General features: G+C 35.4%; 1 protein-coding gene and 1 long non-coding RNA gene across 3 annotated transcripts; both read right to left on the bottom strand.

The window, feature by feature from the left end:
* Nucleotides 1-23,611: 23,611 nt before the first annotated feature.
* Myl1 (myosin light chain 1) lies at nucleotides 23,612-43,848 on the bottom strand. Of its 2 annotated transcripts, none has more exons than XM_076865434.2 (7): nucleotides 43,592-43,848; nucleotides 32,501-32,528; nucleotides 28,555-28,698; nucleotides 26,051-26,224; nucleotides 25,568-25,645; nucleotides 24,495-24,537; nucleotides 23,612-23,930 (listed from the first exon to the last, which is right to left on the bottom strand). In XM_076865434.2, the coding sequence occupies exons 1-6, from the start codon at nucleotides 43,709-43,711 to the stop codon at nucleotides 24,509-24,511; spliced, it is 573 nt and encodes a 190-aa protein (XP_076721549.1). In that variant the 5' UTR covers nucleotides 43,712-43,848; the 3' UTR covers nucleotides 23,612-23,930; nucleotides 24,495-24,508. The 2 variants fall into 2 exon arrangements, with proteins under 2 accessions (XP_076721549.1, XP_076721550.1); XM_076865435.2 differs by lacking the exons at nucleotides 32,501-32,528; nucleotides 43,592-43,848 and adding exons at nucleotides 32,781-32,805; nucleotides 33,585-33,688.
* Nucleotides 40,550-42,735, bottom strand: LOC143407619 (uncharacterized). The gene is made up of 3 exons (XR_013092376.1): nucleotides 42,628-42,735; nucleotides 41,463-41,501; nucleotides 40,550-40,688 (listed from the first exon to the last, which is right to left on the bottom strand). It is a non-coding gene; the product is annotated as an uncharacterized LOC143407619 (long non-coding RNA).
* Nucleotides 43,849-72,089: the final 28,241 nt, after the last annotated feature.

Below are 72,089 nucleotides of genomic sequence, written 5' to 3'. Positions count from 1 at the left end.
ATTGGAGTAGAAGAGGCTACATTCCTGTGAGGTAGAATCATTTGCAAAAATATTTGAATCTTCAATAATAGAGAGATGATTGACCAGCGGGTCTTCAGGTAACCAGAGAAAGGAGGGAAATCAGCCAACATTGCTTGTTTGCTTCAAAACTGGGGTGCTTTAGAGTGGAAGAGAAAGAGTGTTCTGGAAGTGATTCACTTACCTCCAGTCTCTCTCTCTCTCTCTCTCTCTCTCTCTCTCTCTCCCTGTGTGTGTGTGTGTGTGTGTGTGTGTGTGTGTAAGGAAAATAAGTACCACTTGTGGGAAAAACAGAGTTCTGAGGGGGAAGCTGTTAGAGTATGAAGAAGAAGGGAAATTTAAAAGAAGAGTATGAGAATATACTTTCTCTCTGTTTTCTGATCAATGCATTTTCCTTTAAGAGATTAGCAATTGTTCATTCTGTTACAAACTAACTTCAGAATATTGGTACCCATAATTACTACATTAACTGGAGACAAAACATTTATAAGGTAATTCACATTTTCCTTATGGAGCATAGATTTTATGGTAACAGAAAATTCACTAGAATGCTCTAATGAAGTGTAATCTAAGACATATTGAACTAATTAATCTAGAAGGCTGATGTAAGAACCAAAAAATATTTGTAGCTAGTCAGATGTTCTGAACATAGTTATCGGATTTAAAGGAAAATTTTGCTTAAGGTAAGACAGGAATAGTAGGATAGCGTACTGAAATTTTTTGTCTCACCTAAAAATAAATCAGTTTTTCTTTCCTGCCAAATGAAAATGAGTGCTGAGAATTACATGGATTAATTTTTAAATGAGACTACTGAAGTATATTGACTTCATTTTGATTTTAACAACTCAGTTTGAAACACACAACTTGGATGGTCTTCAAGAGAATTATTCTGAGTGGGAAGAAAAAAACACATGCTGAATGATTCTATTTTTATTACATTCTTAATATAAAAATTCATAGAGATAAAGAACAAATTAAGGGTTAAAGATATAAGGGAAAGAATTAATATGGCTATAAAGGGGTAACAAGAGAGTCTGAAATAGTTTTGTATTTTGATTGTGATGGCAGTTACATGAAGTGACACAAGTAATAAAATTGCATAGAACCACACCTCTCCCCACATACACACAACATGTAACTGCTGACATCTGAATAAACACTGAGGAAAGTACTAATGTCAGCTTTCTGGTTCTATTGTTGTGCAATAGTTATGCAAGAGGTCAATACTGGGGGAGGCAGAATCAGATGAATGTGACATCTCTGTACATTTATTTACATCTTCTTATGGATCTACAAACTAAAAGTTTTAAAAAGTCCCACTATAGATCCAAAGAAATACGAACAAACAAACCATTAAGATCATAGGAATCTCCATTTATGTGTGATGTGTCAAAATGCATTCTACTGTCATGGATAACTAATTAAAACAAATTTTAAAAAGATCATAGAAATCAATGAATGAAAAATTTAAAAATTGAATGGTCAATTGTGCAGGAAGAATGGAATGAAATTTAAAGGGAGCTCTTAAAGAATCTGTCTTATTTTTATGCCATGTTTGACACAAACAATTGACTTTCCAACTTTTAGCAGGCTAGGGAATGACTTTTAATACTGACCACATGTTTGTCCTAGTCCATCATCATCTAGCTGTTTTTTCTTTTTTCTTTTCTTTTTTTTTTTTTTTTTGGTATACTCTTGACATTACTTCTCTTGGAAACTGGTTTCATTAACTATACATGTCCATGCAAAAAATTTTTTAATTCTTTTTAAGAAGACAGTGATGGTGACATAGCACATTGTGTCCATTTTTGCCCTGACTCTAAAGAAAGTTCCAAAAAGATTTACCTACAAGGGCAAAAGGAATTACTTTCATGCATGAATAAATAAGACAGAAATTTTTAGACTTTAGAAATAAAGAGGAACATTCTTCCACTTGGCTGGCTGTGGCTCTCAGTTTTTCATCAATGCTAGTTCGTCAGCACATCTAGTACACATTTGTCTTCAATCAGCTTATTTCTTTTTCAGCACAGTCTACCTCTGCTCAGTCATCTTCCAACTACCAAAGCATCTCTCTTCTAGAATCATGTCTGCTTATTTCATTTTGTAACCACCTACTAAGAGACATGGGGAAAGATAGCTATAGAGGATGCTAGGAAAGAACTCACATTGTTCTTAACTAAGCTTATGGCTCTAACCTATGGAAGATTATGTCCCAGTGTTTGCCTCTATTTATGTTGTCACAATTGTAGGATCCAAAGGGGGATCTGAAGATGTGACAACCTCTGCTCAAATGGGTACGGTGGTTAGAGACAGATCCTGGCCTCCATATTCAACTTTTGGTGCTCTGCCCGTATGTATTATGAGGTTGGGAGATAAATTGTGCCTATAAGTTTTTGACATTAGCAAGATACATAACAATTAGTGAAAGGAATAAATATACTTTGAAATTTAATTAGCAGTAAAAGTAGTCCTTGAAATTGTGGTAATAGAAAGGGGAGAAATATGTATGATTTTTTTACACTATTGTGAAAACTAGAAAAAGGTACCTTCTTTGGGCAGATACAGTCCCAGAAGTGGCTCATCCAGATGATGTAGACTTTGTGGGAAGAAAAAGGCTTCCCGTTATCTAGGGAGATGATGGAACTCCTTACCAGTGGCTTGGCCAACAGTACATTGGCTAACAACTCTTCATCTGCACACACATTAGAGATATTTTGTGTGTACCCTATTTGAGCAGTGTATAAAATCATACTTTAACAAAAACGCATTTCATTTAAGCTGAAAAATATTAACTACATCAGCAGCACTGCATATGGGCCTTTTAATAGAACTTAACTTATAGGGAGAGGTGCACTGGCTCACTTCTACATAAAAAATTTCTTATGTATTTAATTTTTTTCTTTTTGTTCATATTCTCCCTCTCTTTTGTCTATTTTCTTTCCATCTTTCCTCCAACCAACAGCCAATCTCTGTCAGCTCCTCTTCCACTCTTCCTGTGGATTTTTACTTCTAGCTTCTCTCTTCCTCCCTTGTGAATATTGCATATTACACTACCTCTATTCTCTCATGCACCATTTGAAATTGTAAATTGTTTTAACAAATATTCTGTTTGTACCATAGATAGTTATTGAACTCATCATTTTGGTTTAATGCAAGAAAGCAGTAGACGCCTTACTGGGAGCTATTAGGTTTAAGCCTATATATTGTGTATACTGGGTGCTGTTGATATTGGTCTCACCAGTAAAGGCAAAGTGCTATCACTATTTGCTGATGACATGATTCTATACCTAGAAGATCCAAAAAATTCCCCACTCCCAGAGGGAACGGAGGTTCTACCATACCACACCAGTCACTGAAAATTCCCTCTTCCCCACTCTCTAGCCTGGACATCAAAGGTTGGAGAAAGCAGCTAGGCAAGCCAGAGGAAACGAGAAAGACAATATGGAGATTCCTCCAAATATTGGGAATGGAACCATCATTTGACCCAGCTATGCCACTCCTTGGTTTATACCCAAAGGACTTAAAATCATCATACTATAGTAATGCAGCTACATCAATGTTTATACCAGCTCAATTCACAGTAGCTAGACTATGGAACCAACCTAGGTATCCCTCAATAGATGAACGGATAAAGAAAATGTGGTATATATACTCAATGGAATATTACTCAGCTTTAAAGAAGAATGAAATTATGGCATTTGCCAGTAAATGGTTGGAGTTGGTGAATATCATGCTAAGCAAAATAAGCCAATCTCACAAAACCAAAGGCTAAATGTTTTCTCTAATATGTGGATGCTAATTCACAATAAGGTGGGGGTGGGGCACTAAGGAAGAATAGCATTATCTTAGATTAGGTAGAGGGAAGTGATGGGAGGAAAGGGGCAGGGATGTGGGGATAGGAAAGATAGTAGAATGCAACAGACATTATTACTGTATGAATATATGTGACTACATGACCAATATGATTCTGCAACATATACCCTCAGGAAAATGAGAAATTATATCACATCTATGTATGATATATCAAAATGCATAAATGCATTCTATTGTCATGTATAACTAATTAAAACAAAAAATTTTTAAAAAGACAAGGAAAAAAATTGTACTGTTTTGACAACTCAAGAGCCTTCAATACAGGCAGAAGATGGTGATGACCAGCAGACATGACAAAATATAGCACTTGCATATTGCAAATTGTGTGTGTCCAATGGACATTTTGGCACCCTGTGGCTGCCTGTGGAAAATGGCAAGTACCCAGCAGATTTGGTACCCTTTTGGTCCCACCAAGTTAAGGCATGAGCTGCTCACACTGGGTGCTTAGTAGTGCATTAGTAATTTTCAGTGGGAAGGATGTGCAAGGGTATCTATGAAACAGTCCTGGGGAACCCCAGAAGCACTTGCTGGTGACAGAATGAACTAAATATTCTATGCAGAAGGCTGGGAGTCTGCCTCAACAAGGTGGGAGGTGGGGGAGGGAAAACTAGTGAAATCTGACTTTTTGCTGTTGTCAACCCATCTGTTCCCACAATGGGGTGAAGCCTGGAGTCACTCAGGTTACACAAATAAAACATTAGATATACTCTACTTAATGAAGCCCATCCTTAATATTTTGTGTGAGGTCAAACTCTAAAAGGATTTTAAAAGAAAAATGTGATCTGATGTCATTCCTATAGAAACGGTATAATGTTTTATGGGAAAGAAAAATTTGATAGGCTTTTCCTACTTTTGTACAAGCTGCATTCAAATCATCCTACAATAAATTCTTAATATAAGAGGGAAGAGTCTTCCACACCCCATAAATAACATTAATAAAACCAAGCTAGCTGAACAGGTGCAAATTGACAAGGACGTGATGGGGTGGGGGTCATTGCATAGGTGATGTACAGATAATAGATTTTTGAATTTGACTGGTCAAATTCAATGAATAAGAAAATGACTTTTGGGGGAGGTGAGAAAAATTACTTGGAAAAGTTCTTTGGCTATTTGATTTAATAATTAATTTTGCAGAGACATGGCATGAAGCAGCACAAAGGCTAGGGTATGGCTGCACGGCCATCATTGTTTTTTATATGAAGGAGGCAAGGCAATAAGAAATTGTGTTCCAAAAATAACTGTGCTTTTGAGTGGTCTGAACTTGATGGGGTAGAAGGAGAGAGGGAGTTTTATTTAGCCTCACCACTCTCCTTTAGCGTCTTTCTGTTGAATATCTGCCTTCCTGGATAAAATTCCCCATCATTTACAGTGATTTTTTTGGGTTACTCTTATGGAATAAGAAATTTTTAAAAAACCTGTTAATTTCGGCCAAAAGAAAATCTTATTTTAGCAATGAAAATTTTTGCATTTGAGTCAGGGGTAAAGGACAGGTAGTCAGCTAGGTGGTAAATTATCAGGGCTGATTATCAAAGAAAAGGAAATGGGTTGCTGTTGCTAACAACTAACCTCTGGGATTATACTTCCCTGACCCCTGGATTGCTAACAACCTCCAGAGATCCGCACTTCCCAGCACAAGTGATTACTCTGAGCTGTTCCTTCCTGCCCTTGGGCACCTAGACAGGGAAGAAAGAGAAGGTAGGGAGGGGGAATTTGGGTTCTATAAAAAAAGCAAGACACACCCACGCCTGTGGGCACCCAGCTCTGGGCCCTGAAAGAAGTCAGGAGAAGTCAGCTACCTCTGTTCTGTTTCTTTCTTTAAAAAACCTGCTTTCTACACTTGCCTGGGGGTTTCTCTGATGATTAATCTTCAAAACCAGGGAATGACAACCCCATCTTGATTTCTAAGACCAGTATCACATTTATTCTAAGGATCCAAAATACAGTACAGATGTTTCCCTCTGTCCCTCTGGACACTTGAAGTGAGATAGAACCTCTGCCATTTCTGTCTTTCTCATTCCATTCTGGCTTCCCTGGCTGCTTTCTCTGACCTTTGATGGCAGGCTAGCGTTGGGGAAGAGGGAATTTTCAGTGACTGGTGTGGTGTGGTGGAACCTCCATTCCTTCTGGGCTTGGGGAATGAACACATGATGTCTATGGATTAATGCTCCTTCTAGCTCATCTTCCTGAGCTCTCAGTCCTGAACTTCCAAGTGCACCCTACAGAGGTGTTCTCTGTGTGGGCTTCACAGCCCCTTTAGGCAATCAAAATGACTCCAGATGACATCCTCTGCAAGTCCACCTGGCCTAAGGCAAAACTCTGCCTCTTGCCCTGCCCAGGAATCAGTTCAATTTCCTTACTTGTATCCCTTTACTGTTTTTTTAATTTAATTCTAATTAATTAATTTATTTTAATTAGGTATATGTGACAGCAGAATGCATTTTGATTCATTGTACACAATTGCAGCATAACTTTTCATTTCTCTGGTTGTACACAGTGTAGTGTTGCACCACATGTGCAGTCATATGCGTACCTAGGGTAATGATGTCCATCTCATTTCACCATCTTTCCTACCCCCACCCTTTGCCCCATCAAAGCTCCTCCATTTTTCCCATGAGCCCCCATACCCATATGGATCAGTATCCATTTAGCAGAAAGAACATTTGGCTTTTGTTTTTTGGGATTGGCTTATTTTGCTTAGCATGATATTCTCCAACTCCATCCATTAACCTGCAAATGCCATAATTTTATTTTGATGCTGAGTAATATTCCATTGTATATATATATATATATATATATATATATATATATATATATATATATCAAGTTTCTTTATCCATTCATCTATTGAAGGGCATCTAGGTTGCTTCCACAGTTTAGCTATTGTGAATCGATGTGGCTACGTTACTATAGTGTGTAGATTTTAAGTCCTCTAGGTGTATGTCGAGGAGTGGGATAGCTGGGTCAAACGGTGGTTCCATTCCAAGTTTCTAAGGAATCTCTATACTGTTTTCCAGATTGATTGCACCAATTTGCAGTCACACCAGCAGTGAATGAGTATATCTTTTCCCCCACATCCTTACCAACATTTATTGTTATCTGTATTCTCAGTAACTGCCATTCTGACTGGCGTGAGATGAAATCTCAGAGTAGTTTTGATTTGCATTTCTCTAATTGCTAGAGATGTTGAACATTTTTAATATATTTATTGATCAATTGAATATCTTATTCTGAGAAGTGTCTATTCAGCTCCTTAGCCATTTATTGATTGATTTGTTTGTTTGTTTGTTTGTTTTTGTGTGTGTTAAGTTTTTTGAGTTCTCTGTATATCCTGAAGATTAGTCTCTATCTGACATGTGTGTGGCAAAAATTTTCTCCCAAAATGTAGGCTCTCTATTCACCTCATTGATTATTTCTTTTGCTGAGAAGAAGCTTTTTAGTTTGAGTCCATCCCATTTATTACTTCTTGATTTTATTTCTTGCACTTTAGGAGTCTTATTAAGAAATTCAGGGCCTAATCCAAAGTTATGAAGATTTGGGACTACTTTTTCCTCTATTAGGCGCAGAGTCTTTGATCTAATTCCTAGGTCCTTGATCCACTTTGAGTTGAGTTTTGTATGTGGTGAGAGATAGGGATTTAGTTTCATTTTGTTGCATATGGATTTCTAGTTCTCCCAGCACCATTTGTTGAAGAGTCTATCTTTTCTCCAGTGTATATTTTGGCATTTTGTCTAGTATGAGAATAATTGTGTTTATGTGGGCTTATCTCTGTGTCTTCTGTCCTGTACCATTGGTCTACATTGTCTATTTTGGTGCCAATACAATGCTGTGTTTGTTACTATAGCCTAGTACTATAGTTTGGTATTGTGATGCCTCTTGCTTCATTCTTCTTGCTAAGGATTACTTTGACTATTCTGGGTCTCTTATTTTTCAAATAAATTTCATGATTGCTTTTTCTATTTCTGTAAGGAATGATGATGGGATTTTAATTGGAATTGCATCAAATCTGTATACTGCTTTTGGTAGTATGGCCATTTTGACAATATTAATTTTGCCTACCCAAGAGCATGGGAGATCTTTCTATCTTCTAAAGTCTTCTTCAATTTCTTTTCTTTTCTTTTCTTTCTTTCTTTCTTTTTTTGAGGCTATTGTGAATGGGGTAGTTTTCCCAATTTCTCTTTTGGAGGGTTCATCACTGCTGTGTAGAAAAAAATGCATTTGATTTATGGGTATTGATTTTATATCCTGCTACTTTGCTGAACTCATTAATTAATTCTAGAAGTTTTCTGGTGGAGTTTTTTTTGGATCCTCTAAGTATAAAATCATGTCATCAGCAATAATGATAATTTGAGTTCTTCTTTTCCTATTCATATCCCTTTAATTTATTTCATCTGTCTAATTGCTCTGGCTAGAGTTTCAAGGACTATGTTGAATAGAAGTGGTGAAAGAGGCATCCCTGTCTTGTTCCCATTTTAAAAGAAATGCTTCTAATTTTTCTCCATTTAGAATGATGTTGGCCTTGAATTTAGCATAGATAGCTTTTAGAATGTTGAGGTATGTTCCTACTATCCCTAGTTTTTCTAGTGTTTTGAACATAAAAGGGCACTGTATTTTGTCAAATGCTTTCTCTGCATCAATTGATGTAATCATATGATTCTGCTCAACCCAAATTGAGTAAAGAGGGCATACACAATTTAAATAGATCAATTTCAAGCAAGGAAATAGAAGATGACATCAAAAGCCAATCATCCAAGAAAAACCTGGGACCAGACAGATTCACAGCTGAGTTCTACAAGACCTACAAAGAAGAATTAATACCTATACTCCTCAAATTATTCCATGAAATAGAAAAGGAAGGAACCCTTCCAAACTCATTCTGTGAAGCTAGTATCATCCTGATACCAAAACAAGGCAGAGACACATCAAGGAAAGAAAATTTCAGACCAATATCCCTGATGAACACTGATGCAAAAATTCTCAATAAAATTCTGGCAAATCTCATACAAAAACATATTAAAAAAATAGGTCACCATGATCAATTGTGATTCATTCCAGGGATGCAAGTTTGGTTCAACATATGGAAATCAATCAGAATAGTTCATCACATCAATAGACTTAAAGATAAGAATCAAGTGATCTTATCAATTGCTGCAGAGAAAGCATTTGACAAAATACATACCCTCCCTTTACTCTTGCTTTTGCTGCCTCAGGGGCATCTCCAGGAAATGCCTTTAAAATCTTCCTAGGCATTTTTGGAGAAGTCAAGACAGAAGAATTTAGAGCTCCCTAATCTCACAGGCCTGTGCCAAGTTCTTTGAGTGTCACTCTTTACAGGCTACTCACTTGGCTTGATGTAAAGGGGCCTAGGGGTGCAGGGCTCCAACAACTATTTATCCATTCTACAACACAGACTCATTTATGTTGGGAGGAAGGGGATTGGTAATGCTGGCTGAATTCTTTTCACAATTCTTTCGCAAGTCCTGCAGTGGCATTCAGATGCCATGTTCCTGTTTATGGGACACTTGTCATGCTGTTCACAAAAGGGTAAGTCTTAGGGAAGTTTCTATAGTCTGCATTTGTATTAACAATAGAAAGTCATAATAAAGTGTGATGAGGATTATGATGTTAAGTCATCAAGAAAACAGAGTGTTTGGTGCATTCTTCTCTTTCTTTCTCCAGTACACATGATTGAATTCAGGGACACTCTACCACTAAGCTACCTCACCACTCTTTTTATTTTTCAATTTTGAAACACAGTCTCATTCAGTTGCTAAGGCTGGCTTTGAATTTGCAATCCTCCTCCCTCAGTCTCCCAAGTAGCTTGTATTCAAGTTGGACACCACTGCCTCTGACAGTGGGTTTAGTGCTTTTTATTAATAAGGTGATCCAATTAGCTTCTGTGCACCCCTCCAAATCCATTCTTTGACCTGTTCCACCTTGTTCTGTGCCCAGGGAGTCTGATGTGTACAGACTCTAATATCTGCATTCACTTGCCCTTTGGCTTCTGGTTGGATCTTATCACTTGCAGGAAATGGGAAGATGGAAAGTGGAAGAAGTTGGCATATTTCCCTTTCGGATCTAGAGTGTTACTGGCTTCTTATTGTGGCCAGTCCCTGGATGCTTCATCCTATCTTGTTGGTTTTTTTCCCCTACCCAAATCTCTATAATAAATACTTTTATTATCTTCTCTTAAATTGTTCCTTTGTGTATCTATCTCTTTATTGTCATGAATTTGGATTCATGTATACTGGTGTTACTATTGAAGCCACATCACCCAAGCCCTGATGTTTAACTTGGTGTGTCAACTTGGCTAGACTATGATAACCAGTTGTTTGGTCAAACACTATTCTAGAGGATGCTAGAATGATGTTGTTTTAGATAGGATTAACATTTATACTCAATTTCATTAAAAAAAAAAAAAAGACTAGCCTTCCGAATGTGGGTGGACACAACCTAATCAGATGAAGGCATTGAGTGGCACACTGAGGTTTCTTGAAGAAAAAGGAATTTTGCTCCAAACTGCAGTGTAGAAATTCTGCCTCAGTTTTCAGCATTTGGACTCAAGACTGCAACTATGCATATTTTCTCTGGAGAACTCTTCTATACCACCTTCACATCCTGTCTGGGCCAATGGAGGAAGGCTATGGAGAAAGACCCTAAGCTCACTTGGGCTTATATGGGGAGAGAGGAGAAAACAATAGATTTATTGTGCCAGCAAGATTACATACATTGGAGGGGAGGTCATTCCTCAAAAGGGATTCAAGACTCAGTGCTTGGCATATAAGAGGTACCTTGTAAGTGGGATGGAGTGAAAATTACAATTCCCATTTAATATTTTGACACAATTTTCACCTCTGGTGCTGACTATCCAACAGGAATGTGAAACAGTTTATTTTAGTAAATCAGTTCATCAAAATTTATTGGTCATTAACTATGTGTTACTTTGTCACTGTGCAATATACATGTCCTAAAAAGATCCACAAACAATTGGGGAAGAACAGGAACTAATAGACTAACAATATAAATTCTATAAGAGCACAGAGGGGCTCTAGGTGTGTGGAAGGCATAGCAACAGCCATCTTCAACCCATATTTAACTGGAATATTGCAGGATGAATGTATTTCTCTATAGAGAGAAGTGGGGGTGTGCACACATCTGACAGTGCTCATGATGAAATGGTATGGGCAAAGATATTCAATTACAATGTTCTGTAGAGTTTTAATAATGATAACGACAATGGGCAAATACCTGTGGATAGCCAGGTACCACACTGACTGCCTCATGGGTACCACCTTCAGTATAATTCTCTTTAATAGGAATTATCTTTACCACCATCCTGTTGTTTTAACTCAGGAAACCAGAGTCTGAATTTAAGTTAAGTAACTTGTCCAAGTGCACAGAATTAGTAAGAAGAGCTTGGATTTGAACTCAGGCAGACACGAGAACCCAACTATAATCACTACACTCTTTTTTTTTTTAATTATTTATTTATTTATTATTTATTTTTTTTATTGGTTATTCAAAACATTACAAAGATTGCAGAATCACATCGGTTACACATCCACATTTTTACATAATACCATAATAATCACTACACTCTTAAGTGGATGTGTCAAAATAATTTAAGACTTGTGAGTGTTAACATTAGTGATGGGACAAGTCAGTTGCTCTCTTAACCACTTCTTTTGGTATTTTCCCTAAACATGGGCAAGATATTTAGAAATTTCTTTATAGAGTTAATAGAGAAAGCAAGAAGAAGCTTTACATTATATGTCCTACAGCAAACAACTTCAAAATCTCCTTCAGATTGTCTCTTCTTGAAAGTTCCCTTTCCTTATCAACTCTCATATTTTTCTCGATGCCTTTCTATTATGTGAACCAAATTTATATGCCCCATTCATCTCTGTGCTAAGCAAAATAAACAAGTAAGTAAGCAAGCAAACACCAAAAATAAAACCCTGAAATTAGTTGAACCTATCTTTCTTAGAATGCATTTCAGTAAATTTAAATTTGAATTCTGTATTACATGCAGCATATTAAAGCATTTATTAAAGACATCTACAATACTTTCCCCAAGAAAAGTTTTATTAAATATAAATTTCTTTATCTTAATACACAAAGCATGCCTGGTATAGTTAAATGAATAAGGAGATTGGAAGTTGAGAAAAATTATCCTTTCATTTGTTGGCTTTTCTCCTGTCTGATAGAATGTGCATTGGATTAGAGGAGTCTTGCTGGCAGAGACCATCTTTAGTTATAAATTATTTAATGGGTGTCCTGTTCCAGAATAGCACTATTAAAAGAGAACCACCAGTGCGTTTGCTTTACATAATTAGAGCTTGCAAGGTGAGATAATCAGTGTCAGTAATTAAAGTAAATTGGAACTTTTTCCTTGGAGGAGGAGAGCTTTTATCCTACTTTTTGAAACATGTTAATCCCACTTCCACTTTACCCCACTTCAAAGGCTCAGTCCTTGCAATGACATTCAGAGGGGGTGGGGGTGGGGGTGGGGTGGGGCGCCAGCCAGAAAGCAAGCACACCAGCTGCCTGCTGTCTACTGGTAAGCTCAGCCCTCTATTGTTAGGCCACAGGGAGTCGCTACAGACCAAATTCTGTTGCTCCTATGTTTAGGCAGAATAGTTTTCATGGCTTGCTAGGTGTTTAAGAGGACAATTTTTATATTTTCTCTTTCCAAAAATATTTTAACCCAGTCAAGATAGTAGCATGCATGTTTCAAATGACAGATAACTAGGTGACTCCCTAATATGGATAAAAATTTTATAAAAGTAAAAGCTAAATAGTACACTTCCTAATTTAATTTCTATTAAGTTGTAAAGGGATCTTTTAGAGACAATCAGCCACAAATATATGTTCCTTTAATAGTTAACAAGGGAAGGAAAATTAATGGGGAAATCAGAGGTTTTTTTCCTCATTCATGTGTGTGTGTGTGTGTGTGTGTGTGTGTGTGTGTGTGTGTGTAATAGTCATGGACAATATGTGGACCATACACACAAGTGATTCCCTACTTACAAGGCTGCAGAAATGTAGAAGTCATATTTTGAGTTTTAAATTTTGATCTGCTCCTGGTCTAACAGTATCCCACACATCCTTTTCTCCAATGCTGGTAGTCTGTCAGCCATGTAATTACGAGGAGGAAACAACCTTTCCTTTGCAGTATACTATGTAGCTATGATGCTCAGTAGGTGATTATTAAATGAATTTTTGCCTTACAGTATTTTTAACTTATGATAGGTCTCTCAGGACCATCAAACTCCACAGCAAGTCAAGGAGCACATACAGACACATTTTAGCTGAAGCAAAACTTAATACACAGAGCAGGAAATTACACATGGGCAGAGTAGCTCACACTTACATATACCAAACGCAGGCACAAAGCCAGCTAATCCCTGCCATGGTTGGAAAGGTGGTATCATCCTTGTTTTTACAGAAATGCATGAACAACTTCCTCATTCTAAGAAGGATGGGGAAGTTTATTGCAGCAGGCTATAAGAGAGAAAAGAAAAATAGGCACAGGGAAAATGAAACCAATATGGATAAATCAGAGGGGTAAAGTGGCTAGAAAGTGTGAACAAATAACTATATATTATAAGCATGGACCCCAAGCCTTAAGTGATAAGGAGAATCCTCCTTGTCCTCTGGCCACAGCAGTATAGCACTAAAATATACATATCTAGTATTCTACACATTCTTTTACTAATAATTGAAAATCTAGTCAACCAACACATTAGAATAATATAGGGCATGATCTGCTGTTTTGGTGTATTTAGACATTTTTGTCTTTGTTGATGTGTATTAAATTCACCATAACCACTTTAAACTTTGAACTGATTTTTATAGAGTATATACAAAATGTTCTGAAAATATTTAATAATTTCAGAAAGATATGGATAGAAGCAATCCACTGCACAAATCCAGATTGTTTTATTGGTCAAAGATGAATTGTTAGTTGGTAGGAAATAACACCAAAAAAATCATTTAATTAAAGGCTAAAAAAGCAAAGCAAAACAAAACAACAACAACAAAAAAAGACATGTGAAATTCTAAAAATGTATAATTTGAGACTGTGGCTAAAAGATAAGGAGGATTTTCTTTATTGGTAGAGAATGTCACAGAATAGTGTTGTGCACAGTAAACTTCACAAAAATTGAACTACAAATATTCACACACAGAAATTCATACTATAGAGTCCTATACAGATGCTAGAGGAGGGTTGCAAACAGATCATGGCAAAGAGAAAAAGAAATATTTTCAAGATTTCAATGGTCATGAAATTGGGAAAAAAAATCCATTGTTCAGAGCCGCTTTCCCTGGTTACAAGAGAGATTTTCTCAAAGGGAAAACCTGTGTGATATGAATACTTAATTTCCTGCTCTTTAAAAAATCAGAAGATTGCTTTTTTGAAAAAAACAAATGTCTTCAATGTGTATGAATATTTCTTGTTCTCCACAACCTACCTAATAAAGCTGGTACAGAAATTTGTCAAATGGCAAGATTGAATTTCATGTCTGTTGGGGAACAGGTTTGTATTATGGTCTATATTTTTTGCTCATATTCATGCTTAGTGTAGAACAGCAGCACACAGAGATGTGATGGAACTGTGATCAAAGAAAGCATGAATCTGAGCTTCCGCATAAATTCTGGTTACATATAGGGTACTACAGAGGAACAGCCAAATGCCATTTTGGTGTCTAAAGTAAGGTAACCCATACAAAAGGAGTTCATCTCATTATGATTACTCCTTTAGGCACTTTCATATCTTCTACTCTATTATTACTATGATACTTTTGATAATTTTTTTTTCAATTGGTACAGGAAAAAAATAGAATTGTAGTGGCTTAGAAAACTTTAGATAATTCTCTTTTTATCAGGGTTTAGAAAATAATATGCAAAGCACTCAATCTATGTGAATTTCAAGGGAAATTAAATCTGTTTCTGATTTAGTTATAAATTACTCATTGAAATATTATTTGGTAGAAAATGCTTGATGTCCGGAAACCTTATGATCCATTTTATCATCTTTTTTTATTTGATCCAGGAAGTTGATTTTCATGGGCACTAAATAAAGTTTATATCTAGAATGATGAAACCATGAAGTCTATTTGTATGCTTATTATAATTTATACCACCCATATTTCCAAACACATTGATATGCCTTACAACAAAAGCACTTTCAAAAGGGCAGGTAAAAATAAAACTAAAAACTGAGATTAAAAAGATATAGAGGACATAAAAAATTCGTGGGGGGAAATTTTAAAATATATTAAACTTGTTCTGAGTTTCCTGACTGCCAAGGCAAAAGTCAAACCAAATGGTTTTGCTTAGAAGCAAAGTCTGACATTTTGCTTTTCCATCATCATGGATGATGCACACATCACATTATAAAAGCAAAAGCTAAGCAAAGAAACCAAGAAATTAGGAACACACTGGCTAGCAATAGTTCTCCAAATAAATGAAAACTTGAGCTTTTTTGCAAAGTCCTTCCAAAGAGGAGTAACTTTTTCTGTCTTTTGAAATCATGTGAAAAAGTGCTATTGATGAACAACACATGAAAACTGGATGACTTTGGTAATTGTGTGGAACTTTTCATAAAGTAACAATTTGATTTTTATTCAGATATTTGTTTTTAGAAATCAGAAAGTTAAATTTCTTTGCAATACTTTTTTCCCTTATTTTTTTATCTTTAAAAAATCCTATTGCCATTGAATCTTCCTTTGACCCTAGTTCTACTGCTGCTGTTTTTAAAATTAAAAGCAACTTGCATTTATTTCCTTGATAATTACAAAGTAATATGCCCCTCTTGCAGACAAATCAAGAATGTCAGCATAAAGTAAAGAAAAAATGAAAACTAACAAATCTCATAATTTTACTTGCTTGGAGAAAATCATCAATAAATAATACCTTTGTATTTTTCTTTATGGATACATATTTTGCAGCATGAAGTTTTGTTGTATTTTATTTGCTAAAACGAATGCAACAGAAATTTGGATTATTGAGACAAAAATCAAATACATTAACTTTTCTGTATTATATCTTGATAGATTTTATTTACCATGTGATGTTTTGGACTATAATATAAAGAATCTTGACAGGTAAGCTCTGAACTTATATTTTGGTAAGGATCAATCAATCAATGATTTAGATGACCTGTTTATAGAGAATGATCAGTTTTTGGAATTAAAAACAATAAAATAATTGGGTCAACCTACTTTAATTTTTTTCCCTAACTTTTTCTGGTCATCACTGGTATTTCTTTCCCTAGCCTTACCTTTCCCTTGAGTTCCTTTTTCTAACCCTCTCCCCGCCATCTTGGCTATACTTACATCATTATCTTCTTTCATCTTCATATATAATTTGCTTATTTATTTTGGTTATTTTTTTCACTATCAGAATATAAATTCATTTGGCCTGCTGTTTTTTAATGCTTTATTCACTAGTGTGTGTAGACAGAGTCTTTGTTGGTCAAAGAATGAATAATTGAGCCCTTTCTTAGTCCAAATAAATAATTTGAAGTGGTCAACCAGTTCCATACTGTTCTCATAATATTTTACATTATTGAAATCACCTATTGATGAAGAAAGTGAAAAATTTCAGAAGCATAAATTTTATGGCACACATTCAGTTATTCCCCCTTCCCACTCTGTCATACATCACAGCATTCACAGGAATCCTTTTGATTATAATCAGTTATGACATTCTTTTCTATTTATTTGGGCATAGTCACATAATCCTGGTTAAAATAGTGTTCCAAACAAACACTGCCAAATTTAAAAGAATTTGTACGCATTTGTCATCAGGGTCTGGAAGGAAGGTATATACTTCAGGGTTGTCTTACTGGTAATTGCAGAGATTTTCATTTATCAATACATTTGTGTTTAATAATTCATTAAACTTTCATTCAATAGCTATGGGGTTTTATTAAAGTGCCTAACATTCAATATACAAATGTTAATATGACATGCTTCTTACGTTCAAGATTAAAGGGGATAGAGGAAGTTAGGAATACTTTCATTAATCCATTTATAAGGCTTTCAAATATTAATTTAGCCCGTGGTGGTGCACACCTATAGTCCCAGCTGCTCAGGAGGTTGAGGCATGAGGATCACTTGATCCCAGGAGTTTGAGACTGTCCTGGGCAACATAGAGAGATCTCTGACTCTGAAAACAATTTTAAAAATTACTTAGTACCCAACCATGAACGCAGTAGTCCAGGTTCTGGGGATAGAGGCATATGGTGACACAAATAAATGGTTATGTTGTATTAGAAATATGATAACAGACACAGGATTCCACAGGCACTCATTTGTGGATGTTTGTAGGTGGATTCAGTGAGGAAAGGTTGATAAGTGAGATGATAGCAACAAGATACACAATCATTCTCTGAAGTCATTCCTATGAATAAGAATCTTCATAACATTTTCAAAGAATTATGACTATAATAACTGCTGCCTCATTTATTTAGTCCTTACAACATTTCAGGTACTTTACCTAAACTGTCTCACTTAATCCTCACAGCAGAGGTTTGTAAGTATTCTATGATATAACCAAGGTTACCGTTTAGGATACGACAGAACAGATTGAAACCCAAGTCTGTGCTCTTACCTGCCACAGTTCATTGTGACTGGGAGGAAGGGTAATTAAGAAGAAATATCAGGAGACAAACCTAAAATAGTTTATAAAAGGCCTTGTATATCTTGACCTTTGAACTTTATCCTCTAGGCCATGGGCAGTAAAGGTTTAAACATAAAGAATAATATGAATAGTTTTGGTATTTAGAAGGGTAAAATTGGTCCCTAGCACCACCACCAAAAAAAAAAAAAAAAAAAGTAAAATTGGAAATGTTGGATGCAAAAGGAAACTGGGAGTTGAGTTAATAGGTTATTTCCATAGTCTGAGGGCAAGATAATGGAGGTCTAAGTGAGAGTAAAAATGGAGGGGAAAACCTAGCAGGTAGAATCATCAGGTCTTGGTGATTAAATTGATGTGGAGAGAGGGAGAAGTGCATATTGAATATGATCTCAAAGTTTCTGATGGGGACCACTAGATGGATATAGGATGAAGTATTCAAGAGAAAGAGGAAGAGCATATTTTGGAAGATGAGAATTGCTGTGCTTTTGAATGTGTGGAAACTGAGTCGTGCATGGCTGTTCAGTAACTTGTCTGGTAGGTGGTGGTAAGTCAAATTTAGTACTCAGTAGAGATGTCTGAGAAAAGACATAGAATGGATGTTTCCAGGATTGAATTGAATTTGCAATGTAAGAGAATGAGAAAATGTAGATTGAGAGAAAAGAGGGTTGAAGACAAAATATGTAGAACATAATAAGAATAATACATACAAAAAAAGAAAAGGAGCAATTAGAGGAATAGGATCAGAAAACTGTTTCCCCAAAGGCCAAAGATGAAAGTTTCAAGAATCCAGACTGATGAATGTTTCTGAGAGGCTGAGAACTAGAAAAATATTACTGGGTTTGGTCACTAGTTTTTTTCCCCCTAAGAGAGCAGCTGCAGAGTCTATTTAAAAAGTTCCCCTACTGCTGAGTAACTGGAATATGGGAAATTGGATATAGTTATGAGAAGTTTGATATAGTCAGTATAGAATATTCTCTTGAGAGGCATAGTAGTGGAGAGAAGTAATAAACTGGAGAAGCAGTGAACAAGACTCAGTGTGTCCTCTAGGATCTTATTCAATTCAATTCAATCCTAATTACATGTGATGTTATATATTTATGTTCAGTATCTAACAAAGGATGTAGATAACAAGAATGTGTGGTGAACATCTAGGACAATACATGCCACAATGCTATGAGTGACATAATCAAATTTATATTTTAGACTAATTGAATGTTGAGAATAGATTGGGGTTGGAAGTGAAAAAAATGAGAGTCAAATTGAGCAATTGGTTGGCTACAGCAGCCATCCAGGGAAGAGCCGATGGTTGTGTGGACAAAGGCAATAATGGCAATGGAACTGCAAAGAGTTGGACGAGTTCAGAAAACATTAGGGAGACAGATGGTTGATGGATGGAATATGAGGGCTTAAGGATGAGGTAGGGGAAAACTCAAATATGACACTGTGGTTCAGTTGGGAGAAATGAGTACTGTTTTGGATATTTGACTTTGAGATGTCAGTGAGACATGACAGGAAGCTCTCTGATACACAGTCTTTAGGTGCAGGGGAGAAACCTTGCAGAAGATAAATATTTAGGAGTTGGGCTGGGGCTGTGGCTCAGTGGTAAAGCAACTTGCCTCTCACGGATGAGGCACTGGGTTCGATCCTCAGCACCACATAAAAATAAATAAAGATATTGTGTCTATCTACAACTAAAAAAAATTAAAAAAAGATTTAGGAGTCAGGAGCATATATATGGATAACAATTATAGATAACAATTTAATAATATAGATAATAATTTAATACATGGGGGAGGTTGAAGTCACTGAGGGAGAGGGTATAGAGTAAGAAGAAAAGTGGGTGGAAGACAGTGATATGATTTAAGAGATGAGCAAAGAGACCCACCAAAGAGACTGAGAAGCATCAGTAAAGATCAGGAGGAAGAGCAAAAGAGTACCATCACAGATGCCCAGAAGCCTAGGGAAGGAGTGTTTTGAGGAGAGGGAGTCAATAATACTACATGGTGTAGAGAGAGAAAATGAGAGAGAAACTAAACAGCTTGCTTGTTCTCGATTTCTTTAGGACAGGACATTTTCTATTCCTATATTTCTTACTTCTTACCTAGTTTGAATGAGTAGACTTCTTTATAGTTTTGACTTATTCTTTTCCTTAGTAATATGGCAATAAAGTTGATACAATACCATGACACTAATATAAACCCAGAGGAAGTATCAAAGTAACCAAGAAGAAAAGTATTTGAGTTTTTGCCACATGCCTAATAATTCACATTCTTAATTTATCTGAATTCACACAACAACCTTTTTGCACACCATGTTATAGATGATGAACTTGAAAAGGTCAAGCAAATTCTCCATGGCGGTGCATAGCTCAGAAGTGGCAGCAGTAAGATTCACACTAAGCCTGACTCCAAAGCACCTGCTCTTCAGGGAATGCTTCCATTCCTCTGATGAAAGTCTAATAGATGAAGGGGAAGAACAAATAGAAGTTAAGTATATGTTTGCTATTGGGACATTTTTGTTGAATTATAGTTCAGATTGAACTTCACCAATTGTCATAAAATAATTACCACAAAATATACTTCCATACATATTATAGGTGGAGACTATAATGTATTTTTTGAAAAGTAAAAAAAAAAAACCCTCCAAATATATTTTCATGTATGACATTAAATTTATACTTTTATTGTACTATAAAGTGTTTTGATCACTGCCTACTATGCTAAATGCAATGTACTTATATTTTACAAAGAATATGATGAGGTGAATTGCTTTTCTCCTTTATAGTTTTAGAAGAGGTCAATAGGAAAGGACAAACTTTTTTTCTTTCATACTAATAAAATTCTTTTCTACCACTGGAATGAAGACTGACCAAGAATTTGCTATTATTTTTTAAAAGATCAAATTAACTAGGAGTACTTGGGGAAATTTTAAGCCTTGTCCCTGAAAAGTTTGAGCTTTATCCCTTTTCAAATGATCCGCCTTCATGTCTATGTGCCTGGAGCAAGGGCATAAATAGAGGTCCAATTATCATAAATTTAACTATTTAGTCATGGGTCAAACTCACACATTGTAAATAACACATTGTCTGGGGTCTTCCTTTGGCAAATATAGCTTTATAATAACTTAGAAGGCCAGGATAGGATTTTTGGACTCTTTGGTGATCTGCCCAGAATTTGGAGCCTCTCTGCTAATCCCCACCTCTAGCTGCATCCTGCATTGCAAGGGACTTCTGGATGATACCAACCTTAACGTGGACAAAACAAAAGTTGTGGCAGCAGTAAGATTCAAACCTAAACCTGACTCCAAAGCACCTGCTCTTCAGGGAATGCTCCCATTCTTCTGTTTCATTGGCCACCTCTTGGTTTTAGGGTTGCAAACACAAACAGAGGTCTTCTCTTAGGAAGATGGACCTAGGAAGACTCCCACCCAGGTCCTAGAAAAGAACCTGGAACCATCAGGGCAGGAACCATCCAGGACCCAGGTATTCAGAGTAAACTAGGAGTGAGACACGAGCTCCAGAGCAGCAAGTTCTATTTCTGGTTAGACTTCTTGGTTCTAGGGCTGTGTTGATGGAGAAGGGATAGAGTGGGCCCCTTTAGAGTGTGAGATTCAGGGCATGAGTCACACTTTCCCTGATCTAAGAGGCATACAGCTTCTTGGTTTTGCACGGCTACGGCGGAGGCAGAGTAGTTCTGATCAATCACTTAGTTGGTAGAGAGATAACCAGTGCTTGTTCCTACCAAATAATAATGATTATTTAAAGAAAAGTCTATCCCTGTATAAAATTTCTGGAAAGACTCCCAGCAGATTCTTAGGCCCTATCATCTTTCCTATGCATTGACATTTTAGTTTGGTGCTCACTCATCAAACTGTAAAATTGAGATGATTGCCTGAATTATTTCTTCATTGTGCTTTTCCTTAGCTTCAGTTATCTTGATAATTCCAGGGAGTGAAGTTCTCTAGTCTGCAGTTCAGACTTGCTGTTTAATCTCTTCTTTCAGATTATAGACTTGGTTTGCTGAATACATTTATGAACTCACCATTTTCTCTAAACTTAGGATATAAAAGAAGATAGTCTTTTTTGTTCTATTAAGTTCCAAGTTATCTTTGTCATTATGGACAAAACAAAAAACAAACAAACAAACAAAACCCACAACTAAATAGAGTTAGACACATTAAGAGTTCTTTTCTATGCAATGTTTCTTGAGAAATACACAAAAAACCTTACTATAATCTCATCTTAATAATAATCACTTATTTCATCCATAAAAGAGAATGAATTAAGTTCCTGTGTGGTTTTTAAGTATCGAATATAACTAAGGCAAAAAAATGGATCTATAATATTACATTTTGTCAGAAAAGTCACTTGAAGATTGTTAAAAGCAAACTTGAAAATATTTGCTTATGCAGTGCAGGCTTTTTGAAAGTTATTTTTAAAGACTGAGGAATTAGGCACCTGTCATTTTTGCCAGCTGGTGTGGATGTTAAAAATTGCTGCCACTCTTCCGCCTGCGACTTTACTTTGCACCTGCTGCTACTTGAGTTCTGGGCATTTCACACATGGTAATTTAATAAGGTTAGGTCCCATGACTGTACAGCATGTTATCCCACTGGGGGTTAAAGCAGTTTTATAAGGCCTTGAGGGAGAAGAATTATATGTGAAGCTTGAGACTAACAATTTCATACCTTGTAGACATCATACTTTTCTAATTGAAAAATTATGAGGAAGTGAAGACGATTGGACATTGAGCCACATATCCTAAAACAAAAATCAGTCTTTTATGAATAGATTATTTGTACTAGTTTCCTCTATATTGTGATCTTTGTAATTTGAAAAAAATATATAATTGTCTGGTATAAGACTTAAGTATATATTGAGAACTTTCTGTCACGACAGTCATGAACCGCATGTGACTATTTAGATTCAAAATTAAATAAGTTAAAGTAAAGTACAATTAATGATTTAATTCCTCAGTTGCATGAGCCACATTTTAAGTGTTCTGTAGCCACCCATGGTTAGTGGTGACCACATAAGACAATACAGGTATAGATTTCCATTTTCACAGAAGGATCTATTGGATGGTGCTGAGGAAACATTTTCAAGCCCTAGTCTTAAGTAAATTTGGTCTTGAAAGTCATAAGGCCACACTTCATTTTTCTTAAAAGAGTGATTTTAATGTCCCAACATCATCTTGGTCATGAAAACACAGGCTAAATTTGAAGTATTACCTACGAGAATCCAAGGGACTTTTGCTAGAGGGAAGGAGCTTTTGACCTGAAACTCTCAATGTCAGAAAATGTTGTTTTCACCTTCCAAAAATACATAATACTTGCAAAAGATTACAAGTATCTTTTAAGAGAGGTAGGGGGGAATAATTTATCACTCATCTCTGTCTGATTATTCAAATACTACCTTTCAGAATCTGTTCTGAAGAAAAAGTGATATGGGATAGCGTTCTGAGATGATAAAGTAAGTTATTATATAAACTTTTCCAATTAGTCTTATTATGTTTTTATATTACTAAGACTGAATTGAGATTTGGAAACCTGGGCATGTAAAGTAGGGAGATCATAGTAGGAGAAAGAGAGAGACTATTAATAAACAGGATCTTGGATCTTGAGTTCTTAGCTTGGGCAATAATCCCATCCCCAGAGAGGATTTTTTTTTTAAACATTAACAACTGAAAGGTCACTTTGAATTTTTCTTTTAAGACAGTCTGGGAGAAAGACCAAAGGCTTGCTAGTTTTCTAGTAGCTAGATTATTACAATAAATTAAATAGATGAAGCCATAATCACAATTTATATAAATCTGAAATCATTCTGCTTTCACCTTAAATTGCGTGGATAGCTTACATTAAAACATCTCTGATCCTATCTGAAGTTTTTCAGTTCTTTATTTCACTTTTTTGGTAATGTATAATTATCTGTGTTATTCAAGTTGCAAATGCTCTGTAGACTATAATGATTCTTTAGTAAATTTATAATTCATCAACAATCTGTACATTTAATGAAAGATTTGAGGTTTCAAAAATTATTTTCACAAAGCAAGAAAATAAAAACAATGTGACTTGGATATTTCAGACTGACCAAAATTGTTTATTAATATGGTATTTTAAGGATGCCTGTTGACCCATGGTAGATAATAAAGAGTATTGCTTTGATATGAGATTGCCAATATTTTATTTTTGTTGTCTAGAGCAACAGACATTTGGTTTGTGTGGTATGAATATATTTCAGAGAAAAACTTAAGGTGTATAAAAATTCAGAAAGTCCTTCAGTCTAGAGTGATCCAGATTGCTTTTGTTTCTCTGAATGATGGTAAACAGATCTGGACAGTTAGTCATGGATGTTACTAAAAGTGGACTCCAGCCAGTCTTCCTAAACAATGCTCGTTCTGTAAAGGAAAAGGGAAAGCGAGTTAGATGTTGATTCCATATTTTCAGAACGAAAACTCAAGAGGAAATAATGTGACATGCAAAAGAGGAAAAAGCACAAAATAAACCAGTGCTTATAGGGTAAGCCACTTCCTTGTTGTAAGAACTTGGTTGCAAGTCCTTGAATTTGGACTATTAAGACATAGTGCTTTAGATCAGTAATTGTTAAAGCTAATTTAGTTATTCAAAGGATGTAGGCTCATGATTTCATTAGTGTTGGGGTTCTAATAAAATTAATTAACTAGTCTTTAGTTAGTTGAGTCTCCACTACTTAATCATAAATGTAGTTAAGGGGGTTTATGGATGGAAGCAAAAACATCATAAATTTTGCTTGGACACTCATACAAGTATGTTTTATTTCTAAATAATCCATCTCAAGTATTTCAAGTTTTCAGGCTTATGAAGACAACTCTTAATTAGAAACCAATACTAATTACATCTATAGCATATAAAGTGAAGCTATTAATTAAAAAAAAATACAGTATTGAGAAAGCTGTATATATTACAAAGGAACAGACATATACCTTGAGAGCTCCGTTTAGATAGACATGATGTGCTTGACAAAAGCTGTCAGGGTAACAGGGATAGTTCAAAGTTAGAGAACAGTCAACTTTAATGAAAGAGAAGTTTAGATTGACTTTATTTTCTACATGACACCCACTTGTCTAAATCATACGATTGAATGATTCCTCTATGTAATGTGTTTATAGTAATAACAAAATGTGGAAAAATTGTTTACAGGAAAAAAGTGAAGTTTAATCAAGATTGCCAGTGAAGATCTGTCTTCGTACTTTCCTTCTCCCCTTTCCTTCCTTCCCCTTCCTCTTCTCATTCATCTTCCCCTGCCCCCTGTGCTTTTCCTTTTATTTTTTTGCTTTCTCTAAGTCGTGGGACTCGGTAAGTTTTTAAAACTCTCAACGTAGGTTTATTGAAATTAACTTAGTCCTCTTTGGGGATAGACAAATTTTAGGTTTTATTGAGAAATTTTAAATTTGCAAATCACATTATGCAACTTTATTTTGCATCTTTAGTTTCTGTGGTACATGCTTTTATACTCTTTGGGTGAAGTTGCTGTAAATGTTAGCAAGAAATAAATTATTCTCTACTAGAGGATGACTTTTATGTAAGCAAGAACACTGGACAAGGAGAATTAAGCTTTATTACTAGCCCTGCCATTAATGATTTGAGCATCACTAAAGCTCTTTGGTCCTCAGTTTCCTCATTTTTATAATTGCTTGATATTAGTAAAGGACTTGAAAATCTCCCTAACTTTAATATACTATTACATATAATTCTGATGAAAAACCTGTCTATTTCACAGGGACGTTGTGAAGCTCTAGCAAGGAAATACACATTAAAACACATTTGAAACTATAAAACAATGCATAGGATTGCTAAAACATATTGGAATAAATCTCACATGTATCTCCTCATAGACTATCTTCTTGGAGTTATGGGGTTGATTGATAATAAGTAACATATGGATATTAATAAAGAAGGAAGAGGAAAGCAGTTTATTTTAAATAATTCAAAAGGAGTCTATCAGCAACCCAACCAGTTAAGAGGGACTAAAATCACCAGTGCACACTGATTATACCTTCATAGTTGATGCAGCCATTGGAGTCTTCTTGACCTGCCATCAGGGCTTCTACTTCTTCCTCTTTCATCTTTTCACCTATGAAACAAAACCCCTTTTAAAGAAATGAGGCAACTGGATATTTTCAAATCTACCATAAATGATATGCTCTTAGAAACTATGATTGAATTCTTGGAGGACAAAAACTATTCCAATTTCCCTCACACTCAGTAGGATGTCAATACATTGTTTTCTAATGACTTAAATACACATTATCCCTTGTCATCCAAACTACATCCTGTAAGAACTACAATGTTTTCCTTTACTTATTCATTGGCCTCGCTGTCACAGAAGCCAATTGAAATAGTGATTGACTTTTAAGTATTCATTTTTCATGTTTTCTTTGTAGACTTTCTCCATACCTATTTTTGTCATTACATGGTTCTTCTGTGTTCTTTCCTGTACATTCTCTGTGCTGTTCAGTCCACTGGAATAAATGCTTACCCAGGGTGGCTAGTACGTGGCGGAGTTCAGCCCCCATGACTGTGCCATTGCCTTCCTTGTCAAAGACACGCAGACCCTCAACAAAATCTTCATAGGTTCCCTGGTCCTTGTTGTTGGAAATAGCTTGCATCATGGGTAGAAATTGTTCAAACTCAATTTTCTTGGCATTCATCTCTGAAAGAAATTGCAGTTTGGACAGTTTGTAGCCACCATAAAACACCGTCTCTGAGTCACCAATGAAAGCTGAAAGTTCATTCCAGATGATCTAAAAGATCTTCACACAGTTTAAACTTCAGTTGGTGAATTACCAAAATGACAAAAATATGGCAAAAGGCAATATCATGTGTACTGGAGTTCCAGTGCCAAACTTTATTCCCATTTGTTCCTGTACTACTGTGTGACACTGGACAACTTTCTTAACCTATATGTGTGTCAATTTTTCATGTGTAAAACAGAAATACCTCAGAGTGTTATTGTGGGAATTAAATAGATAATGCATGTAAAGCTCATTGAAATACTTGGGACATGCCAGGCATGGAGATGCATGTCATGCCTATAATACCAGTGGCTCAGGAGGCTGAGGCAGGAGGATCACAAGTTCAAAGCCACCTTCAACAACTTAGTGAGGCCCTAAACAACTCAATGAGACCCTGTTTCAAAAGGAAAACTAAAAAGGAATGAGAATGTGGGTCAGTGATTAGAAGGGTTTAATTCCTGGCACCAAAAACAAAACAAAAAAACAACCAAAAAAATAAAACAAACCAACAATAACAAGAAAAATCTTGGGACAAATTGAGTGCTTAAGAAATGCTACCTACTATTTTATTACTATTGATAATTTAATATTTTCCATAAATACTAGTGAAGCAATAAAAAATTATACTGGGATGCCACAAACACATTCCCATATAAATAGCGTAAAAATTAACTGTACTTTACTACATATTCTGCCTATGTCCTGAGCTTTGGCAGGGCCTTTGCTTTCTTTAAATTTTAAGTAATTTTAAAAAGAAGCTTATGATCTCCTGACTTCTCTGCAATTTAGAGGTCTAGAGATGGGAGAACTTTCTTTAGTGTCTCTGACAAGGTAGATATCATTCCCAGTAAAAGTATAAAATAGACTATCCAGATGTATGCAAATGGATAAAATTATATACTTGCAAAATAAAAATTCCCCAGTTCTTCTCTTGTAGAAGTCAAATACATTGGACAATATTAGAAAGATTAAATTTGAGTGCTGAATAAATGAGCATTTGTTCAATAATTCCATTAAAGATGGATGTTGGCAAGTCAGACAGTGACATTTGAAAATAAGGGTTAGACTATTGCTTTCCCACTTATTTCATACTCATCTGCTTTCTGCATGATTAAACTAGAAATTTCTTCTAAAGAAAATGAAGTCTGAGAAACAATTCTAAAGCAGACCAATTTAGAAGCAAGTTTTCTTGAAAGAAAGGTTCTTACCCTCCTTTTTAAAATAAAGGAACATTTCTAAAACATTTTTAGTTACCAAGAAGAAATATAAGATTATTTGCCTAACCCTCTTGTTTTTTTTCACTAATGGCAAAGATCAACAGCCCAACTATCTACTTGAGAAAATTTAACGTTTTGTATCCTGTTTTTTTCTTTTGTTGTTGTTGTTGTTTTGTTTAGAGTCATATTTTCCAATAGATTGTCATACTTTGCTGTGAACCACTGAGGTTAAAAACAATTTCCTTGTTCCAGACTAATGATTGGATTTCTGTATCAAGTGAATGTCTTCTGCAATTTTGCTGTTTGTGTATTTCTCTGATTTTTGTTCCAGGATTTACCTTGGGAGACTGAATGCAGAGTTTGGCTTGAGATTTTTAAAGCTTTTAAAAAAATTATTGGAAATAGAAAATGCCCTTGTTAAGATGTCTATCTATCTATGCTTAATTAAGAAAGCCGAATTTCTTTTGAGATAGGCACAGAAGCAGTGTTAATGGTCAGAGCACAGGGCAAGGTCAATAGGTATTTTTTAAATCTCTTCAAAACATTGCAACTTTATTTCCACAGTTTTTATCAAATATTAGATTTTCTCTAGAAGTATGCCATTGTAATTTACCCAGAATCGTATACAAAGTGCATTGTATTTTAACTGTATTTAACATCTTTGTCGAAATGCACTTTTTCCTTTGAAGGTTTGAAGTTTAAAATAATGTGCAAATTTGGATGTTATTTGTTTCATTAGCTCTGAGATTATGAACATTAGATATGATAATAAGAATGATGTTCTTAGCATCAGACATTATTTGTTTTCATAAGCACAACATTTTATCACGCTTGCAGGTTTTCAAATGAAGGTTAACTTATTTTGCAAGGGACAAAGATAAGATTCTAGATGGCTAACAGGCATATTTGCTACCATCAGGAGTAAACTGAGCCCTATTATATGGAAACTATTATTTATTTCTCAGTCTCATACTTATGCATGCATGCTTTAGCTACACTTCCATAGATCTTGGAAGAACTGATGTGGTTACCTTCATTGCTGGGGTTCCCCAGAACCTTCTTGACCTCTGCATTGGTGGGATTTGTGCCCAGTGCCCGAAGGACATCACCAACCTGGCTTAAGGTGATCTTGCTATCACCTGTTTTGTCAAACAGGAGAAATGCCTCCTTGAATTCTGCAAAAAACAAGGAACATTAGGGTTTTTTATTTTTCTTTCTCAAACCTATTAATTAACCCTGAGTCCTTCAAGGATTTACTTAAACTCTTCTGTTTTACAAGTTAAGTTGTCATTGTCAAATTCTGTTTTCCTACCTCAAACAATCATTGTCAAACCTTTTTGACATTTCTTTTTGGAATTCTTTTAAAGCAGCATTTCTAAATTCTAGTCATATGTTATTGCTAATTAGATATGGAAATCAGACATCATAGTCATATTTACTCATATTTCCTTGTCTGGGACTGGGCTAAGAGATTCTGAGGCCTTGATAAATCCTAGTAATCTTTATCTAGTCCTTCATAAAATTAGCAAGATTAATACTTTTCAAGAAAACAAATTTTTGATTAGGATTGTGTTATATGTTATTAACCCATACTTCTCAGATTATATAGAAAAGGCTTCTCTCAAGGTACAAATTTCTTAGGTTGTTCTCTCGACAGTTTTCTTCAGAAATAACTTTATTTTTCAGGATAAATTTAGAAACATGAGGCAGGCCTGTAAATTCTACAATGTCTAACCATTTCAATGTTTGATGCTAGCAGGCTCCTAGCATAACTAATTCAGAAGGAGAAATATTTTTTGGATCGAATTTTATAATACTCTCTTTACACTTCACTCTGTTTTTCAGATAATACATATGACAGCATGTTGCTATGCCAGCTTTTGAATTCAAGTACACACTCTTTATTAAAATTTATGGAAATAATTGGTTCACATGCAGTTGCAAGAAATAATTCAGGGAAATTCCTTGTATACCTGGTTTTCCCCAATGGTAACACTTTGCAAAATCATAGAATATTACTGTAACCAGGATATTCACATTGATAGACCCCAGTGATTTTATTCACATTTCCCCAGTTTGCTTGTATTCATTTATGTGTGTATTAAGTATGTATTTTAAAGTGCTATTCTTATCACAGTCACTTATTTATTATTCTCCCTGTATTTTGTCATTTTCTTTTGATAGAACTGGTCTTGTCTTTAAAATTTACAATGATAAAGAATTTGAAAAATACATAATGAAAAGACAGGAAGGTACAATACTATGAACATAGGGGACAGTGAGTCATTTTACATGAAAATTCTAAACTTAAATCAAAATTTCTGGGAAACCCAGAACTACTTGTGGTGACTGATTGGAGTAAATGTCCGTAATACTCAGAAAACCATTTGTGAGTGAACTATAGGGCTGAAAGCACTCTTTTTAGCTATCAGTGGTCTTAGGTTAAAAGATGCTGTCTAGATAGATTACACAGCCAAATATCCTTTTTACTCTCTCTCTACCCCTAATCTAAGATTGTACCAGACACTGTATGCATGACTAGTTACAGTTCATGTTATCACTCTTTGCTAAAATCCTATGCATTTGACTATAATGGATTTTTAAAAAAACATGCTACAGGCCCTATGGTGTCATTAGTCAAATATTATTTTTCATGTTTCTATGGGACACGTGAAATGGAACTATTCTTGTTATTGGCCCCAGGCTTTAGGGACAGAGAGCTCACAATTACCTTGGTCAGATGCTGATGTAGAAATAGAATTTTATGAGTTGTAATGAAATCACTCTGACATTAACCCTTTTGGTGGTTTAAAGGCAGAGATCAGAAAAATTCTGTTCTTTCTACCCCAGGTTTTTAATGCAAGGCTTAGTTATTCTTTTGAACATGGATTGGAAAACTACTTCCCAGGGGCTTCTTGCCTGTTCAATGAAAGTGTGATTGGAATATGACCATCTCCATTTGTCTATGTTTGTAGTTGTTTTCACACCTTGGTGATAGAATGGAGTTGTTTTTAGACTATAACACCAGGAAAGCTTAATGCATTTACATTTGGTCTATCAGCAAAAAAATTTATGACCTCTGATCAAGAATAGCACTGTTGTAGAACTTTCTGGTAATGATAGAATTGTTCTCTATTTGCCCATTATGGTAACTACTAGCTGTGGCTCTTGAGCACTTCTATGTGACTAGTGCCATTGAGGAAATGGATTTCAAAATTTATTACTTTTTCATTAATTAATGTGTGAATAGCCACATGGGCTAGTGGCTACTTTATGGAACAGCATAGGACTTAGACCTTTAACATGCTATAATTTTCTAGTTTTTTTTTCTTCAATCCTATTTTCTTTCTTTCAATTTAATTAGAGCAGCATGAACAAAAATCTTTAATCATTAAACAAGGAAATAAACGATTCTTCATTCATTTCTGAGAGTATAGGATTTCTGTTTGAACAGCTTACATTTGTTTTACACACACACACACACACACACACACACACACACACCACATACACAACTCCAATCTACTATACCAATGTTTACCCAACTTCTGTGTCTAAAACTTATTTAACATGTGGAGTCATAGGTTTTGTGCTTAACAGGAAGTCCTTTGGACCTGAAAAAATTTGAAATCTTTCGCTTCTTGGTCTTACATTGTTTGGTAGTCCTAGTGACACTGAATGTGAGAGAACTGGGATGTGGTAGCTGATGAAGTAGCAGCATCACTAGTTAAAAGTTAATTAAAATAAAACAAATTATAGTAAACAATTTGTAGAAAACTATTTTCAATATATAAAACAGTTCTTCACAATATCATTTTAAGTGATCTTAAGGTATAATCCAATCTATCTACATGAGGTCACCAGTCATGCTGTAGATGCCAGTGAGTCTGTATAACAGCAAATACCCTTTTTATTCTTAATTGACTTATTGACGTAAAACATGACTGAAAAGAACTGAAAAATGTAAAATCCTTTAGGCACAGAATAAATTGAACACATTCTTATTAATCACCCATGTCTATATCTTCTATGTCATAATATATATAATATACACATACTTAAATTGACCAATATTCTAATCTGTACAACATTATGTAACTAAACTCTTTCGCCCCCTCATTTCTATGAATTTTTTTTGTCCAGTTCATTCAAATTTGGTGACAATTTCACTCTATAAACATTTCTTCATAAATTTCCTAATGAACAAAATTAGATCTTGGGGGATCTGTTGATTTCAAAGACCCAAAGGGAAGAAATTGAAGTGCAAAAGAAGCTATTTGGATTCTCTTGAATCTCAAGAGTTTGGGGTCTCCCCATTGGTCATTTTTATAAAAGAAATTTCTAATCAGTTTGAATTTATACCAAATTTTTAATCCCATCACTAATTCTTTGGGTCCTTTAGCAAGACTTATCACTTCTCTGGGTGTCTTTCCTGTACCTCTAAAGAAGATCTGGAGCAGGAGTTGTCTAATATTCCTTCCACAATTCTATGATAAAGTACTCCTTCCTTTTTTGTCTCTGAATTCACTTTTGTACTACAGCTCACTATTGTGTAGATTTTATAATTGGGCAGTTTTATAATTAACTTTATTTTCCATATTGAACAATTCACACTCATCAAATTTCTCTTTAGAGCTTTGATTAGCAAATTATCCTTCCCAAATCTACATCTTTTTGTAAGTATACACATCTATTACTTCTTGTATCAAGTTAGTTTTATTTAGAAATCAGTGCCTATAAGGACTCATTATTGTGGGGTTTACCTTTTATTTGCTTAAATCTTTGATTACTGATTATAAGCAAAGGCTTCAGGTTGAATGAATTTTTATTTAGAGTGACTGAGAGCAATTTATATTTAGAGTGGCAACACCAGTGTGAATAATTAGGAAGAGCTTAGCTCATCCCAAGGGAGCTGGTTTTCTTACATACCATCTTTATGAGTGTGCACATATTAACAACTAGAGCTTTTAAACTTACCATCCTGCTGTTCCTTAGAGAACTCGATCTGTCAGAAAGAAATTAATCACAAAAAATATTTTAACCAAACAAAAATGTCCTGATTTTTAAGTGTATCCAGCTCATTCCCTGAATAATCTTCAAAGTAAGCTCCAAAAGTCAGCCTACTTTTCCGAATTCAGGCATAGCTTGGACACCAACAGGTTCAACCACAAAGTAGCATGCCTTGGCGTTAACTGATAGTCCAGAAACCAGGCAGTGCTCTGCCCACATCTGCAACAGAGACACTCAAATCACTTACCCGCAATCTGGTCAGCACTGAAGGACTGCAGTGGCGAGAGAGAGAAAGAAAGGAACAACTAGTACTCTTTCAAATGCATTGACAGAAGGATTGCTCTCTGCTCTGAGACTTAGGAAGCCATGTAGGTGTCATAGCATAAGAAGGTTGCCTTAGGGTACTTTTAAATCTAGGAATACAAAAATCTATTGCAAAAGATAATCAGGGAACATTTCTCTGTATCTTAAATAAGGAAACAATTAATAAATACTCAATTAGATACTTCCTAAAATAATGCAAAACCCTATGATATATTAAAGATATGCCTGATTAATAAATATGCATTATATTTAAAAAATGATTAGCTGCATTTAAAAGACCACCTTAAATCTTTCTGCAGTTGCACCAGTACATTTTTATATTAGTGTACAATACCGAAAGCACTGGAAGCAGTTTACTTGATTCTAGCTATCAGTATAACTGGGGTGTATCTTAGGTCATACTATCTTGCTATAGTTTCAGTTTCCCCCCAACCTTAAATATTCTAAACCTTATGTGATATAGTAAAAGCTGGTGAAGCATGAAGCACTACTGCTTTGGGAAGAAAGATGTATTTTTCCAGTTTGCATATTAGTTCTAATTAATCTCTTCTAACTTCAACATACCTCCCAAAGTATCCCAAAGTATCCCGAAGTAGAGTCTCAAGATTTGTTCTGGCTCTTTTCCCTCCTCAATTCCCTTCCTCCTGTCTGCCTCTTTCCTCAATAAGCTTCTCATCACTATTGCTATCCTCCTATGAACGACAAGTAGTTCTCTTATAGGACGCACCATGATGGAGCTGCTGGGCTGCAGAACGGGTCAAGCCTGAAGAGTGAGTTGAGGGCCGCTCCAATCCCTGAGTGGGGCCTCCTTCTCTGAGGCTTCCCTTTATTTCTGGGCAAACTGACCTCACTGCTAGCATCGAGTTTCAGAGAGAAGTTGCCCCTCCCATTGGAGAGTTCTTTAGCTTTCTTAGGGCAAAGGGAAAGAGGGAACTGTACCCTGAGGGCTATTTTTAGGAAACCAGAACCTAGGAGTGGACAGCCTTGGTGAGAAGGAAGCCTGTCAGTACTTTTATGGTCTTTAGCTCCTGGACATTTGTGGGCAATGTCTTCCTTTAAGAAACTTCTTTGCTAAGTGGCAGAGAAGCTCGGAACCTCTCTGCTGGCTCGGGCTGACCCCCTTCTCTTGGTGAATTATGGACTTTGTGAACTTCTAGTCAACAAGCTTTGGTGCTAATGGAACTTCTTGGATGGGACTGGTTGGGGTTTCAAATGACAACTGCTATAGAAAGAACATCCTCTGAAGCTCTGTCCCTTATGGTAAAGTTCAGAGGACATGAAAAGGCCACATGCTCTGTGTTTCTGAGGATGCATTTAAGTGGCCATCTGTCAGTTCTCAAAATCCTCAATTAAACACCACTCTTTTGCAAGTAGTATTCCGAGAGAATTAATCTAAGCAAAGAAGAGTTTTCGTCTCCATTTTCTAGCATTCTCCGTTAGTCTTCTGACTTTAGGTTTTGGGGATTTTCCTTCCTCCTTAGTAGTCACTAAAGTGATGATTTGTCATTTTTTTTCAATTTCTGAAGTGCTTCTAGTCAGGAAGCACTTCAGATAGTCCATTTTTGTATCCTTCTTCTTATTCTATGCGTATTATTATTCTATGTTTAAAATTTAGCATAAGTTTTTACTAGATCATGCTGATTCTGTTTCTGCCTTGAAACTTTATGGACGGGTTTCCAGACTGAGAAAGAAAGAACCCAAGGCAAAACTTGTGGAGTGCAAAATTATACTTGAACATTTTAGAGCTATCTAAGGACTTGGCCAGCAAGGGTTTTTATGCCAGACCATCTGAAAATAGTGGGAAACTCCCTTCTGGAAGGGTATTGGGAAAAGTGGTACTTGAAAAGATCAGTGTTAGGATGGATGCCCACTGAAGTTCAGAGAAAATGTTGGTCATTTTCCACATATTTAAAGCAGCTCAGGGGCATAAAAAATGTTAGAGATGAATTGTAACTCAAGTATTGCTTCTGCAACTGTTTTCAAGGATGCTCATGAGTCTCTCCTGCGAGAAAGATACAAATCTGAAGCTAACCTACAAACCATTCTAGAAGAAATCAACATTTAATTAGGTATCACTTTTGGCCCAAAGTTTACAAGTTATGAAAGTTACCTCAGGATCTTGAGATTTGAATCCCAAAATCAGTATCTAAAATATCATTTTTAAGTTATTAGGTAAACATACCTTCATAAACAAATTGACATTTTGAAAGGTTATTGAGAAATGAAAATTTAATAAAAGAATTCAAAATGCTTTGAATCACAAAGGGAAAATGGAAGAGGTCAAAGGTTGAAATTTATTATCTTTAGTAATTGTGTAACTTAGAATTTCATGATTTTTGATATGTAGAGTATATTACCTTTGTGCCCTTTTTAGTTTTGTAACATGTAAATGGGTCATAAATTTGAATTGCTCTGAGATTACTAGAACTAGCAAATATTTTTAGTAGTGCTAATAACTATAAATACTACAATTAAACATAAAAGTTGCCATATTAGTCATAATAATCATTTTCCTATTTTGTCCTTTTTTTATGGAGAAAAATGTGTCCTTATATACATATAAAAATATGATTAGTATATTTAAAATCTTTTGGGTAAACTAGAAAATCAATATAAAAGTTGTACTTATGTTATGAATAAACCATTTCTAACCACTGGATATTATTAAAATAGAAGCTGCAAAGTGATAGGCAGGTATCAAATTATTTCTCCCTAGTTTTTCCCCATATCTTTGTCACAGAGAAAAAAAGCTTCAGTTTTTTTGTACCTACTAAGAATCAAAATGTACATTTGAGCACACCATTTGACAATAGGGAAGTCTATCCTATAGCTTAAGCTAGAGAATAAACTGTGTTTTCAAAGTTAGAAGACCTAGATATTGTGCTCATAAAATAATTAGGAAATGCAATTTAGTCTCTGGTACACTTTTATGACCTACAAAGCATGGCCTGCATCATTTCCTGGGTGTTGTAATAGTGATGTAATTAGCCCTTTGAACAAAGGCACAGCATGAATCCACAAAGTCAGCTGATTTGGGCCTCCATTTGCTATACCATCACTGTTTGCTTTAGAGATTGGCTTTCAATCTTTTCTGTCTGGCTTGCTTTCTTCTCTCTCTCTCTCTCTCTCTCTCTCTCTCTCTCTCTCTCTCTCTCTTTTGTAAATTAGACATTCTTCAAAGCCCTAATAAAACCTCCTCCTCTCCAAAGCCATTTTCTCTTGGTGTGAACCTGTGTGTCCTGCCCCCTCTGCCCCTGCCATATTGCCCTTGCCTTGTTCCTAGGTTTTGTCCTTCACTACTCCTCAGGATAGTTTGTTCTGTTAAATGCTCAATAGATTTTCATTAAATTAAAGTCATTAGAGCATAAGTCTAGTAAGTGCTTCCTTTAAACTCAAGTTCCTCCTCTGGAGTATTCCGTTCCTTGGGGACAGAGACATTTATTTGTTCTTTTAAAAAGCTTACATTGTAAAGAAATTAGAAATGTTTTCCTTCAGTGCTGCCTCTCTAGCACCTAGAACTGCTGGCACTTAGTTTATCTCAAATTATTGATATATGTACCTTTTATATATCCAATATTTTCCCTTAGATTTTATAAAAATTTTTATGAGCCAGACTTCTAATTCGCCAACACTCAATTTTTCTTAAAGTCTCTCTCTCTCTTCAAATTCTTAGCCTATGTATTTTTCTTACAGTTAGTACAAGGCTACATTGCACCTTTTTAATGACTCATGTACTAACATTTGTGGTTGGGTTTAAGTAAGTAGTAGTCTGAGACACTGCCACTAAACATAATTTTTATTCCAAAATTTACAGATTATTTTCTACTTTGGAAATCATATTTCTACTAGTAATCATGAGATTTGATTAACTGATTTAAGATACTGTAGTCTCATATATATATGAATGAAATTGCTTTATAAGGAAAATATTAATATTCAGTTAAACAGTCTCTGGAATTGATATATGTTAAATTTTATTACAGTAAAAGAAGAAGAGCTATAATTAAAGATAATTACATCTTTACTAGTAGTATATGATGTTGCATACTAGGAGCAAATTCCTTAGGAAGGAGCCAGGACCACAATCTTCAAAGAACATCATTGTCCCTTGGGGGATAATGGAGACTGATGACAGGTAAGATTGAGAAGCTGACTAACAAGAGCCAGTTTTCAGTCAACAGAACATTGCTGCACATTCTCTGATTTAATGCCTGGCAGAGGGACCAAAGACCTGGATACATATACCCCCTTAGAAAAAAGTTAACCCAATTTTACAGGATTTCTAGAACCCACCATAGAAGGTCTCTGGAAGTAATATTTTGCAACTCTTGGAATTTTATGCTTCAGAATAACACACTTAAATCAAGGGAAAAAATGTTTTCCTTTTTTTTTTTTTTAATTTCAACAATGGATATATGTAGGCTGGTTACTAGAAATATAGTAGAAAGAGGGGAAATTAAGAGTGATGCAACTATATTACCAGTCCAGGTTCTCTAGTACAGGAGAGTCAGGTAGATAGACTGTATAAATTGGTCTGAATTGAGACAGAATGCATAATTCTGTGCTCAGCAGACTTAAACCGGTCAACTGAATTCTGTCACCTAAGAGCAAAGGCTGACTTGTTAAAATAACACAATTCAGACCTATAAGAACAGAAACATGGGTGAATCTTCGTAAAGACTTAAAAATGCATCCAAGCCACCTTTTAGTTTTCTCTTCATCTTTCTCATGGCTAAAAATTGGTAAGGACATTAAAGACTACTTGCAAGTTGTACTTTTCCCTGTTGTGTATTTTGTTTGCATGCAATGTCTTAAAAATTCAAATTCTGTTTTCGTTCCTTCACCTTTTTATTATTAAAATGTGAACATCAGAAAAATTCTTTCTTTGTTTGTTTTAAGCAAATGTTAAGTATCTGCTTTCTCCTCCTTGTCTGGAATGAAAGCTCCTTTTGTGACAACAGCGATATATTATTATTAGCACTACCATTCTAAAGACCTCAACTCTCGTGATGGGTTGAAAAGAGAACTAGTCTGAGAATTTTTCTGGCTCTCGTAACAGACAAATTATGTTTTGGTTAAATAACTACACTTCTCTGTGTTATTTTTCTTCAATATATAATATCAATTTGCATAATACATAATATCATACTATATGATATTATGTATCATAATATCATATGCATCTATAATATCAATACATAATATCAATATGCATCTATAATATTACAAATTTTCTATTCTTTTGTCAGTATAATCTACCTCAATTCACTTTTCTTCCCATGAAAAAGAGAAGGGTGTCTAAAAATTCAATAGATAATGTTCTTTTAAAACAGATAAAGTTAAGCTAAATATAATTTCCCAGGTACTATGTTCAAGTCAGCTAGATTTTTGTAAACAGGATACAACATGCCACTGGGCACCTTGAAAGGTAAAAAGCAACTCACTCCCTACAACCAAAGGAAGTTGATTGGATGTGGTTTTGCCTTTAGGTCAAACTTTTCTTCTCTGACCAGGATTTATCATCTACACAATTTAACTAGTGCAACTGAAGCTATTGTTACTTTCATACTGCAATTTTTGACCCTCCAAATTCTGTTTTAGGGGTAAAAAACAACCTGTAAGAGTTGATGTAGAAACAAACTATAGAAGATCCTATTTTCATACAAAAAGTATTTCGGTCTAAAGAGAAACAGAAGAAAGTGTAGTATCAGCAGACTAAATATAATCCTTTCCACAATTTCCATGAGTCAGATGGTGCTTAATACTGCGTAATTATGGAATGACTACTAAAGACAACTTGCCAGGGGGTTCATTTGCAGCACTGAAATGTCAAGAGCTAAATTTGGCACTGTCACTTTGTGGTCTCCTTGTCTTGCAAAGATTACTTTATCTTAAAACGAAAACTGTTATTCACTATTTGTAGGTGAACATATCTCTTCCTTTGCAAACTGCATTTTGCTCTGCAGAGACATTATTCAGTTCTCTATAATTAAAAATGTTATTCTGGAGAGCTACAAAATGCCCTTTAATACTGTCCTACTCTGTTCCGCCTGTTTCCTTCATTTATAGTGGAGATATAGGAAAGATGAAATGTGATACTGATACCTAGTGATAGACTTAAATAATTTTTTATTTGCTCCTAAGGTTATAATTATACTGCAAGTGGGTGAATATTAAAATTCGTGCACATCAAAGTTGTATTAGAAATTCATTTTTCTATTGAACGGCCAAAGTAAACAAACTTAAATTGTATAAAGCAAGCTTAGAAACAACTTAATGTTTTCACTCATTTTTTTCCTAATTAGAAATTGTATGTGTTTTTTTTCCTAGTTCTTTTTCTCAAACTAGTTAAAGATCAATCCATGTTATATATGTGGCATTGCATATTACCACAAACAATATAGACTGGGATTTCTGGTTTAAAATATGTTATTTATTTGTAATCAAAATTGAGATTTCATACTCTTCTTAGAATATTAACCTGATGGCAAAACTTGAAGATCATGTTTGATATGTAGGTGTGTTTAATTAAGTAAAAACAAAATATCTTAAAATTCAATGTTTCATTACATTTAGCAGTATTTTTAAAATATCCATTTCTGTTTACAACATTTTATAGGAAGCTGAGAAAAAGTGACTAGGAGCACTTCTAAGTTCCTAAGATTTCAGCCTTGTTCTATAAAAGAGAACACCCAAATTGTCAGCAACAGGTGCAGGATAAAGAAAAACTGAACTTGCTGGGATGTGGGGTCTGTCATCACCCCCTCTTCTGGCTACACAGCACTGTGCAGGGCAACACAAGAACAGCTTTATTTCATTCAAGAGCAACATAAAACAAAACAAAACAACAGCAACAAAACAGGCTCTTTTATAGCATCTTGAAAGAGCAACTAACTCTTTAGAAACTAGAGATAGCTTAGGATACAGTTAACACAGTTAACTCTGGTTTTGATGTGTTAAGTTAAATCCTAGGTTCATCATTAACTAGTCATTTGATTATGGGCATTGTGTACTCTGAGTTTCTTTACTTGGAAAGTGAGGACAAAAACATCCCAGTTTAATGTTGTGAGGGTTAAATAATATGGCATAGAATAAATTCACAATGAGGATTTGTTGTTATTAATACAAATAGCTGTATACTTTTTAGTCTTTCATGGAGCGTATCTTTGTTCAACATCCCCAGGAATTCTTCTAATGGGATTAGGTTTATATTAGCCTTGTTAGAAATGAGAAAAAAAATCATTATGAATGAACACAACACATTTTCATACCTGGGTCCAAACAAGTCACCATACATACAAAACTATCTGCCTCCACTGAATACATATAGGGATATGTATTGGGAACATTAGATATCCACCTTATCCATTAATTTTAGAGTGTAAGTCTTCCAAGCCTGGGATCAATTTTCTTTGAGATTTGTTATTCAGGAAAGCTTCTGTCAATGCATTCTGTACCTTACCTCTTTTTGTAACATCGCCTGCAGTGTCTAGTCAGGGATGACCTGATTGAGTGATGAGTACAATGACAATGAAAATTTAAGCAGCACAACGAGACACATGGCTCAAAGTCCCCACCTTGCAGCAAGTCTGACATACCTGCTAATGCATGCATCATGCAAAACATCCAGATAGCTATTAATGACCTTTTGAAATGTAGGATGTAGTCATTTTGTCACTTATTTACCTCCATTATTTCACTTGGTTGCAACTATTTTCATTCCTGTGTTTGCACCCATAACCAAACTGATGGTGGGTTTTAATTCCTAGGGTGGTGGTTTTGTCAGGCAGTGTTCTTTTAGTCTGGGTGTTGTGGTTTAAGTCTCAGTTCTCTGAAGGCAAAGAATGATTAGAAACACTAAAGACAGTAACTTTAATATTAAAATATCAGCAGAAATTTGTTTTTGAAAAGGGTACTCCCAGAAAAATCCATGGGGACAGAATGTCAGGTAAACATTCCCTCAGAGAATTTCAAAGGTTGTAGGTCACATTCCAAACAAATAATCAACAAACCAGGAAATCAGAGTGGAAAGCACATTTAAGAAACTGATAAAGCTAGCTAATAATATCCAAGATTATTCAAAGTTTAGGAGTCAAATGTGGTCGTTGAATGTTGTGTATTTTAGGATGGGAAATTGGTCTTAGCTGGGAATAATATTGAGGAATTAAATTTTACTATTGCTATATATTACATAAAGATAGGTAAACTTCAGAATTACTCAAAGTCCAAAGGACACTTGGATTTCTAATCTTACATGATTTTTGGAAGAAAGTTTTATAGTGCAATTAAGTTTTTTTTCTTTATCAAATTTCAGACAGTTAATGAATGCATATAACAGCTCTTAATCTCTTTAAAGTTTATTTTCTCTGATTGAAAAAAGTTTATAATTTATGTAAGGTAATATATCAAGGAACATCATTAATTAATTAAAGGCATCATAACATGAAGTGTTTTAATATAGTTTCTAAATGGTATAACCAATGGTATGACATTTAATTTTTTAAAAATTCTCAACTTACGCCACATTCTTTAGCTCTTACAGGATACCTCCAAATGTGCACTGATTTTATACTGATGAATGTAAGTTGTTGGGCATTTAAATTACCTCTTTCCGTTTTTCTTCTTTGCATTAGGAAAAGGTCTCCTGAATGAAAGATGAAAGGTCATGTCTTCCTGCTTTTTCAAGATTCATTTAACTGCTCTTTAAAAATTTGTGTCCCTTATCAGAACCTATCATATCTCTTGTTCTGCAATGAAATAATGATGAGGGAGCATACCATGCTCTCACAGGGACTCTCCTGAGTGTCTCCTTCTTCTGCCTGGTTGTACTAGCTTGTGCTGGGATTAATTCAAATATAGATGGAAGGTAAAAACAATTTTCAGGACTCCAAACAGTCACTGCTCTGTTGACTAGAACGAATAATTGGCTTAATTTCTGTATTGCAAAAGTGATGTTTTGTCTTTTCTTGGAGATCTCTCACCTGCCAAACGCAGTCTTTATGCAATTTGTTTATTTTGACATAGTTCCTCAAGGAGGAAAATTAATGCCTGTTTTCATTAGTGGAATACTTCATTTTCTTCTTAAGAAGACACATTTTTTCCTTTCCAGAAGTTTAGAATCCCAGATGCAAAGAGATAATAGTCTTATAAATTACAATAAATATAAAGAAGAATAGTTTTGACACTCTAATATTACTGTGGAGTGGAGAGTTAAAGACTATGAACAATCAGAATTATTGTAGTGGCTATAATCACACTCATTGTATTATGAAGTCAGAGTGCATCTATAATGATATATTAACTAAGATTGCTGTAAATGAAAAATTTGGTTTCCTTTTAATGAACTGTATGCATGTAGTCCTCAAGGTAGAAAAACACTTATTAGAAGATCTGGCATGAGTTTCTCCTCCTAAATGGATATTCATTAAGAATAGTTCCTAATCAGTATTAGATCTATGATCATCTTTTTCCAAATATGACTTCATATACTTAAAAACTACAGATTAAATATTTGTAATACTTTGTTACTTTGAAATATAAAATGTTATATTTAATAAGAATGCTCTAAAATTATATCTATTTATCACATGTATCCAAGGGTGATCTAATTCAACCTTTATTTCAGGGATGTTTTGAAAATCTTATTATACTAAAACAGGCAATTAAGTGTTTATTTGTAGGCCAGCATTATAGCTGCAAGTAATAAATATTAAGTTAGTAAAATTTAGATTTATTACATACAGAACTTTTGGCTTCCATGAAAAGATTACCTCACAGGCACTTCCACTCATTAGTTTTCCATATAAGGCTGAGTTGCTTATATGAGCATTTTCAAAGTGTCAGTTGGACCAATGAGGGCCCAGTGAAAAGGGGGAAGGTGCACATCATGGAGTAGTAACAGGCACATCCATTCCATCATTTTGCCCAAAGCAGGTCATCTTTTGGCAGCTGAGAACTTTGATTACAGCAAAGTGTTGACACAAAAATCAATCACATTCTCCTTAGTTCGAGATCAGTATGCAAAAACTCAAAAGACATACACTAAAAGCTGTACAACCAATGTGTTTTGTAATAATTTTGGTTAGTTTCATTTAGAAGCAACTCACAAATTCTGAACTAAATACTGTATATAAATAAACAAGATGACAGTTATAGTCACTGAAACACTTGAGTGCATAATTTTCTGCACTGAGATCTTATTTAGTGTTGTAGCAAATTTTATTAAGCAAAGCTGAAAGGGGAATTGACTTGAATTGCAAAAAATCTTCTTTCTCAGATGAAATAAGCAGCTGTCAAGTAAATACATCCCGGACAACTGGGTCATCAGCTGTCTTTAAATTTCTGGAAACAAGCAGAGGCTAAAACTTTCTTTTGGATGTAGTTTTAATCTAAGGAATCCAGTTTTCACAGAGGTTTTGTTAAAAAATGCTGGTTTAAATATTTGTAAATGCAACACCTTTACACTTACATACTTTTCATTGTATTTTGATAATTTAGGGGGAAATGGAAGCCAGAGAGCAAAAAAATAGAGCAGGCATAGTTTCCACATATGATAAAATTTTATGCTACTGTTTATTTATTTTTTTTAAAAAGCAGGATTCTCTTCTTCCAAATTCTACCATTTCACTGAATAATACCATCCTCTCCATGAAAAATATACCTCTTTGCAAGTTCCTGGAGTTCCCTACTGTTGAAAGATGTTTCAGTGACCAAACAATTCACCCTTTTAGTTACCTTAATGGCAGAGAGATCGATTTTTTCTTCTTTGGGTTTGGCTGGGGCCGGCGCAGGTGCCGGGGCAGGGGCAGGGGCAGCAGCAGCAGCAGGTTTCTTCACGTCCTTCTTTGGTGCCATTTTGTTTAAAAGGATGGGTTAAAAAAAGAAGGAGCTCCTCCTAAAGAACCTGTCAAAATGATACTTGGAAGAGGAGTGGTGGTTCGCTTGATCCACAGCCCAGAGTCTTGAAGGTGGACCCAGAGTGTTAAACGGTATAAGGGCATGCATATATATTTCACTTAGTGCCTAACAGAACCTTGACACATGCGGCTGGATTGGACAGTTCTCTAGTCAAGGGGGATGGCATTCAGCTCAGACTATAAATGGAATCTAAAGGGTCAGGGCTTCATCAATTTTTTTAAACTCCTCTTGCTATTTTTTTTTTTCACCTCCATGTATAAAGAAGAAAGAAGTCTGACAAAGCCAGCTTCAGATCCTTTGGTGACAGCAAAGTAGATTGACATAGTTTTTCTTGGTAGAATTACAGTTCTGTTGAAGTTGTAAATCTTTTTCTTTTTTTTTCTTCCCATGCCCAGGAAACTTCACTGAAGGATTCAGTTTCAACTTGGAATTTTGGCAGGGAGTGTCACCAACTTTCACCCAGCTCCTTTTCTCATGCTCCTCCCTCCTGGCCATAAGTTGCAAGAAATTGCTGGTCAGCAAAGAGGTGACGGGGTTTAAAAATAAAAAGCCTACGTATAAGGAAAGCTCTTCAAATCTTAAAGTGTTTTTCCTTCTAGGGAGCACAAACTCTGACTCTCTAATCATAATAAACTCTATGCTAAAGAAAAATAACTCAAAACTATTTCCTATAATTTTCATGTTAGAATTTAATGAAAAATATCAAGTGAGATAAAAATTTCAGCAAGATTTGCTTTCTTATAAGACAAGTTTTCTAACAGCATGTAGCTTTCAAAGTAGACACTTATCCATTTTACTTTCTAAATGGCATAACATTTACTCATTTATCTGTCATCTAAATATTTTATCCCTATTGGGGAGACAGATAAAATGAATCTTTTATAATTTTTTTAGAGGCAAATTCTGCCAGAGAGGGGGTTATAATTAGTTCTAAGCTATTGATTGTGTAGTACCACCCTCACTTTTTTAAATTAGTGAGCTATTTAATTAATTAGTATAAACAAGTTATTAATTAGAACAATTATTTCATGAATTTAAAAGTGCAAATTTACAAATTATGTATAATTGTACAGATATGTATACACATACACATGCATATACTCATATATAACTATACATATTATATGTTCTAATTTTTAAATATAGTTGTGTTTAAAGATATAGATTCATCATCTACTTTCTGTTGGTCTGGTGTAAAAGATTTCTCCAACTCAGAGAAGTTTACTCTTTCTGTATATTATAACAAGAGAGATTAAGATGCTTATATTAGTAATAATCCACCTAAAATAACCCATAGTTCATCACTCTTTTCCTTATGTGGTGGACTAATATAATGAATTATTTAATTCACATATGTTCAGGGAAGATTTTTGTGTAACATTCTAAATTAAATTTATTTTTAACTGGTACATTTTTATGTGCCTATCAATGGAATACCATGTGCTGTTTCAATACATGTATATACATTTGACAATCAGGTGAAACTCAGCTGTCTACTCCAACTTCATCAGTTCCTCATGGTGAACGCATTCAGAATCCATTCTTCTAGCTTTATGGGTTGTAGGGCACACATCTAGTTAGCGGGAGTGCACTAGAACTTCTCACCCCCATCTGCCTGCAGCTTAGTACACATCCCTCCCTCCCTGATGCTCTTCCCAGACTCTGCCATCTCTCTACTCTCAGTTTCAACAAGAGACCAACTTTATATTCCATGTATGAGTGAGATTATGTGGTGCTTTTTGTACCTGGCTTAAGGAAAAGCTTTTTGATTAGTTCCCTCCCTCTTGTTGATCTGCACTAGACTCACCCATTACCTTAAGTTAGTGGTTTATAGTCTTTTCCTATATACAGGACACTTATAAGAATCTGAATATGTTGTTTTACCTAAGAATACTATCTCATATTTAAGTAATTAGAGTATAGTTAAAATAATGCTATGCTTATAATAGGAACATTATTTTTATACATAGCAGAAATTTGTCCACCACTTTATTTTCCTTTGAATTTTCAAAGGATAGATTGAAATTTTCTGCAGCCACTGAGCCACAGATATGTTCTTACTTTAATTCACAGCCTATAATAATACTTTGATTCCTATGCAGAAATCTCCTAAGATATAGAACAGGGTTGACAAGTAAAAGAGCTTGATGTCTTATGAGCAAAAATGTTTTAATCCACCTTACCTTCAGAAAAGAAATTGATACAATAAAAAATAGATTCATCCATTCACATAAAATATGTTCTACATTGATAATGTCACCAAAGAGCAATAATTTCCATCTTAACAACTCAAAATACTCAAAATGTGAGATTGGAGCACTTTATTTTTTTATTAAGGGGACAAATGACTTGATTGCACTATAACCCTAAATTCCTTTGTTACTGGATATATATCATAAGAGTAGGTATGTATATGCATATACATAATTTAATATATTTTATATTTATCATACGGAAAAACTTATAGTATATATTTATTTAAAAATATTATATACATATTTTCTTGTGTTTTACATAAAATATTTTGGTGTAGAATTTTCTTCTTCTTAAAAGGAGAAACTGCAAAGGAAAAGTGCTATTCTGATCATATCAGGGTACATACTATCAACATGACATTACTGTGGATGTTAACCTTGACATGTGGCTCAAGTAGCATTTGATACCCCAAAGCCAAAACCCAATCTGATTATGTGAAAAAAAACTAGTTAGATCCAAACTGAGGGGTACTCTACAAAACATCTAACAAGAAGATTTTATAATTGTCAAGGTTATCAACAAAGGACAATCTGAGAAATTCCCAGTGCATAGAGGAGCATAAGGAAACTTGGTAGGTAAATGTTATCTAGTGCTATAAAAGTGATTCTGGAATAAAAAGGAGACATTAGGTAAAAATCTGAACAGGGCTGGACTTTGGCCAAAGACATGTTTCAGTACTGGTTCATTAGTAATAATAAATATGTTTTGCTAATGTAAGATGCTAGCAGTAGAACCAACTTGGTGTGCAATACATGGGAACTGTGACTTTTTCTCATAACTTTTTTTTTGTTATCTCCAAAGTACTCTAAAATAAAACTTATTTGTATAAAAATCAAGAACTAAAAACAACAACAAAAAACAATGTAGAAAATAATTCAGCCTCAGATTTCAAAGGAGAGAGACATACAACCTCCTTCCTACGTAGTCATTATTCTTTGTGTTTGGGGTCAGTATGTTATAGAAGGAAGGTCTAAACATGTCTTCAGTTTATAGCACTGAGGTCTTTTTGAAATGGTCAGTCCTACTGAACACAGACAATATTAGTTATACACAGAAATTACACGTGGAGAAATAATTTAGGGACTTTCTGAAACTGTAATTCTGAATCACTTAATATGGCAATCAGAATCAAATTGAAATTTCTCCTGATTCTCCTCCTTCATGTGGGGCTATGTGACAGGACTTACTTGTAAGGGGAAAAATGGGCAACAGCTGAGGATTCGTGTCCTTAATGCCAGCTGACATGCCGGGTCCAAATCTTCCAAGTGCTCCTCATGCTTAACTGTACCATTTGCTGTATAAGTGTTTTTAGATGCTTACCAAAGCACAGGGGAATGGCAGAGCAGGTACAAATTCATGAGTAAAGGGGGCCCATCATATTCTGTCATCTAATTCTATCATATTTCTTTAACCATGAAGTTTACCACATGGTTAAGCTTTGCCATACATTAATCTGTTTCTTATTGGGCTAAGATAAACTACTTGTCTTCAATTTGGAAATGTTGGCCCAGGAAATGAAGCAACCACTATTTCTTCATGTCATTAGTTCATTTCGCAGCCTGACACTATTAACCACTCAGTAGGCAACCACAGGGAGTTATTTATATCACACATATAGATTGCCAGTTATAAACCAATCATATGTTATGTGAGATACTAGACCTACATTATTGTATGCTGTGTATTACTAAGGGAACAAGTCAGATTTAGTTTCAGTTCTCTTGGAGAACTGAGGCGAATGTTTGAAGGATTATTCTAATGGGGTTAAGAGAATAGGGAGTTGGGAAAATTGACTTGTAGATATCAGCAGAGGCAACTGTTAAGGAAAGGCTAATTGTGTTGAGAAGCAGAAGAAGAGAGGACTTTATAGATGAAGAGTGGGGGAGAGGATTCTAGGCAAAAAGAAGAAAGTGGTGTCTGCATGACACACCTTAACGGAAGTTGCTATATACAATAAAAGTAATATTTGTATCAGGAAATATTCAAGTACTAGAAAATTTTTAAAAGGGGGAAAAATCAAAAGGTAGATTGGAAATGGCTGTATCAGTTGTCCTTTCTAGACTGGGCGGGAGAGAGAGAGAGAGAGGGCCTGAAAAATTTTAAAACTCATTCTTGGTTGCGTGTGTGCTTGTAAAGTAAAGTAGAAATACTGTTTATCTAGCAGAAAGAAATATCAAATAGGTGATCGAATCTTTAAAAAATCTCAAGAGTATAAGGTTAAAATGTGCAATGGATTTTACCTGCCTGTATCATACTCTTAGGAAGCAGGATATAGGAAATGATATTTTCACTTTGTAGGAAAAACGAGGAATATTGACCTGGTCAGCATCAGTAATTCAGTGTGTTTCTTACTTCCTACCAATCATTTTGTCCAAGTAATCAATTTTTGTGTGTGTGTATACACAATAATTCCTCAAGAGCATTGACACTTATTTTGCATTTACTGCAGATGGGGACTGTTAAAGCTTTCTTGTAAAGTCTTGTAGAATTAGACTTGAATTTATTGTCATAAGCCCTTTATACATTCCTGAAAAAAAAAACCCAGAGGCTTGTTGGTTAGTACTTAGTATGCAATAATCATGAAATTTTTAAGTTCTTGATATAAAATATCAAGAACTTAAATTTTTGTAAGACCACATTTTTTTGGCATAATGAGGTGCTAAATTATGCTTAAAAATTTTTTTTGGCATAATGAGGTGCCAAATTATACTTAAAAAACTTTTATCCCTTCCCATTGACATATTTCTTTAAGCCAAATCAAAATCAACTTGGGTTTGTGAGTTAACCTCTGTGCATGTGTATAAACACCAAGATATTAAAAATAGTTATTTTTGAGGGGTAGAAGTATGAATTAACTTCTTTTTGTATATATATATATATATATATATATATATATATATATATATATATATTTCTTCCTTGACTATCATTTGCTTATCTAAATATATTAATAATAAAATAGACAAGTCTAAATATGTCAAAAATACTCTGCTGTCATGTATAACTAAAAAGAACAAATAAAAAATAAATTAAAAAGTCAACTTGTTAAAGCCTCACTTGAGGCACAGAATACTTTTTTCTTTGTACGTACATGGCTCAGTTTGTGTGTGTGAGATAACTACTTGAAAGCTTTCCAGGGGAAAGCACTTGAAGCTATGGCCTCATTCCAGGTCACAACAGTTCCTCCTCTTGATTTTAGCCCTTAGTTGACACCTCTACTCTGCCCAACATGTTTGCTTACCCAAGTTCTTTTGCCTACAGTTTATTTCCTTAGCTGAGTTGTCTAAGCATCACAATCCCCATTTGGTGGATGAGAGCTACATGGAAATCACATGTTCTTTTTAACTTTTTCCCCTTAACAAATTGAACAAAAAATAATTCCTGGTTCTGAAAATTTCAAGACCTAGTTAATAGCATTTATTAAGCACACAATACTCTAGTCTCAATTTGCCTCATCAGGAATCAGATTGCATTTGTGATTGGTTCAGAGAATGATGTTGCATAAAGCTGAACCTCAAAGCTAAGGCAAGTGATGAATGGTTGAAGTGTTCCACTACTAGAATATTGGCTAAGGAGATCTGGTTTACTACTTAGCTATGTGACTACTGATGATTGTCTTAGATTCAGAGAGACTTAAATATAAAATCAGAGGGAGATATGGTGAGATTCAATATATCTTTTTTACTGAAAATTTTCATAGATTTTGTTTTTAGCCCAGTATTATTATTATTAATGGTCATCTATTGAGAGTTCATGTGTATCATTTCCCCTAATCCTCACACTATGAGGTAGGTATTATCTTTCTCCTTTTCTAGATAAAAAAGACTTTGGCAAAGCAATGTGCTAGTTATACATAATGGTAAAATGTCAAAAACAGAAATAAAGTCCAGTTTTGATGCAAGCTAAACCCTAAGCTCTCAAGTACTGCTACCTACTGGCTAAAGGAAGGAAATTTAATTACATTTGAAAAACTATGGGTATTGTACCTCAGCTATGCAATTTTGGTAGATCTACATGTTGACTTGCAAAGCCAACCCAATGTGAGGTCATGTTTCAGAAGAACAGGGGCTCAAAGAAGGAAAAGAAAAACTGGGATGTTAACAATGCCAATGGCTGAGATCTTGTGTGTACTGGGAATCACAAATTGGAAGAGTGCATAGTAACCAGCACATCATGAGCCTGACACTTATAATCCAGAGAAAAGCTTATATATGATTAGTCACTAATGGAATCCCCATAGAGGGAACTTATGAAATGAAACAATGATGGCCAACAAAGCTAGGTTTGCTATGTCCTCACGGTTCCCTGATGTCCCTTTTGATTCTCTTGTCTTGCTGGTCATGTTCTAGTCAAACTGATCTTCCCTCCTCAGGTCTGTCATTGCTGTACCCTCTGCCTGAAACATTTTTCTTGTACATTCTCTCCTGGATGCCTCCTGAGATCATTTAGATTTTAATCCAAGTGTTAACTCCTCAGAAAAAACTTACCTAATCATGCTATTTTAAGCAGCCTTCAGTTGGCCATTATTTAACCCAACATGCACATTTTTTTTTCATGTCCTTTATAATTTTTAATTTTCATATACATTTAGGAAAAGAGCTCCTTGGGATTGGGACTCTTATTTGCCACTGAGTCTCCGGTACTCAAGTCATAGTAACCTCAAAAAAAGTACATATTTTTTATGGAATGGATGAATAGATGGATGAAGTGATGTTATCTGCTTTGGTATTGTCCAATTATAATGGAAGTATACAGTTTGGAGCTCCCAAATTTGAGCATTAAGATGATCTTGGATAGCTAAATGGGGAGGATGGAGATGAGAAGATTCAATTACTAGAACCCATTCTGAAAAAATAAGGGCCTTAGCATTACTCAGTCTAAGGAAGGAAAATATTTGGCTTAATTATGTAAAGTGTCACTATAATGACCATAGTCAGTAGCTGTTCTTAATAGAGACTAACGAAGATGAGTGGAAAGGTTTTCAGTTAAAAATAACTTACTAACTAGGGATTATAGAATTCTCCAAAATGTGTTATGAAATACTGTCAACTACTTTTTCTTCAGAATAGATGGGTACTCAAGTGCAAGCTTGATAAAAGACTGGAACTGGATAACAAAGATGATTTTAAAAACACACTTCTTTCATCACTAAGTTTTTAAGCAGCATTGTTTTTGCAGCACTCAATAAATCCAATCCTTGTGTAAGTAGCAGACTGGTGTTATTTTTCTCCTTTTGCTCTTCGAGTTACCTTGTTAGGGGTCATGCCACAGCTGGGGCCAGTACTCAGGAATCTTTTCTTACCAAGGAGATAGTAAGCCGTGTGGAAACGGAGTCAGCGCGATTCTTCACATGGTTAGCATGCTACTTCTCTTAGAGCTAGAGGTGTAGGGTTTCTCAAGGAAGAACATTTAAAGTGATTAAAATTGCTCAGAGCTTGCTTCATTGTGTAATTCTGATACTGTAGTATGTGATTCTGGCAAGAGGGGGAACATGAAAGGGACAGAAAATCCCAGATGGTGGCATGGAAGGGCACAGGATACGGAGGCCACCTCAAGAAAGGGGGCTGTGGTGGTGAGAGCACAGTAGGGATTGGTCAGACTCTCCAGACTCCTTGGTTATCTCCTAAGAAAGAGAGTTGAAAGTGAAAATGCCCAAGGATGGTGCCTGCCCTGTAGTCCACAAGTGTTCTATGTATTTATATGGAGCAAACTGGAAAAAGAAACTTTTGGGAGATAATATTTTTATAAGAATAAAGTGCAAAGCATCTTCCAAGACAAAAGGATTAAGAAGAAATAGCAAACATGTGAATATTTTAAGATTGAATAGTTCCACCCCTAGGCATTCACTCTACAAAAATGTGTGCATATGTACACAAGGATGTGCATAAACATCCCTGGCAATAGTGCTCACAGTAGTGCAAAATGAGAGACAACCCAAATGCCTACCAAGAGTAGAATGGATAAATATAGTAAGGTACATTCATACAATGGGATACTACACAGCAGCAAGAATGGACAAAAGACAGGTACATAAAATAATATGGATCAGTCTCACACAGTGGTGAGTTAAAAACTCACACAAAAGATAACATATTCTGTGTGATTTTTATTTATATAAAGTTCAAAGCCAAGTGAAACTGACTGATGGCATTAGAGGACAGGATGGTGGTTATCTCTGGAGAGAAGGGTGAGTAGTGGTGGTACATGAAGGGGTTGATGGTTACATGAACATGCTTGCTTTATGGTAATTCATCAAGCTTTATGCTTAAGGTTTCTGCTTGTTTCCCAAATATGTGTTATATAAGAATTTCAATAAGGAAAAGAAGCAGTACTGCTTTCCAAAGGAAAACAAGTGACATTGGATGGAATCAAAGGGACAGAGGGACCCTGTTTTCGAGACTGTTAGGAGCTTCAGATACCATCAATGTGGGTTGTCTCCACTTTGAGGATGAGCAGCAACTGCAGGCCAAGAATAGCCCGGGGCTGACAGTGCACTTGCTTCCTCTTGTCCTAGTCAAGGTTTTCTAATTCTGTCCCAGGACAGTATCCATGTCTTCAGGAGGCCTCACTATGGCACGTTAGGCATTCTCAAGGGACAAGCAGCCTCAGACCTTGTGTTTGGAGGAGGGAATAGCACCAGGTTTTAAACATAGGAAACACCTGTTCCTCTGAATTGTAAATTTCAACCTGAGGTCTCTAACTTTTGAATCTGCCTGATAGGGCTGGGTAAATAGCTCAGTTGATTATTTTTTAGTTTTAGGTGGATACAATATCTTTATTTTACATTTATGTGGTGCTGAGGATCGAACTCAGTGCCTCAAGCATGCTAGGCAAGCACTCTACCACTGAGCCACAACCCCAGCCCTGAATCTGCCTGATACATTCTGTTTTTTTTTTTTTTTCCTACATCAAATAATCATAAACTTTTCTGATGTGGAGGAAGTTCGGACCATGAAAGCCAGGAAGAAGACCAAATGGAGAGACGGTGGCTGCATTTCCAGCTTCTAATGGAATATTTGTAGTCAAAACCGAGCACATGTATTGATTCTCATTAAGTGGGATTCTTCACAGAGTAAAAGTGTTGGCTGCCCTGGAGGTGAGCCCCAGGGGACCATTCAGACCACAGCCTTTCAAACAAACAGATGAAACACTCATAAGATGTGACTTCTGACATAGCCACACTGTGCATATTGAAACTCTCCTGCTGTCTTTTAGCAGTTAGGATTCTTGTAGCTTCAGTGTACCTCAGCCTGAATGCTGGCTGGCAGGGTGTCTTTTTCCTCCTTTCCTTGTAAAGCAAGAATTAGATTGCTGTTTGTTAAAATGGACTGTGTACCTCACAAGTCCCATTTCAATAATCTTCTGGAAGCAAGAATGAATTTGGGATTGGAAAGGGCAGTAGAACATGGCTAAATAAATAGCATGAGGTCCCTCTGCACCTAGCCAGCCTGCAATGTTACAATGTGACTTCTAGGCCTTACATTTTACCTTCTTTTTCTTCAGCAAACAGAACCTGAAAGGTCTTACACAGAGAGAGAATTTTAAGTGTGAACACTCAGGAAACGTGATCTTCGAATTCTAAAGCTTGTCACATCCTCCCCTGAGCAGTGCCATAAACTTTCCAACTGAACCTGTATCTGAGTTCAAATATTGTTAAATCCCACATGTCTTAGGTTTTCCCCTAAGTTACAGTCTTTCGGGATGTATAAATATTCTTGTCATTTCTGCAGCTTTAAGACTGGACTCTGCCATCATAGTATACAGAGACCATCTGTGGGGTCTTGCACTTGTGAGTCTGGAAACCAAAGATATCCTGGCAGAGGGAGAAAGACCTTCTGGTTGGGGTGTGGAGTAGAAGGAGCCAGAATGTTTTCTGATTTTATTTCTTCCCTCAAACTGTAAATATGTCTTGAGGCATAAAGGACAGAGACTATCTAAAGCTACTCTTGTATGTGAGTGGAATTATTTTTATGGTGTGTCTTCTCACAAAATTCTCTACCAAATATAAGTTTTTTGAATGAAAGAATAAAAGGAATAAACAAGAGGATCGATTGATCTTTTTCCTTCATGAAACTGAGGGCTAGTTTTGTGCTGAGACTTATACAGTTGCCAGCCTTTAGAAATACACATCAATTTTAATGGAAAAGAATTAAACATGCCATTAATCTTTAGCTTCCATAGTTTGGGTAGGTGCCTGTCAGCCTTGAAGCCCACTCAACACAAATCATATAATTCTTTCAGTTTCACTCATGGAAGGTTTTATCCCTTTTTCCTCTGGTTAAAAAAAAATGCATTTTGTAGAATTTATTCCAATCATTAATTGTACTAAGAAACAGAATGGGTATTTTTAATCTTATATCTTCTTTCCTTAGTCATATCTACTACTAAGACTGTTTTATAAAGAGTTTCATTATGAGCACAATTACTTAATCATCAAATTCAAATTTTATCCATAGTGATTTTGGAATTTAAAAAATATCCATGATCCTGTAATACCTATCCAAGTTGTCTTTCTTTGAAAAGCCCAGAGACTCTAAGTTCTGACTTTAGCAATGAAGCATGGAGTGACATTACGTATTATAAGAATGCCATTCATTATGATTCTCATTTAAGTAATTTGGTGGCTAGGCTTTGCTAAAGAGAATTTCTAGATCACTCAGAAAATTAAAATTAGGAACTTTCATCCAGTGCGTGTGGGAGGACACATTTATGGGGAACCTACTTTTTAGATAAATTTGACAATATATAGTAGAGAAGAAATTGTATATATCCCATGGCTTATTAATTTCATTCACCCATATGAGAATGAAAATGTGCATTGCAGCCTTGTTATCCTGAATTATTGTCTGGTAAAAGCACACAGATGGACAGAAACACAAACCATTAAAAATATAAACCATTGATATAATTTATTCAATGAAATAGTCTACAGAAGCAAAAATGAATATCAACATAAATGAATCTCATGTTTTCCACTGAAAGATAAAAAAATCAAGTTGTAGAAGTATACATGGTGTGTAGCTTCATTTATGTAGATTAAAGCAATATTAGATATTGTTCAAAGTTCAAAACTGAACATATAACAAAACTAATTTTAAAAATGAGCTCTGAATTCAAGATAAATATATTTTGGGGGAGGGAGGCAGAGAGAGAATAAATGGGATCTGGGGTGGCAGGTAGAGGGGTTTAATGTATCTGTTTTTTTTTAAAGTTGATGGGTATATCTATATTTTGTTGAATGCTTAATACTTTGAAAATACAAACAAAATGCAGAAATCTTCTGAGAATTTTTAAATTGATCACTTAATCATAAGACTTGAGATAAGGTTAGAACAATGCCCACCATGTATGTATACAGTTTATGCAGTATTTTTTTTCTTTACTGGAGTTGGCATAATTTCTATGTGGACTTTCATTGCTTCCAACATTGACTTCACCCTTTATTGGTATAATTTTTGGGTGAAAAGTAAGATGCAGCTCTCCCTCACTTTCATCAATAAAAATAAGTGATTGCAATAGATAATTTGGGGCCTAACATATTTTTTGCAGTAATATTTGTCTTGGGTATAAAAACTGGGTTATTAAAAATTAAGGCCCTAAGACGTAAACCTAGTTCACAAAAAGGAAAATGAACATTTTAAGAGATTTCAAACTGTCTCCCTCGAATCTTCTGGTTTTTAAATTATAATTCAGTAATTAGTTAAAGTTTTTCTGCTCTTGTCTGTTTGTCTTTTAGTGCTATAAAAGGAAGGCACCGGGGAGGCTAGCTTTTCTCTGATAAATGATTCAGTTGCTGCATTTTTGCCTCCATATTTGTAGAGATTTGTACGCTAAATTTCTATAGATGTTTGGAGATTTTCCCCACAAGAATCTTCTGGTAAAATCATCATCATCATCACCATCATCATCATCATCACTATCATCATCACCATCATCATCACCACCATCATCAAAACAACAGCAAAAACATTAAAAGTCTTGATGCTTGTCATTGGCTCTCCTAGATAAGTGGTAGTACTCCAAATAACTGTGATCTTTGGGAAATGATACACCAAAGATGACAAACAAAATCATAGCATCCAGCTTAGATTTGCTTTAGAAATAAAGCAAAATAAAACCCCAAGCCCTAGGGAATAGGAAAAATAGTTTTCAGATGCAAGGATACAGCTGTATTAAGTTCATTAAAACACTGGGTCTCAACTTTGGTTGCACACTGGAATCAACTGTGGAGTTGTTAAAAAAAAATACCAATACTGGTTTCATTGCTGGGGATTCTGATTTATTAAGTATGGACGTAGAATGTCACTGGGATTAAAAAAAAAGCTTCTAGGTGGATCCATTATATAGTAAAGCTTATGAATCCCTGTATTAATTTTTTTTCTCTTTGAGAAAGCCTCAAAGTGTGATTGACTATTAGTTCACATGTAGCCCTAACCATTGTTGAATCAGTTCATGAAGATTAAAGGTAAATAATTAAAGTGAACGCTAACCAGAGGCACACCTAGTGCAGACAGAAATGAGAGCTGGCAGACAGAACGCATGGGATAAGGGGTAGGGTCCACTCCTTCCTCTTGTGTGAATAGAAGCAGAAGCCTGTTAACAATGTTCCCAGATGCTAAGCATCTGTGAACTTGTACTATGATGAGTACATAGCAATGTGGACACAGTGAATGTTCAACATGTGTTCATCAAGTCAACAGATGAACACATGAATAAAAGAAAGAATGAATAAAAGGAATACTCCGAGAAAAATCTTGCTTGTGGGAAGTAAAATCACCTAGCAATTCTATAACTCTTACGAAATACAGAAATTCAGAGTTCCATATCTCAATTTTATTTATTCCTCTGGCTTTTGTATAAAGGACCATTTATCTTTTTAATGTTGATTCTCAATAATCCTAAAATGGGAACAAAGATTGCTGCTCATCTCCGTTTTGGTTTGAATTCACCAATCATTTAATTCTCTCCAAGAAAGCTAGAAGAGGAAGGCTCTTTCTTCCCAGCTGGTCCAAGATCAAGAGGTTCCCAAAATAAAATTAAACACTGAACATTCAAGGACGTTTCAAGATGAGATATGCTTCCTTTTTCACTTTCTCAGCGATCCCTTAAGTATTGGGAGCAACATTTGATGAATGATAGTGCTGGGGCTATTTTTAATTTCCTTACCAGCTTAGAAGGCATGTCCCCACTCCCCCAGGCTTGTGCCTCTGCCCTGTGCCCTGAACAGTTGTACACTTGTACACTGGAGATGTGCTTTCACTCTGAGAGCACAATTAGCTTCCTTAACTCAATTCTGTTCAGAAGTGCACGTGTGAAAAGGGGCTTCATCTCAGAATGTTTATACCACTTCAGGTTGAATTAAGTTCTTCTTCACCTTCCCAAGGGAAGAGGGAAATATTGAAGTGTGTCTTCCTTAACCCTCTGCTAAATCAATACTGCACCTGACTGGTTTCCACTTGAGGCACTGGTACAATATTAGAGAAAAATTTCCTAAGTATAGAGACAGGAGAACAACTTAGGAAATATTTGTGGTTCACCTTTTTTTTTCCACTTTAATATTAGACTAAATACTATGATGCAGAGTTACTATTTCTTTTGGTTTTCAAATATAGAAGAAAAGAAAGGCATAGGAAGTGGTTTTTTAAACATTAAAAATAGAAGTTCTACCACTTGCTTATTTTTAAGAAATAAAAATTTATTTTTTATTTTTTATGCCAAGCAAAACTAAAAATTTTAACATGGAAAAATAATGGATACAATATTCAATAATCTAACTCCTTGGTTTATTAATCTATTTAAAAAATTGTTTAATTTTTTCTGCTTATTAAACTAATGCCTACTCATTGTAAGCATTTAAGTACTATAGCAGTCTATAGCTAAGATAGGGTAAACTTTCATAATTTTGCTCCCAGCAATAATAGGTTAGCATATATTTTTAAAATTTTTTCCATGTATAAGCTAATATGTACAAAAGATTTATTTTTATAAAAACAAGATTGCACTTTACATATTGCTATGCAACATCCTTTATTTTATTTTACCACGTATACTTGCAATCTTTCCATCTACACTGAAGTACATTGTCTTGGCAATTCTGGGGCACCTGATACGAAAAAAGAAAAAAGAATGTGTCAAAAGTTTTCATATCTCAGTTGATCCAAACCTTACCTTCGGGCACCTGCCTGAGAAAATGTTTTATTTTCATGATTTCTTTACTTGCATTCATAGAAATATTAGGCAAACTCCATTTGGAAAGGCAACAGGCACATTTATAATGCATGTGCCACATGCTATGTGTGCAGGTGACACAAAAATTAATAAATTGTGTCCCTCTCCGTAACAATCAATTGCAAGGGGCAGATGGATACAAAATAGCTAAGATCTCAAGCCAATAAATTCATATTTAGCAGTGGTGGTGTGAGTGAATTTGCTTGGTAGAAAAGAAGGGGAAGAAACTAATTCTGAGTGAGGCCAACAGGGAAAATGTGGCAAAAGAAGTACATTTTGTATTAAACTTCAAAGATTAGATTGGATTTTGACAAGCAGAGGAGAAGGCATGCTGGGAACAGTATGAGCAAAAGCATCTGATTATGATGTCTAAACATGACACCCCAAGGGGAATGTGAGCACAGAGTCTATGTGCAGAGGGAGGGACAGAACATACAGCCGCAAAGGTATTCCAGGCTAGACCAGGGAGGCCTGTGAATGGAAGGCCAGGACATCTGGTGTCTGACATGGGGGAATGGAGACCTGCTGCTGACTTCTGAACAAGCAGTTGGTCACATCTTTTTGTACAAAGCTCTCAGAGAGCATTTGGTGTTCTCCTACAATAGTTTGCCTATATGGTTTGTAAATATCTCCCACAACAAACAAAAACCCAAGGTCTTTTGGAATAAGAGGTCATATCTTATAAATTTGTATAGCCCCAGATCTAAGGGAGAATCAGATGGTGCATTCAATATTCAATAACTGTTAAGTTGTGTTGCTTTTGTTGTTGGTGGTGGTGCTGGGAATCAAACCCAGGGCCTTTTGCATTCTATTGAAAGTGTTCTACCACCAAGCTCTATCACCAATAATACGTTGATTTTTAACAGTTATTTATTGTGTAATTACTATTATGAGCCATACATATGCTATTTCAGTTACTCTTATAAAATGGTTTTATTATCTTCCTTTAAGAGATGGAAAATGGAGCTCATAGAAATTAAGCACTTGGAGTCACACATCGAGAGAGCTGCAGTTCAAACTCCAGACAGCCAAATCCTATTTTTCTTTTTCTTTTTTTTTTTTTTGTCTTTGTTTTATTTATTTTTTCTTGCTATTCTACACTACTTCCTAACAGAACGTTCCATGGATTGAGTGAATTTCTGAGTTCTGAGGATATCTTTATATTAGGATGCTTATGCTGAAAAAATATTTGTAGTTATCCAAATTCAAAATTAAGCAGCCTGTATTTTTATCTGCTAATCTTGCAATGTTACATACAATTAGCCTTCTCCAGTAGTCTAGCTGATATCTTCTTTTCCTTTTGTTCTGTTTTTTCTTTGATATTTCTAGATGCAACCTCTATAAGTTAGATATGCCAAAGTGCTGTGATTCAGTGTGTAAGATTATTTTGCAGATTTAGAAGAATGTCATGGAATCTCCTCCAACCAATCAGTTTCTTGCTCTTATTGTTGTAAACTCCAATATCTTTGGGAAAAGAAACTGTGATTCTGTGTTTTTTATGGATAATCACATATAATATAAATTCCTTCTTAAGAAATTGTGGTTAACATAATGTCTCCTGAAGGTCATACTGGAGGTCAATGCTGCTTACAATAGCTGCTATGGGGCACACGAAAAAGGGGTACTGGTGTGCATTTTCTTGTGCTCCTAATGACATTTCTCATTCTATTTTCTTATCTATAAAAAAAGTACAGTTTTTTTTTCTTTTTGTTTTGGTATTGTGGATTGAACTCAGGAGCACTCAACCACTGAGCCACATCCCCAGCCTTATTTTCTTTTGGTTAGTTTTGGTGAGGGTTTACCAAGTCAGTTTATTTTTTCAAATAATGAATTCTTTGTTTCATTGATACTTTATATATTTTTTAAATTCTCTATTTTATTGATTTTGGCTCTGACCTTAAACATTTTCTTCTTTTTTTCTGGTTTTGGAATTGGTTTATTCTTATTTTTCAGGAGACTTGCCATGCATCATTAGGTTATTTATTTGGGATTTTTCTAATCTTCCTATGTAGGCACTTATAGATAGGCTTTCAAAGATGGGCCTCAATTGTACACTATGAAACTTCCTGGTGTTAAAATTTCTTACCAGAACTTGAAAAACTAAAAATTTTTAATTCTTTGCCAATCTGGGTGTAAACTTATCCTTCTATTATAATTTGTACTTCAATTAGAAGAGAGTGTCAGTATTGCTGAGTATTTGCATATTTGCCATACAGGTTTACCTTTTGTGAATTGCCTTTGTGAATTTTGTGGATGTCTTTGCTCATTTTATGACTAGTTTTTAAAATTTGTTCTTATTTCTTTGTAGAAGCTTTTTATATATTATGAATATAAATAACTTTAAATGTTTGTAAATATTTTCTCAGTTGATAGTATAAATTTTCCTTCTCTTCTTTTTCTTCCTTTCTTTTTTTCTTTGTGCCGGGGGTAGACCCAAGGTCATGAAGCATGTTAAACATGTATTTATTTCACCACTCAGCAACATCCCCAGCCCAAATGCATATCTTTTTATGTATTTGTTGTATTCAAATTTTCAGTTTTAAATTTGTCAAATCTTTAAATCCTTTACAGCTCATACTTTTTGTTCTTTTTAAAGAAATACTTTCTCAAACCAAAGATTTATAAATGTTTTCCTATATTGTCTTCTGTATTTCTATATTTTTTAGTATGATATACGGTGAGAGTATTTTTCCTAAACAGATTATAAAGCATCTCAAGATTGGCTATTGTGTAGTCCATTTCCCCCTTGTATTTCTAGAAATAACTCTAGAAAGTTTTTTTATATATATATATATATATATATATATATATATATATATATATATATATATAAAATAGATTCATATATATATGAATCTATTTCTGGAATTTCTATTGTGTGTGTGTGTGTGTGTGTGTGTATGTGTGTATGTGTTTCTTTTTTTTTTTTTTGGTCTATTTTTCTATAGATATAGTAAAATCTCTAGTAATTATTCTTTGAGATTTTACTATATCTATAGAAAAATAGACCAAAAAAGAAACTATGTAGAAAGATGATTTTCATAATGATTGCATTTAGGAGAAATATCATATTCAAGAATGTTGATGGTTATGGTTAAATTAAATTTAGTATCAAATGATCCATAGAAGAAACCTAGTATCTTCAATTGCCTTTAGTTCCCTTACTTTTACATCATAAATAAATATACCTTCAGATGTAGAATCTCTTCCTCTGAATTCAAGCTTTGCAGAGTACTGAGCATGCTCGAATGACACTGCTGATGAACTACCTGGCACCAGGCTGCTAATACTCACGCGACCTGCCCATGCTAAGTGACATGACTGTAACATTCCAGAAGCCAACACTGTGGTGCTTTCTGGTAGTGTTAAGCATTTCCAATAAAATCCACTGACACTACTAACAACTTTAATTTCATCTGTCTATAATTTTATGAAAGAATGAATCTAATGTATACAAACATTTCTGTCTTTAAGAGTTCATTATTAATTTTTTCCCTTTCTTGCTAGTTACTTAGAAGTTTACAACCATTGTTGAATAACTTTCCATTAAAGATACTTTCAAATCTATTTCACTCTCAACTTGAGCAATTACAGTTTCTACTGGCTTCCCTCTAAGAAAGGTGAACACTTCAATACACATTTACTTTCTCTGTCTCATTTCCTAGAATCTGGAACTGTATTTTAAGATTATTATTTTTATTCATTTTCTTCAAATTTTTTTCTAAACATTAACCATAATAAGCATTTGCATGATTCTAAAATTTATTTTATATTTCATGTCTTCTTTATCAATTTTTTAATTATGATTTGAATGACTTATTTCCTCAAATAAAAACCTCAAAACTCTCTTTCTGGCAACGTTACATCACTACATGACTCCTGCATATTGGTTGAGGGAAGTTCATGGATTTCCAGTGCGACAAGCTGGAGGCCTGGGTTAGATTGTGATTCTTCCTACAGTATCTGGTCTATCCATTTCTTCCCATCTCCATCTCCTTTTCTGATTGAAAGGATTTTAGTGGGAATGGCAAGGACAAGAGGAAATTTGTTTTTCCCTCTGGCTGACTTCCCCCTTTGGCTGGTTTCCTCCTCACCCGTGATAAGCCATGTTGCTTTTTGTTACTTGTATTTCCTGCAGAATGCACTCAAATTGTCATGTTTCTGGTGGAATTCTTCTTTCCCTCAGAGACATAGAAAAGTTCCCATCACTTTGGGCAATAACTTCAGTGGGAAATTGGAAACAAGGGCAATCACGTGGCTATGAGATGAAAATCTTACTCGAGATTTCCTCATTTCACATATAATTGACTACAGTCCTCACTTTTTGGATATTCAAATGCTAAGGGTCATAGATACTTGGGAATTCATGGGGTCAGAGTATCTAACTATTCTGGAGATGCCTCAGGTTCTTCCAGGTTATGGGCAAAACTATCGTTGAACTAAATTGTGAGAACCAGAGCTTGATTAGACCTGGCATTAGTGGTGCTTAATAAATATTTGTTGAATAAATGATGCATGATTTCCAGGTAGAGTAGGGGCAAAGGACTAAATGTCTTAGCATTTTCTACACTGAGAAAATGCCAACTCAGGAGAAATGCCTTAATTCATTTTTGTTACTTCCCTTATTGACAGTTTTCTTGTTAGAATTTTTAGTGTTTTCTAGTGATTTTATATTTATAGTGATTCTATATCCAACAGTTGCAGTGTTTTCTTTTATTGAAATGTAAATATTGGTTTATGTTTATTTAGTAAAATATGGATAAATAAGTATAAGTGACTTGTAATAAGAATTACCCATTTAAATAGTCTTAAAACTCCCAGAATGTGCTTTTCATAGGTACAATGAATGACAAATGTTGATAAAGTTCGGAAGGTCTCTAGAAAGCATGAATATGTATTATGTAGCATGAGAGTATCTGGACATTCACATTGTCTTTCAAATTGGAGCTTTTGAGGCAATACAAAGCTCTCAGTACCATTGCATGTAATTGAAGCCTATTGTAGAACACAATGCTTAAACTGGTATTTGTGTAATTACTTCTAAAATGTATCTTGTTGTTTGTGGCAGAGGTTCAAAGGGAAAAGGGACAAAGCTTTAGCTATGGTATTAACAAGATGACCAGCTGAATATTTCTATTTGTTCTGTTCTCAGAGATTATGTGAACAATGTTCTTTTCTCCTAAGTAGCTCAGAATAAAATAAAGGGAACAGTACAAGAAAATGAGATTTGGGATGAATATAGCAATAAGACATCTGAAATTGGGAAGACTTTCCTACCAGCAATCTAGATGTAGTATTTTATTTTTTAAATGCATGTTAGTTTGGAGGCTGCTGGCTGCTGGATCTCAATGAAATATATTCTGGAAAATGGTGCCGCCCATTTAATCATCATTTTAAATGGTGATGCAATTGTGGAATGTGAAACACTTTGTACTGCCATGGCAAGTTGGAGGATGAATTTTATCAGCATAGTACTTTTTTCTCTTCTTTGCTACAGCTCTTGCTCAGTCAGGTATTAAGTGGCAAGAACTTTTAGTCATCTACAGGGATGAATGCCTATGGTATAGTATGTAGCACTAAACCAGCTACAGGTGCAGACTTGGATCTTGATGCCCTCTGCAGGGCTGCCTTTGCAAAGAACTCTGGGAAAGTTGCATATGCATACCTTGCTACTGGTTAGGGATTTGCTCCAGAACCCCTCCTGTTCTCTTACCTTACTTTGTCATATCAGTGAGAGTTTTGATGACTCTTTTTACTCTTTTACCTTAAGGTCTAGATTTTTTTGTTGTTGTTCTGGGGTTGAACCCAGGGATGCTTAACCACTGAGACACCTCCCCAGCCATTTTTTATTTTTATTTTCAAGACAAGGTATTGCTAATTTGGTTAGAGCCTTGCTAAATTGCTTAAACTGTTTTTGATCTTGCAATTCTCTGCCTCAGCCTCTGGGATTACAGGTGTGCTCCACTACATCCCGCAAGGTCTAGATTCCATGCAGGTGAAAAGTGCTGACTTCTTTTTCTGTTTTGTCAGTCCTTATGAAGTTTTGAGCTTATCTTTAATGGCCAGAGAAGGAATTAAGATAAGTATAGAAAACAGCAGTAACAACAGAGAGGGAGAGAGGGAGAGAGGAAGAGAGGGAAAGAGGGAGAGAGAGAGGGAGGGAGAGAGGAAGGGAGAGATGGAGGGAGGGAGAGAGGGAGGAAGAGATGGAGGGAGGGAGAGAGGGAGGAAGAGAGGGAGGGAAAGAGGAAGAAAGAGAAATCCTTAAGTCCCTAAACAGAATTGGCCTGATCTGTTTTCATTTTCCTGATTTATTAGCTTGCACAGATGAAGTAGAGATCCTTTTTCAGTGGCACTGAGTGATGTTAAGACATGTGGATTGCCTAGAAATATAGAACAGGTACCTCTAGGAATATGAGGAAACCAACAGCCCAAAACCATTTGAAAGGCTTTCAATATCTAGGACCCATTTTCTCCTAGTCCCTACAACGAACTTAACTTGAGGTTCCATTGCCTGCCCAGCAGGTTGATGGTCCCATTGCTAGAGATAACTTTAAGTATTAGGGATACCTTTTTCTTTTTTAATGCAAGATGCTAGTCTAAGTGCCTAAAGGTCTGGACTTTAAAAAGCTCCCAGAATAGGCCATATGCCTCTATAGCACCTTTTGTGACTTCCAGTCAATGGATATTTGTATAAGTGACAGAATTCAGTTAAAATTTGCCTTCATAGATAATCTTTGAAATTTGATCCATCAAATTTAAGCTTTGGATCAGCTATAGGCACATTGTGTGTCCTTGGGAAAAAAACACACAATCATGCAAATACTTAATTTCCTCAGTTGTAAATTCTGACACATGACAAAATTCTTACAATTCTTACAAATTCTCATTGTGAATTCTCACTCAATTCTTGGGTAAATGCAGGAGTTAATAAATGAAAATATGTCACTTAGTGCCTTCTTCAAAAAAAGGTGCTTCATAAAAACACTGCTATCTTTTTGGTATTAATATAATAATTTTTTACTGATTTCCCACTTTGTGCAGTGCCTGAAAAATGCACATGATGTTACTAGACAAAACCAGCATAACCTGCAAGAGCTTGGGTGGGCACAGACCCGTCCATCTGATGGGTCTGTCATCACATTGGAGTTACATTAAACAGGAAAGAAAGATCTATTTAACTAGTCTAAAAGTAGAGACTTTATGGAGATATTTCCAGAGTTACTGACTCTGAGCTTATTGGGGAGGGATCAACTGTGTTCATTAATCCCGTGCTAACCTGTATGATACACAGTCATATTGAGATTTTTATGTTTCTGGAAATCAAGTATTGCACATCACCTCTGAATGCAATTGATTCCGATTTCCAGGTGGAAATTATTTTGACTTTCCCTTGATCTAAAGTGCTTTCGACAAGTGAATCATTAGTAAAATAATTTGATTGGCATAAATTCTCTGCAGCCAATAGCTCTTATTCGTAGTTTATGGCTGGTTCAGCAGATAGGAAGAAGAGGAGGGCAAAGCTAACAGCAATCAGCATTGCCCTCTTTTCTTTTTCTCAATATTCACCTGTGTACATATTCTTTTTTACATTTCTGAGGGCAATTTCTGACTTGGATAAAGAAGCACTTTGTGTCAGCACAGGATCAACTATGACAGGATTCCTAGTCACTCCAGGACAATGTCATTCACAGTCCTATGGATATGGGATTTCTCCTGTCAGCAGAAATGCCAAGGGGTAGGTACACAGAAGTATAAAGAGAGACTAAATTATCTGAAGATAAAAATGTAAAATGTCAAATGCTTCAAAGAAATCAGTTTGTGCAGGTCAAAAACAGTTGACTATCACCAAAGCAATATGTATGATTTAACTTGATATCATTATACTGGAAAAAAATAGGTGATTTCAGTAGTCATTCTCTTCAAAGGTGAAATTAGGTATTATTCCTCAACTCTAAGCCTTATTCTGTTCCTATAAATAAAGCCAGTTTGTTTGTCTGAGTTTTACTCTTGCTCTTGAAAAAGACCCTTTCACTCTAAAAATATGACCTATTGTACTCTCTCTGAGAGTTAGTTTATTTTTGAAGGGAATGATTTTAAGCATGCTGAGACAAAGAGGTGGCCTTCATGATGTTACAGAACAGCTGCACAGTTGGTTTGCTGGACACTGAGCGTCCCTCAGGACGGATATGGCATGTGGTGCTTCTACTTGAGGAAGCTTCTCTCAGTGATAAGGCAGTATGGCCTTTGCCAGTGAGAAAGTGCCAAGTCTTAAAATGGGAGCAAAGGGACTTGGGGACTAAAATAAAACTAAACCAAATGGTGGAAACATGCTCAACTCCTTAATTTATCTGATTAGAGCCAACAGGCGCCACTGTGTAGAACATTTGCTCCCGTCCCAAATGCCATTAAGGCAGTAGTGGAACTATTTCTAGGCTTGGCTCCAGATTGATGGGGAATGAACTAACGGTGGATTTGGTTCCAGCCTGGAGTCCCTGTGAAACGACGACAGACTGCAGTCATTGCAAAAGTCTTTGGGCATCAAGTGTTCCCCAGAGCACATACCTGCCTGGAGGAGATTCCCCAGCCCTGAAGGAACATTCCCCTATCCTCAAACCCAGCCCAGCCTCAACTCCTTCCCTGTATTATTCTACCTTATTCTTTTAATACAGAAACATGGTCGCTTAGATTTAATTTCCGGAGTAGAAATTGCTTAATGTCTATAAGTCTAGGTTAATATCTAATCATTGCCTATTAAAACTGCACTATGTTGTGGAGGGTACAAAGAGGGACAAAGCTTTTTTGTGGCTTTAGGATCTGGGATAGTAGTTACTAGTAAGAGAATACGTGTGTGAGTGTGTGTGTGTGTGTGTGTGTGTGTGTGTGTGTGTATGAATGACATTGATCTAGGGAAGTGTATAGAAATTCTGACAGTCCTCCCCAACCTTCCCCCAAATCAATGGGTGTGTTCCCAGTCCTCAATGATCTCCCACTAGCTCTGTATCCTTAAATTACAGATCATTTGACCTTGTGACATGATTATATCCTGATAAACACATTGTAAGTACAAAATATTCCAAGTCAAAAATTCATTTAATAGGGCTAGGCTTTTAATTCAGTGGTAGAGCATTTGACTAGCATGCATGAAGCCCTAAGTTGAACCCCCAGTAGAGAAAAAACAAACAAACAAACAACAATGACAAAACAAAACACAACAACAAAAAACCCCCAAGCATTTGATACACCTAACCTACTGAACATCACAATTTAACAGCATGGTATACAATGGAGTATAGACTGCTTTGCCTGTGGTCACATGGTTGACTGGGAGCTACTGCTCCTTCATGATTCCCATATCCTGCAAATCACTTGCCCAGGAAAAGATCAAAAATCAAAATTTGAAGCATGGTTGCTACTGAATGAGTATTGCTTTGGAAATATGGTAAAGCTGAAAAAACATTAAGTTGAAATATTGCAAATCAGGATGTCTGTACTTAGCCTTTCTGGGATCGGCCATTTATTTGCAAAATAAAGTTTAAGAAATCTCTAAGAATCTTTGAAAGTGCTGACATTCTCTAAGTATAAATGCAAAAATACCTTCAAAGATTAAAGGTGCTGTATAGAGACTTGTTAGCATATAAAAAAAATCTTCCCCAAATAGACATTATCAAATTCTGCTGTCCAATGACTAATCAATATCAACTCTATTTTACAGAAGCAGGAATAATTTTTTTCTGGAAACTTAATTGAGATGTTTATGAGCACTTGTGCTATGTAGAGAATCTTATCCAGATTACTTGGACAAAATCTTCTATAATTCTGGGAGACTTTTTTACAAAAAAAAAAGATAATTTATAAATATAAAATTAGTTGCAAAATGAATATATAAACATAAATATTTTTAGAATGAGAAAGAAAATCACAAGTTATTGGAGGCTTAGAGATTTAAGTTACTTTCTTCTAAGTTCTTGGGCAATTTATCAGAACTGCTTACATAGAAATGCTTCTGATCCAAACTTGGCTTCTTACCTAGGCAGAAGATTCTATAGTTCCCGGAAACTTCCAGAATTTAATGGGCCTTGTGCAAGTGAACAGCCCTGAAGCTCAAGATTCATAAAACTTCAAAGTAAATCTGCCTCGGTCTAAATTCTTTGGGGAATCAAGACATAAACTAGGGTTCCCAAACCCGGGTAAATTGTAGTGAAGGATAGCAATTAGACGCCCAAGGAAAGAGAATCTTGGTGGTGCTCATCCTTCTGGAACAGTTAGTTCCATAGGGTAGGAAAAGGATTCCAAATGATGACCACTACTTTTCTTATTTAAAATTTTATTTTGAAATGAATTTAGACAGTAAAATGTTGCAAAAATATTATGTGTTGTGTCTACCCTTCACCCACCATTCCCTAAATTTAACACCTTTTATGTACAATTATTAATATCAGGGAGTTAGCATTCCTACAATACTACTAACTAAATTACAGATTTTATTTAAAATTTAGCATAGTTTCAGCACTAATTTATTTGTTTTAGGAATCCAAATAAGAATTTAGCTGTCATGTCTCCTTAGTCTCTTCCTATTTGTGACAGTCTCTCAGTCTCTCTTTAGCTTCATCAACTTTGCACTTTTGAGGAGTGTGGCTCGGGAATTTTGTAGCATCTTTCTTGATTTGTGTTGTCTGATGTTTTCTCATGAATAGAATGGGGTTATCCATCTTGGCAGAAATGCTACAGAAGTAACATTGTTGGGGCTGAGGATGTGGCTCAAGCGGTAGCGCGCTTGCCTGGCATACATGCAGCCCGGGTTTGATCCTCAGCACCACATACAAACAAAGATGTTGCATCTGCCAAAAACTAAATAATAAATATTTTAAAAATTTCTCTCTCTCTCTCTCTCTCTCTCTCTCTCTCTCCTCTCTCTCGTCTTTTAAAAAAAAGAAGTGACATTGTGTTATATATTGTGTAATATAGGGTTATGAGTCATAACCCTATATTACTTATTTTCTTTCTAAATTATTTCAGCTTTAGAAGCTGCTTCAAGCTGGCTCTTGTGCCATGTCAACACACCCTCCTCCTTTTTCCAAGCATTTCCTCACTGTGTAGCAACAGAGAATGTTCCAGCCCCATTTTATATTTTCCTGGCTCTACCTCTGAACCAAATCCCTAAACTTCTTCAAGAAGTTTGATAGTAGGTCTGATTAGTGTGTTTTCCTTTTCTTTGTTCTTAAAAATCTGGGCCTTAAATGGATTGCTTCCTGAATCAACTCAAATGCATTATAATTTGTGTATTATCAGTCACTGGGCTTGGGCCTATGTAAACCGCAACCCTGGATGGGAGGTCTGCCCACATCATCAAAGGGGTGTGCTTGCCTCTGAGACTTTGAACAAGCCTCTCAAAGTAGTTGCTGAAGGGCATAGGTCATCCCTGACCTTTTCTTTCCCTCATTTTCCATGTCTAGCTGCCACATTTGTCAGCGCTGTCTCATAAGCCTGTCTCCTCTGTTTATCCTCACTGCTACTTTATTGGTTCTGGTCTTTCTTAGGGCTACCCTAGCACATGGCATAGCTTCCTAATGGTTTTCTTCCTTTGTCTCGCCTTTCTCCAAATCATCTTTCACATGGATGCATAATTAATCTTTCCATTTGGAAATCCCACTTTATGTTCAGTTTGCTGAAGCTGGAAGAGGTCGGACTTCCCTACATTTGGATGACTTATTCATCAAACCACCACTAGTGATCTGGTTCCTTCAAAGCAATAGCAGTAATTCTCAAACAGGAATCAGCTGGAGATTTGCTGAAACACTTTTCTAAGCTTAACCCCAGACTTCAGAGGATGTAGGTCTGGGATAATTATCTAAGGATGTGCCCTTCCAGCAAGTTCCCAGATTATGCTGATGGAGCTGGTTCAGATAAACACTGTCCAACAAGGTGGTAGCCACACTGCTTAACAAGCAACCAAAACTCTTTCACAGGAAGGTCTTGCACCTCCCATGTTTCTCTACCCTTTGATCAAACATGATATTTCTTTTCATGTCCTTGCACAACCTCAGGAAATATTAATCCAACAGGTTGGCCATTTTCTCCTTGACTTCTACATTTCCCCACACTTTGAAGATTACTATCCTGGCTCCCCTCTCTGTAGTATTCCCTCTTCCTCCAGCCTCAGTAGAACTGCCTTTCTTCTGAGGTCAACATAACTCTGAGAATTTAACTGGGTGCTGGATTTAATCATTTACTTGTTTGACTGTCTTGGGAGTTAACAAGTTCCAAGATCTCATTCAGTTTTGCATGACAGCACCCAGCTCTTATGGCACCCAGCATAGACAAGGCTAAATGAAACATTTCATTTAACATAGACATTGTTAAATGAAACACAACTTTACAAAGGAATTAGTATGGTCTTTGAGGAAGATGATTCTAAGAGCATGTCAAGATTTATTACTATTATGTAACAGGTGAAAAAGACTATTTTAAATAATAGAAAGGACTGAGATATGGAATTAGCTAGACGATCACTGATTTAAACCAAGTAATTCAAGTCACTGTCCTCTTGCAAACATGGGATGAGTCTATGTCGTCTGTCAACATGGCATGACATGAAACAGAATTTGAGCAGTTCTATTATGACCCGCACTAGGCACACTCCACCCTCTTCCCTCTGTGGGATATTAACTGGTTAAATCCACCCTGACATCCTATTTTTTGCAATTGGCAAGTATCAGTTGCTATAGTGGCCACCCTTACTCTGCTTAACCACAATGTACCCACTGATTGTAAAACCAGGATTTTTGACCAATCCTGGACAGTTGTGGAATAGATTTGGTGGTCTATGAATGTGGATTAAAAACAATCACACATTAATTTTCACTGAGCATTGCCATCAGCCGTTGATACAGCCAAGTTATATTTCCAGTTCCTGAGACTTTGTCATTGACAGAAATTGTTCACCTTTTTACACCACACAGTAGCAGTTATTACTATCCATTATTACTTTAAAATCACAACAGATACCTTGTGTTGTTTAGCACTCTAATAAAGAAACACATATACTATTATATCACCATTTAAATGTTTGGTTTCTGTATCTCATTATATTTTGTTTTCTTTGTGATCCTATAAAGCATGTATTAAGTACACTAGATAATATTTAAAACAAAAATCCTATGTATCTTACTTTATATATTTAAAACATTATTCTGAGAAAAGATCCATAGCTTTCAATGGGCTTAAGGGTTCTGTGATACCAGAAAGGTTAAGAATCATCACTTAAGTAGGTAAGGTCAGGATCGAATTCTGTTGCATTTATCTTGGCATTTATTTTGTGGTGCAAGTTTTGTAAATTTTTTTAAAAAAAAGAAGAAAAAAATTTAAGCTCACTCTGGTTACTTATGTATCTATTTAAAGAGTTTATAAAATAATAGAAAGGTTAATGAATTGTAGCAGAACATTTTCTTCTATTATTGTATACAAACTGCAAATGAAACATTCTTTGATTTCTAGGGCCACATGCTTGCAGTGCAGTGATAGTTAAATTAATTTCTAATATGTCTCATCTCATTATAGATCTATGCAATAGACTTTTCAATTTTAAATTGAGCTTCAGGGAAGATTAAATACTTAGGTATTCCAGTTTGTATAAAATTTCTAGATCCATACAAATTAAACTTCCCCTGTCTAAATGACCCTAATCATTCTAATTTAACTAGATGGAGCTTATTTCCTTTTGACAGAGCTTGTCATGTTGAATCTTATCCATGGAGATGAACAGCATGCCAAATGGGTAATAAGTATTCCAGATGTTGCCTTGCCGCTTTCCAGCAAAGTTATTAATAAA

The sequence above is a fragment of the Callospermophilus lateralis genome, chromosome 9 (assembly GCF_048772815.1).
Source record: "Callospermophilus lateralis isolate mCalLat2 chromosome 9, mCalLat2.hap1, whole genome shotgun sequence".
NCBI classification, from domain to species: Eukaryota; Metazoa; Chordata; class Mammalia; order Rodentia; family Sciuridae; genus Callospermophilus; species Callospermophilus lateralis.
This window is presented reverse-complemented; position numbering and strand designations above follow the sequence as displayed.

Coding starts and splice junctions, on each gene's coding strand:
- Myl1 (XM_076865434.2), bottom strand. CDS start 43,711: ATGGCACCAAAGAAGGACGTGAAGAAACCTGCTGCTGCTGCTGCCCCT. Junction 28,699..32,500: donor CTCTAAGGAACAGCAGGATG/GTAAGTTTAAAA, acceptor TGTTTTTTGCAG/AATTCAAGGAGGCATTTCTC. Junction 26,225..28,554: donor GGGGAACCCCAGCAATGAAG/GTAACCACATCA, acceptor AATTTCTTTCAG/AGATGAATGCCAAGAAAATT.